Raw genomic sequence first — 72,089 nt, 5'->3', positions numbered from 1 at the left:
GGGGGTCCCAGGGGGGCCAGCGACCCCCCTAGCGGGGGTCCGGGGGCAGCGCCCCGGCCCGATGGTAAAGGGAATATTCCCTGGAATATTCCCTGGCCGACTAGTGGAGGCTCATATGGTAGGTCGGTCAGCAGGCCGACCTAACGACCTTCGCGGGCTATAAAAGCTAAACCCCTTCGCAGCCATCTCACACTCATCTTTCACCCAGTCAGAGTTGTTGTTCCAGCTAGCCTTAAGCTCTTCACCTATCTTCTGTCTAGATCGCCATCTAAGCTTCACACAGTGGAAGCGCACGGGTGGACAGAGCCATCTTTGTATCAGTTGTTTGGAGTTAAAGAATTTACTGATTCTCCTCTTATCTGCTGTGTACTCTCTATCTCTTTCTCAGATTCTGTTCGCTGCGCTGTGTAATATTTTACAGGACAAGCTCTTCTTCATGTGGTCCCATTTCAAAGTTCACATCCATCTCCCTCTGCCGACTTGGCTCTTGCTACTCGAACCTCTTCGAGGAACCCGAGTCCATCCACTTCCTATGAGGTTAGGCCTACCAATAGGAGGGAATGGTGTTGTTCTTCCAAGCTTGGGCCAACTCCACTAGGTTGTGGTGGCATCTGTAGTCCCCAGCCTTAAGTGCCCTACGAGCCATTCCCTGTTTCTTTTTCATTGCCTTTGTGGACTCTCCCTCCTCTACCTAGGTGATGTCCAGTAGAGTTTCTAGGAAGGCGTGTTGTTGGGTGTGGAAGCTCACTTGGGCAGCCTCCGCTCTACTTTCAGCAAGTATCTTTTCTTTTTTTGCCTGAGCGAGGAGGCATGCCAAGGATTTGACCCTTTTTTTGTTCTGCTTGGCCCATTCTTCCACCCTCTTGTTCATATCTTCGAGGCTTTCCCCCTGCCTTTGGGCTAGCACTATCAGCCTTTGTTCTTGATCTTCCATTTCTGCCCTTAGCTTTTGTTACTATTCCTATGCCGAGGTAGCCTCTTGGGTTAGTCTCTCCACCTCTCTTTCATACCTGCAAGCTCTTTCCTCCCTTAGCTCCTCTAGCTCTTCTGTGACTTTAGTGATTTTCTCCATTTTATCTTGTAGATCTTCGTAGAGTGCCACAATTTCTTCGTTGTGCTGGCGTAGGCATCTTGTGGCCTCGATTTCTTCGTTCAAGCACACCTACCATTCACCTTCTGTCTCCTACTTAGCTCATAGCAGCTCTTTTAGCTCATTGACTTCCCTTTGGGCCATGGCCACTTGGCGTGTTCTCTCCAACTAGAATGCAACTTTTGGTGCCTAGAAGGGGGGTTTCTCCTCCTGCTCCTTGGCCCATTTCTTTATTCACAAAGTATTGGACCCAAGCCATTAGGTTGCTGGCGTCGACCTAGGTCATAGAGCTGGGAGTGGAGATGGCGGTGGTGATGGCGGGCTTCAAGAGAGTGGGAATGGGGGTGATTGGGGCTTTTCCCTTACCTTCTTGCACTGCAGGTGGCATGAATTTTGGCACCTGCGTGCTTGAGCTTGGCTCTTCAAATCTGATTCGGCTCACAGGTTCTGGCTTGTTGTGCTTGGGCTGCTGCTCAATGGATCTGCACATAGCGAGGGCTATGTTTTCCTTCTCCTTTTTTCTCAACTCCTCCTCCTCCTCTTCCTGCTTTCGCTTTCTTTCCTCCTCAGCCTTTTTGGACTCTCTACGGGCCTTTTGCAAATCTACTTTTTCTTGTTTCCTCCTCTCCTCTTCCTACTGTCATTGTGGAATTTTCTTCTTCGTCTTCCTAGTCTTTCCTTGGCTAGTTTGCTCTTGTTGTTCCCTGACTTCTTCTTCCTCACTCAGTGTCCTTTCACTGGATTGTGCCTCCTATTCTTGGTGAGGTGGTGACCTGCTTGGTGTTTCATCCACCCCTTCTCCTCCTTCTTCCTGCCTTTTCCCAAAGCTTCCCTGATGATTGTGGTGAGGACTCTCCCCTCCCGAATCCAATGGTTGTGGCCTTTGAAGATGAGGCTTTTCTTTTAGCTTTGGTGGTGGGAGATTCCCCTCCTCCAGTCTGTCCTCCCGTAGCCAAGGCTTTTGCCAATGACTAAATGGTCTTCCTCACAAAACGATTGAGGTTGACCTCATCCAGCAACCTTGCCGCGACGCTCTCTAGTAGGGGAACATTCATGCGGCTCATGATGGTGTTGTTTTTTTTACTAGAAAACAAGGTGTGCACCATTTTGGCTTGGAGTTGGATTTCAGGGTTAGGGATATCTGCCAAGCTGATGCCCTCATTGGTGTGGACTTTTACTTTGTCCATTCCTAGCAAAGCATATACATCTCTTTTTGGTTGATGAGTTCCCTCTCCCTCATGCATAGTTACGGTGCGGCGGTTCCTGCGGAAGGTCCTCAAGAACTCCGTACAGTGGAAATAGTCCACCCCCTGGCTTACTACTTCCACGTATTTCTACAGATTGCATTGTTCGTTGATCTACCTCATGGCCCGCTCTTCAATGACCACATCTTCTAGGTTGAAGATATGCCAGAACTTGAACTGGTTGAAGGCTCATGTTTCCACTGAAAGTCCATATTTTGCTAATTCTTGCTCTGAAAAATATAATTTGCTAGCCTTGACCTGGCATGATGGGTGCCTGTCATGAAACCATATTCACCATTAGTGGTTTTCAAAATAATTACAAGGGACAGAAAACGACTACATAGTTGTTGAATTGAAATGCTTGAGTGCACAAGGTAGACTTTTTCCTCCCAATAGTCTATTGATTTTAACTTTTATTGACCTTTTTCTAAATCACAAGTTGTTTCATTGCAATGTGTGATTTTCCTTTATTGTTTTGCTTATGTGTTTGGTTTGATTCACCTTACCCCTTACCCCTTACCCCTTCCCCCTTTGTAATGAAAAGAATCCTTCCTAGGATGAAAGGGTTAGAGGATGAAGGGCCTTTAGTGCACAATCTTAGTGTTTTACTTTTGCATGAGCCAGGCATAGAAACTCGGATTATATTCTAACTGAGCATAGCCATCCATATCGAAAGGGCGGATGTCCACATGTGTAATGTAAGTGAGGACATCAAGTAAGAAGTCACCAAAGGCCACTCGGCTAGCAACGTGCAACTCCTCCTTAGTGAGGATGCGATCTAAATAAGGGTGTTCTTTAATGTGGACTTCCATGGGTCGATTACGGAGAGTAGTGAACACCCTATATGAAGTTGGAGTGACATAGGTTGGGTCATGTTCAGATGCTTTGATTGTGCTTCATTGTTTAGCATTGGTCATTATTTGGCATCCCTCTAGCTCCCATTGCAATCATAGAGTGTACCATTTCCACAAGAACGGGGAATTGTTGTCAGCAAGTCGTTGCAATTTCTCAATTTCTTGGTTTGTGGCCATGATCGTGGTCTTGCTATAGGATGTGATGAGACGTTGTTTGACTACTTGTTTCTTGGATATCTTGGTTGCAATTTACTACGTAGCTACTTTCGAAGCTTTAATGAATACGAATTCTGACTCCTCCCAAGAGCAAGGGAGTGTTCGTACTTCTGTCACTATAGGTTCTTCCAAGAGTCCTAGATCTAGTTGATCATAGCTTTTAGCCAATGTCATGAAAGTAGCGTCCAAGCATCAGAGGCAAGCAACCAAGTTGTCCCCAGTATTTTCAACTAAATTCGCATCCAAGGTTGGAATTGATTGCCGTTCATAAGAGGGCCTGAGCCCAGTGGGTGGTTGGGGATTGACCGAACTAGAGAGTTCAGTCTATTGGTCGCAGCATGGTTTGATCCGTAGGTTGTAGCTTGGATTCATGTTCAATAGGTTGAGTTGGAATTGCGGTTGATGTGCTACTAGATGCATGTGAGGACGGTTGGTCAATAGCGGGCTGCATTTTTGGGTGATAGAATGGTTCAGGCCCTGTTGAGCTAGGCTTTGGAGGTTTTATGGACTTAGCGGCCTAATTCTCTTGTGGTTTGAGTGTCTCTGGCCTATTGTTTTGTGTGGTCAAGCGTGAGGGTGGTGTCTGAGCAGGATTTTGGGTTGATTTGGATTTAGGTAGCTAAATCTAGGGATTACCCTCATAGTAGCTCTACGCTTGCAACAATATTTTGGGAACCCATCGTGACTTGACTGTGCGTCTTTTTTTATAGGTTCTTCTTGGCCTCCTAGCTTTTGAGTGTGGGCCATTAGCCTTGCGAGGTCGTGGGTTTTTGTTCCTCGGTGGTGGTGCTTGCTGCTTAGGTACCCATTTGAATTGAGGGTCATGGGCTTTCGCATTGGGTTTGGCGGGTTGTTGGCATGGAGGCTTGGCGAGTTGTGATGAGCCACAACCCCCCTCCTTAGTCTTGACGGTGGGTTTCTCTATCGGTGTGGCTGTGCGGACTTGGAAGGAGCTACATTGCCCTTACTGAAAGTTGTGACTATACAGACATTACCCATGGCTAGGTGGATGCACTGCAACTCATAGTCGACATTGCAACGAGCTTGCTTCTTAAAGGTTCGTCCTAACAATGACTTTGTGCCTGCATCTTTAGTGTTGGGAAACACATAGAAGATTATCGGCATGCTTTCAGACTCGATAGAAATTGCAACCTTGCACTTTTCTAAAAGTGCGTAGGGTTGGCCTCCATAAGGGTTGAGCTTAGCATTAGCGGGCTGCAATTGCGGCTTGCCCATTTGGGTCCAATGGTAATGGGTCAAGACATTAAAATCAGCTCCCTCATTGATCAATGCATGGATGGTGCATGTGTGCTTAGCAGTAACCGTCATGCTTAGGTAAGCTGGTTCTACTGCTTCCTCATCCTCACTATCCATTTCAGTGATAGTGGTTACTCGTACGTGGACAGGGGGTGCTAGCATTGGAGGCTCATGCAACGAGTGCATGGGAGGGAAATACTTCTTTATGCGGCTGCCATTGAAGAAGCCTATGCCCTCTCCCTCTATGGTTTCAAGTTCTACTTTGCCAGTTTGGCTGATGGTTTGAACCTTAAAAGGTCCTAGCCCTCGAAACTTCAGTTTTTGCTTATGTCCTTTGACTGAGTTCAGTAGTACTAAGTCACCCTGTTTGAAGTTGCACTGCTTGACATGCTTGTCAAACTAGCGTTTGCATCTTGCCTTCTCGCATATTATCTCATGGGTGGCTAGAAGCCGAGTTTCAAATAAGCGTTAGAGTTTAATCAAGCGTTCTGTCCATGCCTCCTTCCCTTCCCATCTCTCTTGAAGGGCTATCATGAGGCTTGGTACGAAGAATTCCAAGGTAAGGATTGCCTCTATACCATATGTCAGTCTGAAGGGGGTCTGTCCTATGGCCATTTTGTAAGCCGTGCAGTAGGCCCACAAGGCCGCCATTAACTTGTTATCCCAATCACTGCGTGAAGCAGAGATGACTTTGGTCAGGACGTTTACTAAGATTTTATTTGTGGATTCGGCTTTCACTGTTTGCCTGAGGGTAATAAGGCGATGATTTCCAATGGAAGCTTAGAAAGGAGGAGAGGAGACAAGCCATCACTTTGTTGATGAAGTGTGTGCCTTAGTCACTAACTAGTCCGATGGGGCAGCCGAATCATGAGATCATTTGCTCCCATAGGAACTTAGCAGTAGTCCTAGAATTATTCTTTCTCATGGCTCATGCTTCTGCCCATTTTGTGAGATAGTCAGTGGCTACAATGATGTATTTGGCTTGTGAATACTGTGCCGCAGGGCTAATGGGTCCGATGAAGTCAATCCCCCATTTCTCGAAGGGTTGTCGTGCGATAATTGGGGTTCACTCCATGTGATCCTTATGAATCGAAACTTTAGCCCGTTGAAACTCATCACAATGCTTCACAAATCGTGTCGCATCTCGGAAGAGGGTAGGCCACCATAGCTGGGATTGCAGCACCTTGCAGGCTATCGCATCTCCACTAAAATGTCCTCTTGCGATTCCACTGTGTTCCTTTATCAGTATGTCATGCATCTCATGCTCACATATGCATCTGCGCAGCAACCCGTCTTGCCTCAACCTGTAAAGTTGGCATGCTATCAATTGATATGGTTGGATCTTCAGGATGAGCCGCCTAAGTCTGGCTTTTTCTATTGATCATTCCGATAGTCTGTGTTGAAGCACTTGAACTATGTCGTCTGCCCAATACGACATCAAGTCAGCTTTAAAAAAATCTTCTTCGTTGGATAAGCGGAATAGATGTGCATCTTGTAACTCATCCATAATGCCTTGTCCAGTCGCTTCTCTCGTGGGGACATGAGATAGATGGTCAATCATGTAATGTTGCTTTCCTTTATGCACCACCACTGAGAAGTCAAACTCCAAAAGCGGAAGAAGCTATCTAGCAATGCGTCCTATATCTCATGGTTTGTTAACAAGATACAACAAGGCTTGATGGTCAACAAAGAAAGTAAAAGGCGTAGCCAAAAGATAATGTCAAAATTTCTTTACAGTGAACACCATGGCCAAGCCCTCTCTCTCCGTTGTTGAGTAATTCATTTCGGTCTCAGTGAGTTGTGTGCTAGCAAAGCTCACCGGGTAATCCAGGTTGTGTTCACCAGGTTGAAACAACACAGCTCCTACAGTGAATTTCGAAGCATCGATGTGTACGTGAAATGTGAGTGTCCAATCCGAGGCTCATAGAATCGGTGTTGTGGTTAGAGCCTTTTTCAGCTCCTCATACGCGCATTGGCATTCCTTGGTCCATTCGAATATGATAAACAGCTTGTATAAAGGTCCAGCAATTGATGCATAGTTCAACACGAACTATTGATAATACCCTGTATATCCTAAGAAGCACTAAACACCCTTGTAATCAGTTGGGGGTGGAAGATTGATGATGACCTTGATCTTCGAGAAATCTGTGGCGATGCCATTCTTTAACACCATGTGTCCTAGGATACATCCATGCTTCACCTAAAACTGGCACTTTAAGGGGTTCAATGAGAGATGGTATAGTCGGCATCATTCAAAGACCGCTTAGAGTTTGTCTAAGTGTTCTCGCCAAGTAGAGTGAACACACAAGTCATCCACGAAGACCTCCAACTCCTTCATCAGCATGTCTTTGGATATTGTACACATCAATTATTGGAAAGTGGCTGGTGCGTTAGTCAATCCAAAAGGCATGACTATGTAGACAAAGACTCCCATTCTGTGGCAAATGACGTTTTATGCCTATCGTTAAGACGCACTTGCACCTAATTGTACCCAAAGAACCTGTCTAGAAAACTGTAGGCTTCTTTACCAGCTACTGTCTCAAGCATGTGCTCGGTGTATGGCAGAGGGTAATTATCTCTCTTGGTAGCTGCATTTACCTTCTTGTAATTGACACACACTCAAATCTTCCCATTTTTCTTTTGGACGATGACTATGGGCGAGACCCAGTCTGTGTGTTCAATTTCGTAGATGAATCCTGCTCTCATCAGTTTGTCGATTTCTTCCTTAATAGTGTGAGCGTGCTTTGGATTCATGGGATACGGTCACTACTTGGCACGCATTGCGTCAGGTGTCATGGGTATGTTGTGAGTCACCACACTCAGGTCTACCCCTTTAAGTTATTCTAGGGACCACAGGCAAAGATGTCTATATACTCTCGCAAGAGAGTAACGAGACTTGCTTCATCTTGCTCAGCCAAGTCATCGACTATGAAGATAGGTTGGGGGGTCTCCCCCTCCTTGGCTAAATTAACCTCCTTGACCTTGGTGGGTCCCTCGATTGGTTCGCTTACTTGCCCCTCTCGTTTTGCTCTCAGTAAGATCACCACCATATCTCTCTTTTTGAACTTCATGAATCGTTTTGGCAGGTCTTGCAGTTTTCACTATTCTTGTATCCGCATTTCTTTACTCAACATCTATAGTTCCTCCCTTAATCGTCGGTATCGTAGGTGGATGGATAGGTCCCCCTTAGTGCATCTAGTCTTGGGAGGCCAAGGTATTTCAGGGTCACTATCTAAGCTCACTTTCGATTCGGAATCAAAGTCTCTGTCTTCACTAGAAGAGGGGCTCTCTTTAGGTGGTGGTCATAGCTCGAAAGGTGAGTCCATTCGTAGTAATGGTGCAACATTCGATTGGGCTAGGCTTGCCTGCTCATAGTTGATTGCACCTAAGTGCTCCAACCAAGTTTGTTCGCGGTCCTTGTGTCTAACTCCTTTCTCTACCCTAAGGGCATTATGTTTGCATGGTATGGAGTCTACTCGTATTTGTTCGATTATACGTCCCCCAGTGTCGTATTCTATGGTATCGATTTCCCTTTCGCTTTCATCACTGAAGGAACAACAATCCTCGTATTCATCGTCAGAGCTGTCTTTGTTTGGTTGCTCATCATTTTCCTAGTTCTGGCACTTCTCTTCTTGTTGGTCGAGGATTAAGGCCCAATTGTACTTCAAGTTTAAATCGTGTACCTTAGACCATCGCCATTCGGGCTCGTCCAAGAGGCCTTGGAGTAGCTTAAGATTTGTTGCTGGATTGCCATCCAACTAGTCGGTCAAGTACCGTAGGATCTCCTGGAGCTCATGTCTATTATTTGGGACTTGGAATGCAACATGAGTGGGTCTTCCACACGTAGACTCTCGGTCATCATGCAAACTAGCACTGAAGGTGTGTCCTTGAACTTATCAATTGCCTTGACGGCTTGTTCATACTCCTCAGGATCTGAGAACGATAGGTTGATGGTAGCAAGAACGTGCATCTAGTCTCACTCGTCCTCAAGGCATGGGATATACTTGGTAAGAGCCCCATAGGATCCCCTAGTCTATCCATCGCCCTTCAGCATGGAGATGGCATTGAGGTCGACTAGCATAGTCTTCCAAGTGTCCATCTCTACTCTCACAGCTTCTGTTCAATTGCCTAAGAAGATAAGGCCGTTACCCCAATCTTCTATGACCTTCGCGTTGCGCATCTAGGATTGGCCTAGCAGGATGTCCTAGTCCACTCGCTTCATGACTATGAAGTCAACAGAGAATTGGATCCCTATGATCTTTACTGTCCAATTTTTCAATAGTCCTAATGGCTTCACTTTCATTCCATTTTCCAATGTGACATTGAACCTAGCAGTCTCAACTAGTGGGTTACCCCAAATTTGGAGTATTGCATGGCTTATCACACTCACTCCTGCCCCTGTGTCTATAATTTCCTTTCTTATGACATCCCCTAGAGCTAGGACTGGCAGGACTGCATGCTTTTTCGTATCTTCCCAGAAAGCATTGACATGCAAGGATTTAGGTATACAGTGCAGTGTTAGATTCGGTATTTGAGTTTCTGCGTCGTGCCATAGCGTTAGATGCTACCTAAGTAGGTCATCTAAGCTCAGAGTTACAGGGGTGGTCACTAGTGCTTGAGGAAGTTGCTAGTCACTTTCCTCTCTCCTAAGTTTGCGGCTCTTGGCCAATGGTCTTGATTGGTTTGCTGGCTCGAAGCATTTAGCCTTTCTCTAGGTGGCCCAGCTTGTGGTGCCATTGCCTCCCTTGATTTTGGTCATGGGAGGGAGATTTGCATGCTTATACTTGAGAGATCATTGACCTTATCTTCTAGTACAGGCTTTGCGTCCTTTAGGTGCTCTTGGGCCTCCTCCACCCATTCTTTTACCTTCTTGATGGCTTCGAGTTGGTGCTTTGGGCTGCAATACTCCCCGACCCTAGCACTCTCCTTTTCAACCACCTGTGGAGCCGAGGTTTCTTCTTCTGTGTCCTTGACTTTCTTTCCAACAAGCAATGTTGTGACACTTTCGGTTTTGAGGGTGACCTTAACGTCTGGTCTTTTCTTCCTTCGTCTCAGACTCTTCTTTCCAACCGAGGTTGCATCAAGGTTGCTAGGCCATGGCAATGATATGCTGGCCTACTTTGTTTGCGTGCATGTCATGACATGTAATGGGATAGGTATGGCCTCCCCATTGAGTGTCTTGACACTGAACAACTCCAATGGAATCGATGGCTCATTCGCCAAACTAGAGGATAGCCTCCGTCTAGGGCAATCGACAAATAGATGAGTGATTCCTCAGTGCATCTCAAGCCAGTCTTATCTCTATTAGCTTGCTCCCTCTCGAGGTAGCACGAAGAAATATATCCTGGGTGACCGCAAGTCTAGCACACGATTGGCTCTTGGGCTTGCCCTCCTAGGCCTCTTCCTCTCCCTCTACCTAATGCCATCACTAGTACTGGTCAATAGTCCATGAGGATAGCATTGCCTTCATCATCGTATGACACATATGGGTTTACATAAGGCTCATCGTTGCTAGGCCCATCCACATAGTGGACTCAAGTATCACTAGGTGGATGGGTCACGTAGGGTCCATGTGGTCTAGGGATACCTGTAGGATTTATCTCCATCCTAGGAATGGATGGCTTGGCGTCGTTAGGTGCTGGGAGAACTAATGGGGCTCCCCTTCCAAAGAAGTTCGGTGGCCTATTCGCAAAGTGGGGTTGATCGTAAGGCTGCGGGTATGGGAGCCTCCAAGGTAATCGACAATGCATGGTGTCATGGGGGCTGAACCTACCACAATTAGCACAAGTTCGTGACCTACCTGACACTCAGCTGGCAAATGGTTTCCACCACAATGCACACACATTAGACGTGTAGGCGCTTTGGTCGTCTCATCATCTCCTATAGTTTGGCTATGTCTATCCTAATCTCTGCTAGCTCTTGTCCTGACTCGGTGCCCTTCCCTTTGTCCTGAGTGCTTGAGTCTACTCTCTCACTCGGCATTGAGACTCTCTCGAAACTCCTAGCATTGGACTCTTCTTGATTTGAGCCTCTAGAGCCTCTTTCCTTGAGCTATTCATCCACTCTAATAGCTTCTTCAAAGACCCTTGCCAGTGCATCTCGCTACAAGCTTGAGTTGCCGACCAAGGCTTTATAGAGCTCTTCACTTTATATTATGTTGATGAATACCATGGATACCGCCCTTTTGGCCAATCTCTCCCCCATGGAAATTCTCTTGAAGAGGCTCCTCACGTGGGTCACATAATCTCAAATATCCTCTCTCTCTTTCTGCTTGATGTTCATAAGTTCCACCAACAGGTTATCAAAGTATCCAAGTTCAGAAGATCTCTTAATGAAGAGATTTTTCAAGCCATTGAAATTAGTACGCTCCGTAGCATCTAGACTCATGTACCAGGTCCACCCTTGTTGCCTAAGCACAGTCCGAAGGCTTGGGAGTATTGAGTAGGATCAGTGAGGCCATTGGCCTCGCAAACCTGCTCAAACTGCTCCGCAAAGCCGTATGGGTCATCGGTTGCTTGGTATTTATCTAGCTGCTTTGCTACCATGGGGATTTTCGATTGGCTCCTAGAGCCTTGGTTGACTCCCAACCCTATTAGTAGCGATGTTGCCAGAGCTGGGCACTTTGTTCTACAGCCATGTTATCTAGCAGCTGCTTTTTCAAGAGCTCGCTCAACGTGAGGCCTCCTTCTAGCGCTCTCTCACTTTCTGATTGATATTGGCTTGCTAGGGCTAGCACTCTCTAGATTTCTCGCATTTCTAAACTCTGGTGTAAGTTCCTAGTTTGTTGATTCTAGTTGTACATAGCTACACCTTGTAGAGCTCTGCGGACCAGTTTTCTTTCCTCCTCTAGGTCTGCTATGATGTCCTCGACTAGTCTACCACTTTGTTCTAGCTGGGTTTGAGTGTCGTATTTGTACAGTAGCTATTAGACAATCTCAAGAAAGTCTCCTAGGTTAAGCTCCTCGTCACTTCTACTGTCATGTAGGAAATTTTGCCCCCCTTATTTTTCCTTTGTAAATACCTTTATGAATTAGGGCATACATGTGTAAAGAAACCCCAATTAGGGTTATCTAGGGATTAGCTAGGGCTTACCTATAAAAGGACAGCCAGCCAAATGTAGCATTATCTCTTGATCATTTGAAGACATCTTGTTCTAGGTAACTTTCTTTCTTGTATTCCATTTTTAGCTATGGCAGCTTGCCATGTTAATGAAGGTTAGTCTCTTTCCATTTTCAGTTTATCTTGTTGATTTCCTATTTCTTTATCCATGGTTGGACATGGAGCTAGGCTAGTTTAGGCTAGTTAGGTTATTTTCATTATATTGGTATCAGAGCCTTGCTTTGATCCAAGGCAGGCTTTAATTCCATCATTTTTATGATTATGACCTTGCTAGGGAGGTCATTGTTCATGTAAAATTTGGTTAAAACATGTACAATTTGATTACAATACGGTTTGGTTTGGTTAGAACCATGGATTTCTGTGTCTAGTTGACTGGGGGTGACTTGCACAGTAAATTGTGGTTAGAATTGAAGTAATTGTCATTAATCTTGGTCAAGAAGGCGGTTCTTGGCATGATCTTGGTCAAGATGGAGGTTCTTGGAATAATCCAGTGGATAATGGCGAACTCCAGCTAACTTTGTTAGGTCGTGGTCCATTTTGAGGCCTTTTTGGAGGTCTTTTGGCAAAAAGAAGGCTACAGGCATTTGGAAAAGGGTAAAACCTTCACTACTTTTTGGAACATACATGTTTCTTTCTCTCTCTTCAAGCTTCCATTGAAGCTCTTGTGCAAGAAATCTTCTTCCATTTCACTACCTTGGCTCCTCGCTTGACTCCAATGGTTTCCATAGTACCTTACGCTTGAATCTATAGCTTATAAGCTCTCTACGGAGCCCCATTTTAACCATGATTGATCTCATTTTTCTTCAGCAGTAAGGCAAGCTGATTCTACGTTGTTTGCATCTAAAGATCCCTTCTCCCTTCTATTAGGGTTTCTTCTCGGACAATAGGAATAGATCTCGGCCATGCTCTCTGCCAAGGCTTGCCTCTTTCCCAAGGTTTCTTGTACTAGTGAAAAATGGGCGATGCTGATGATGTGCAACCTCTTGTATATGATAATGGATTGGGTACAGTTAAGGTTAGTTTTGCGGGAGATGATGCACCTCAAGTAGTAATTTCCAAGCATTGTTGGTCGGACTTGACATACTGGTGTAATGGTTGGGATGGGGCAGAAAGATGCGTATGTTGGTGATGCCGGAGGTCGCACCTGCTGGCAACAAACTGGTAGGAGGAAAACCCGCTCGGCTAAGACCGAGTTTCTTCCAGGGCTTGGATCATCTATGTTTTGATAGCGGCTTGTGGTTGGGAATTCTCTATGGCCTCCGCCAGTTTGGACTCCTCGAGATCAACTTCCAACTTCAAGTCCTCCATCAGACTAGCACAGGGAGCACCTCCAACGTTGTGCCAGGCCGTAGTATAGGAATGCGAGCCCAGATTTAACCACTTGCTTTGTTTCAATCCGGCTAGTAATCTCTTGCGAGGAGGAAGACAAGTGCTCTGAGCTGCCAAGCAGCCTCGGCTGGCTCAGTCAAAGCGATAGAAGACAGTGGACAACAGCACTGTAAGCAACTGCCTCATCAGGCTCAATGCTCTTGCAGAGCTCTTTCCCATTGAAGAAATCCTGAAGCAATTGCTGCACTTTGGGAATCCTAGTAGAACCTCCTATCAAAACCACATCGTTGGGAGATTGGGAAGTATCTCAAAGGCCTCTGGAGCCACCGACAAGCCATGGAGCATCAACAAGTAGTCGACAGGCATTTCTGGAGTTTCTATGTTCCCTTTCCCTCTCTTCTCCTTCTTCTTGTTCTTGTTTGACTTCTTCTACTTCCTCTATGTTATCTTCTTCTTCTCTACGTTCCTCATTATCTCTGGAGCTCAAACAGAACTACCACAGCAGACTGGCTAGTGTGAGAGATGAGATCGTGAGGAAGGGGCAGGTTGGCATTTGATGATGCAATCTCAGAGCTGGATACTCTAGGGGAGCATACAAGGACAATATGCTGATTATGCAAATCTCGGAGCTCGATACTCTAGGGGAGCATGCAAGGACAATACGCTGATTATGCAACTTTTGTGGAACAACCTTACCTTGTGGACTTCTGACATGCAGGACTAAGTGGACGAACCATAGACATGAGGGCAAGGTGCTTACGGACGAGAAGCTGATGCCTGTGAGACTACAGGAGCACCATCTCATGGTCATTCCTGTTGGCCTCAACGGGAGCACACAATATTCTTACTAAGTCCTCGTCAATTCGTTTTCTTTTGACACTGTTGTTTGCATTTTCTTTAGAAGTCTCATTTGGTTTAGGGAGAAGCCTCATCAGTGTATCATGAAGGTGAGCATACTTCACGAAAGCAGTAGCAGCAAAAGCAAGAGAGCAAACATCACCGGATGTTTGCACCTAGTCAAGCATCTATTAGTGCAATACCTTGTGGTATAGCTATGGATGATCTAATTTCAAGCAGTTCCCTTTCGGATGCTGAGAGTGAAGAAGGAAAAAAACCAGAGAAAATCTGTTTTGCAGCTTCAGTTCTTTAAGCATGGACTGTTTCTGTGGATGATCGAATCTCAAACAAGCTGTAAGTGAGGCCAGAGCTAGGGATGAGCAGGCCGTTGTGGAGAAGGCCAATGCAGAGGCTCGGGAGAAGAAAAGGGCCAAGTATTATTGTCTTATTCTCCATCAATGTGCAGTAAAAGCCTCTACCCTTGCAATCCCTAGCAAAGGCTCAGTTGAGTGGAAGGCTTTAGCCTCTTCAACCCCTTCTGCCTTGACTCTTTCCTTTGGGACTTTCCTAGCAGAAACTTTCATGGCCTTGTTGGCCTCGGTGAATTGCCAGATGTTGCTACTGTGGTGAATGTTCAAGTCGGCTGGAAGGAGACATCGGAGGCTCATACTATGAAGGCATTTTTGAAGTGAAAGCAACTATTGGTGACACGCACCTGGGAGAAGAAGACTTGCAAAGAACAAGATTCACCAAAGTAGAAGAAGATTCACCAAAGTAGTAGGAGAAGATCCATTTATGCTACACCTACCTTCCTCTTCTGATGCACCACAACATGAGTGTAGTCTTGTGCAAAATGAATTGCAGCTTATGGTTGATAAATTGAAAGATACAGAAAAAGCTTGGTATATTTGGGAGTGGTCTTTGTGTCAACTTGTGGCAAGCTGTTTGAAACTTGGAGATGTCAAAAGAATGAAAGAACAACATTCAAAACAAAGCATTCCAGCACATTGATCCTTGGTTTAAAGGCTGTTGAACAATAGGTAGACTGTCTTCATTAGTAAAATATTCTACGTACTCTTGATGACTTCTTTCATAGTTAGACATCAAGGATTTGAATACCCTTAAGCACCTAAGAAGAAGCATATATTCATTCCACTTTATAGCAGCTGTTCGAAGAAGTACTTGAGGCAAATGCAGTGTGGATTTATGCAGCAGATTTCATGAACAATGTGTTTTGCTTTGGGGTACTTTTGCTTGTGAGTTACTGATGTGCTGGTTATGGGAATCATATATGACTTGGAATATGATTGGGGATCATGAAAGTATGATATGTTGACTTGGTTTATGACTTAGATGACTTGGATCCGTACAGCATATTGGTCATTTGTATACTTATGGAATGTTGAGCCATGTATATGACTTTGGATACTAGTGCAAATGTATGTATCTTGGCACATGAATGAATGGGCAAAGGTGTAATGCAGTGGGGTTGACAGGACATAAATATTCATTGGCATTTTTATGGACAATGGGTATCATTAGCAGTGAATCTTGACTTGGTTTCATATTGCCTATCTCTTTGGTTTTCACATAAGCAAGAATAGCTTCAATCTTGGATATTGCAGGGGCTATTCCGCCTGTTTCAACATTCTACAGCTCTCTCCTACTCACTGAAGTGACTTGATATTGGGTATTAGCTCAAATTGGATATGAACTACCAAAAACATTTGCAACATGGCATAAACAGGGTGCATTCCAAATAGGGACAGATCTGGAAAAATTGCTAAATAGCCTAGCTCCATGTCCAACCATGGATAAAGAAACAGGAAATCAATAAGATAAACTGAAAATGGAAAGAGACTAACCTTCATTAACATGGCAAGCTGCCATAGCTAAAAATGGAATACAAGAAAGAAAGTTACCTAGAACAAGATGTCTTCAAATGATCAAGAGATAATGCTACATTTGTCTGGCTATCCTTTTATAGGTAAGCCCTAGCTAATCCCTAGCTAACCCTAATTAGGGTTTCTTTACACATGTATGCCCTAATTCATAAAGGTATTTACAAAGGAAAAATAGGGGGGGCAAAATTTCATACATGACAAGAAGGATGGAAACATGTAAGAAGGTAGAGTAGAGGCTGCATAATCCATGATAAACTCCAAAAGCGGATCTTCAATAAATGGTCTTCATAGGATAGGAGTAACCTCAAACCCATATTTTGATTGCGTCAGGGCAATTTAATTCATCACAGAATTTCTATACAACAAGCTGTCTCCTGTTCCAAGACACATGAAATCATCCCAAAATCAACCTCTAGGATCAAAAGGATGTGATAAATCCCGTCCATAATCCATAGATGCATTCATATAAATCCCTGGATCATATGGGAATGAAAGATCATCAGCATTATCGTTAACACCTCCATAATGCAAGGTATCATCCCCATAATCATGAAGAAAGCCTAACGAATCATTATCATAATCAATAGGATGCTGAAAGTCATCATCTACATGAGCTGAGATTTATCAAATTCCCAGGTTTTCATTCTTAAGTCGTGTCAGATTTTGAAAATTGGACATCCGATTTACCAGTGTCCGATTTTGGGGATCGGAAAGAGTCGGGTCCAATTGTCACAATTGGACAAGTGTGTGTCTGATCGGACATCTCAAGTTGATCCGATTCTGGTGGTCTGATTTCCGTGCGTCCGATTTTGGGAGTCTGATCCTAGGAATCAGACGTCCAATGCAATCGTGTCTGGATTTAGAGTGTCCTGATCCAATTGTAGGATGTACGATTCTCGGAATTGGACAGGGTGGAGCTTCCGATCGGGGTATATCTAATTCTCGGAATTGGATGGGTGGAGTGTCCGATCGGACAAAGTAGTGTCTGGTTTCCTCTCGTCCGATTCTCAGAATCGAACGAAAGTAGTATGTCAGATTCTCGGGATCAGACAGGGTCGAGCATCCAATTGGATGGGTGTGTGTTAGATTGGAGTTGGTCTAATTTTCAGAATTGGACAGGTGTGGTCAATAGACCGGGTGGGTTTTTTCGAGTCCGATTTTGGGAATCGGACAGGTCTGTGAGTCTGATTTTGGGAATCAGATAGGTTGCTCGGTGTGTTCGAATCAATATTATTATGATTATTATATATATTTAAATATATAATAACTAATATACTTACATATACTTATAATTATGTGTATTAGTATCTCTAATATGTACAATAAGTAATAATAATAAGGATACATATGATATAATTATACATTAATTTAATAATATATTTATTAATTATAGCTATTTATATATTCATAAAAGTGCTTACATATTAATTATTAACTATTAACATGCTAATAATAAATATATCACTCTTATGTATATAATAATTAATAAATAGATTAATATATATATATGTATTATGCATTATGTATATACATTAATATATATCTTCAATATAGATTATTAATTAACGTATTATTATTTTAAATAATAATTATTTTGTATAATTATATTTCACATATTATTTGGATTAATGATTATTGTATTATATATATTATAGTTATTGATAACTTGATGTAGTTTATTATGCCTTAACTTATTAATTAGTAATATATCAATTAGTTATTAATAAAATATGTATAATGCGTGTGAGGATAATATGCATGCAAAGATAGGCTCAATGTGAATAGAAATAGTCATAAGGTTTCTTTGGAGATATAGCTTAGGTTTGATCCTATTTATGTTGGTCTTTCACTCCACATAGATCGGTGAGTGCCACATCTCTATATCTTAGCATTTTCGTGCATTCAAAATTGTATTAGTCTAAGTTGCCAAAGCTTTAGAAGCGCAAGTTATCTTTCTCATATTAACCTCCCATGAACATTCTTGCCACATGAAACATACTTTCAAACTGGTGCAAAGCTTCAGGAAAATACCAATGCAAAGCGCGAGGAGAATCTAGGCATAAATGGCCTAGTATTGTTTTTTATGTGAAACATATATAAATCTTCAAAGTCAAGTGTGGCTAAGGGTGTGAAGCACACTTTGTTTTCATAACACTGCGCGGTGCGCAAAGCGTGACCAAGGCATATAAATTTTGAAAGAAATCATTTTTTCAATTAAAAAATTTCGACAAAATTAGTAACACAAAACTAGTATATGATGCGCGTGGAAGCAAAGCAGGTCAAGGCAGGACTCCAATCTTCAAGCCTCCCCTTTCATTTATCGAGTGCCACGTTGCATCTCTGACAATGTTCTCAATCCCGACGATCACCTGTGAGAGGAGGGGAGCAGAGGGACGGAAAGGGGCAGCCAACATCACACTGGTTTTGGTTAACCGCTTATCGTCTATCACGGAAGCACCTTCCGGGCGCTCGATACACAGAGAGAGAGAGAGAGAGAGAGAGAGAGAGAGAGAGAGAGAAGGAGGAGGAGGAGGAGGAGGACAATGGCGGAATCAGCAACCGCCACACTGGTCTTGGTGAACCTAGCGTCTATCATGGAGAAAGCCGACGAAGCCTTGCTTCCGGGAGCTTATCGTGAGATTGGGCTTGCCCTGCATGCGTCGCCCTCTCTCCTCGGCTCGCTGACGCTCCTGCGCTCGTTAGTGCAAGCTGCCTGCTTCCCTATCGCTGCTTACGTCTCACATCACCACGACCGTGCCACCGTGATCGCCACCGGAGCTCTCCTATGGTCTTTTGCCACCGTCCTGGTTGGCATCTCCTCCAGCTTCCTTCAGGTTTCCCCCCATCGGTTAGTCTTTTTGCGACCAGTTGCTCGTTCATTCAATATTTTCCCTTCAAGTTCTAAAGCTAGTTTTCAACAATTCACCATAGTCCAGGAAGGCGATCCATTACGATTCAATCAACAAGCAATTCTATTGGAATGATATTATATGAAGTGGTAATATAAGAACGAGGAGGACAATCGGCACAAGAGTACTTCTTGGAAGTATGACAAGATGATCAATGAAAGATAAGGACGCCTCAAAACCTATCTTTAAAAGTGCCAGGATGAGGCTCACAATCAAGACAAGGTCGTATAGTACGTTATGGATAATGCTAGACAAGATAGTAATATACCTAGGCTATGGCAGCTTTTTGGCGATGTGCTGCCCACCAATTGCCTTGTACTCATGTCCATATACTCTAGTGCTCTTGCCTAGTTTAGTGAGGTAGGTTGGTTTCAAAATTCACACTCTTGTAGTTAGAATTCAGATTGTCTTCAGTTGCATCATCCAGTTGGTCGCTTTCCACGATCCTAAAGCTAGCTTCATTACTAGCACAAATGTGTTGTAGTGACTGGGAGGCACAAAGATCGAGACAGTTAGTGTTCGTTAGTAGTAGCGAGACAAAGAGTGAGAGAGAGTAGAGTAGAGAGTGTGCACGATTTTTTGGGTACAATGACGAGTGTACCTCTTTAGGTTTTTAGATAGATATATATGTGTAAGCACAAATGTTAAGGGTGTGTTTACAACCGAGCACATTAAAAGACACGAGGGCCTTTATTCCCAACAACTTGCCACCTAAAGGCAATGTGCCTTAAGAGGAGAAAAGAATCAGCTAAGTCTAGGTATGTACAAAGCTGAAATACATATATCTATCCAACTCCCATCATCTGTCGGCAATGAGCAAACCACTTTACTGGAAGACCCATTGTGAGAAGATTTGCAGGAATATCATCTGTATGTACTTTGACAAGCTCAATGCTCTTGTTGTCAAGTACATCTCTAATGAAGTGGTACTTCACCTGCATGTGCTTCGTCTTCGCATGAAAGACGGGATTCCGTGCTAGCATGATAGCACTCTGATTGTCACAATGGAGAACAGGTAGCTCTGTAATCTCAATGGCAGCAACATACTTTGCCTTTGTAGTAGATAATGCAACACACTTTTGTAGCCTGGAGATCCAAGAGACTGCTCCTCCTATGAAAGTAAACACATACTTAAAAGTGGACTTTTTGCAATCCGCATGACCAGCATAGTCTGCATCTGTAAAGCTAATGACAGATGCTTTCTGCTTTCCAAAGCAGATGCACAACTCCTTTGTGCCTTTGAGATATCTCATAATCTCTTTCTTTGCTTCCCAATGCTTTTTGCTAGGGTTTGCTATGTATCTGCTAACCACTCCCATTGCAAAGGCAATGTTAGGACGTGTAGCAACCATAGCATACATCAAACTGCCAACAGCTGAAGCATATGGATCTTGGCCATTTCAGCCTTCTCATCATCAGATGTAGGGCTGTCCTCTGCACTGAGTTTCACATGTGGAGGTAATCCTTTTGACCTATCTCTGAGTATTCGCATGCCAAGAATGTGATTTGCATTACCAAGATTCTTCATGTCAAAGTTGCCATGAAGACTTTGCTTCAGTGAGTCCAAGGCATGAGTATCCTTGTCAGTAATCAGCATATCATCTACATACAGAACCAAGATAACTAGACTGCCATCTGCTGCCTTCCTAGTGTACAAACAGTGATTCACTTGACTTCTATGGAAACCTTGAGACTGCATGAATGTATCAAACTTATGATACCATTCTCTTGGTGCTTGTTTCAGCCCATACAAACTCCTTTTGAGTTTACATACCATCTTCTCTTTCCCTTTTTCCACAAACCCTTTAGGCTGTTGCATATATATGTCTTCATGCAGATCACCATGTAAGAATGCAATCTTTATATCCATCTGTATGAGCTCCATATCTTCAGCTGCAACCAAGCCCAAAATAGTTCTCAATGTAGTCATTTTGACTACAGGAGAGAAGATCTTATCAAAGTCAATTCCATGTTCCTGCTTGTACCCCTTAGCAATCAATCTTGCTTTGTACTTTGGTGAGGAACCAGAAGCGACCTTCATCTTGTAAACCCATTTGCATGGAAGTGTTTTCTGCACTTTGGGCAATTGTGTCAAGTCCCAAGTGTCATTTTTCTCAAGAGATTCCATTTTTGACAACATGGCTTTATACCATTTCTTGTTGTCCTGTCCGTCCATTGCTTCCTTGAAGCAAGATGGTTCACCAGAGTCTGTCATCATGATATAATCAGCCACATTGTTTGCACCAGGAACAAATCTATCAGGTTGCCTAGTAGCCCTAAACGATCTCCTAACCCAATGATCATTGTTTGTTGGCTGTTCTTGTAAATTTCCATTTTCAGCATGCTGTCCTGGCATTTCAACCTGCAAATCAGTATTAACAGCTTGTTGTCTTGGTTGTTCCTACACATGGTCAATAGCTGGCTGATCATTTTCAACATTATTTTTTGCATTTACAGGTTCATTTAGAGCAGGTATTTGCTACTGTACAGCGGGCACATTTTGCTATCCAAAAGGTATTTCTTCCTGGAATACAACCCTACGGACCTCCTCAGTCTTTTCGGGCTGTTTATGCATGCGATCTTCTCGGAAGATAACATCATTGCTGCATACTACTTTTCTTTTTTCGAGATCCCACAATCTATACCCCATTTCACCCTCGTCACCATACCCTAGAAAAGTGCATTTACAGGACTTTGGCTCAAGTTTGTTGCGTTTTTCTTTAGGAATGTGCATAAAAGCCTCACAGCCAAATACTTCACTTTTAGGTGAGCATATGAAAGTTGCTTGCTCGACCACGCTTCTTGGGGAACTCCCCTCCCGCCCCTCCCCCCAAAAGACTTGTTTGATGACCGATTAATTAAGTGTACGACTGTCATAATAGCCTCTGCCCAAAAACCATGGGGTAATGCAGTATGAGACAGTATCGTACGGACATTATCTTGTATGGTCCGATTCATACGCTCTGCAACTGCATTTTGGGGTGGATTATGAGAGGGGCAGTGAGCTCCCTCTTGATCCCTTTGCTGTCACAAAATGCCTGAAAGGCCTTGGACACATATTCTCCACCATTGTCAGAGCGAATACACTTAAGTGTCTTATTAGTTTGATTTTCACCCAATGCCAATAAAATTTTAAACTTGTCAAGCGCTTTATTCTTGCTACGAATATGATAAATCCATACCTTCCGTGTAGCATCATCGACAAAGGTGACAAAATATTTCTTTCCCTCGAAAGATAATCTTGGCATCTAACATACATCTGAATGTAGGCCTTCCTTGAGAAGTAGAAGGTAAGTCTTGTAATTCCCTTAAGATGTCAGTTGTACCTTTGGCTAGTTCTTTCTGACCAGAAAGGATTCTCCTGTATACCTTGCATAATGACTGGACTTCTTGTTGCATTTGAGTAAATGCTTTGAGCATTTCTTCACCAACGTGTTGAGTGGTAGTGATTTCCGGTGTTAAGGACTGTAACATCTGGGATGCAGTTCTTGGTTGATGCATGCTTTCCAGCTTGTGTGGGATGAACATGTTTGCCTGATTTTTAGTTTCTCAAGCCAAAGTATCTCGTTTAGGTAAATCATAAGGGTTAGAGAAAAACTCTTTTTTTATTTTATCCTTATTTTTTTTGGTTTTGGAAGAAGATGTGTCAGTGTCTTAGTGTTTGATGATTTAGAAGAATCATACTTCTTTTGTTTTCCTTTTAAATCTTTTTGAAACCCATTTTTGGGGTAGGAATTGAAGGTTGAAGCCATAAATGTTTGTTTCTTATCTCTTGGAAAATAAGATTTGTGAGCATTTACTGGATGAAATCTCAATGGCATGATTGTATCATCATCCGAAACTTCTGTTGCATCAGAAACAGTATCTTCTGATGTGTCTTTTTCCTCGGGCTCTTCTTCCTCAGCTGTATATCGAGAATGGGAAGAACTAGATGTAGAAGCTCGTGATTCAGATAATTCCGTCTCACTAACAGAATCAGTGTTATACTCACTGTCATAAGAGTATTCAGTGTCTGAATAATTGTCATATGAATAACAGCTATCATAATCAATGTGATGTTGCATCATATTGACCTTGGCGGCATTTGCTTGCTTTTTTTTCTTTGGGCATTTGTTAGCCAGATGAGAAGGACTTCCACAAATGAAACATTTCAGTTCCTTTTTCTTTGACTCATTCATACGCTCTTGTTTGTAGTGTGCCTTTCCTTTTGAGTGTTTGTACGACTTTCTTGAATGCTTTGAGTATCTAGGCCTTGTGTCATCTTATTTGTTGAAAAATGATTTAGCATGAGCATAAGTTCTGTGATACCTGGAAGGATGACGATGTCTGTGATGCCGATGTTTGTACCTTGATACATTGTCACAGCTGTATTTGTCACAGCCAAAATCCATATCAAACTTATATGCCTGCTTACAGATAGATTGGGGAAACCTTTGATTCTAGGCAACAGGCCATCTAACTTCCTTGCCAGGGGAGCCGAGCTGGCGCTTCCAGTACCAAATGATGCAAGACTAGCCATCCCTAGGCTAGAGATGAACCCAACAGGCATACCCAGACCACCAGGACCCTACGTAACCCAACCACTGAGTGACGCTCCTGTTCACTATGTGGAAGAACCTAGTGAAAAAGAAAGCTACATGAACCCATACATCTCCTATGACGAGGAAGGCAATCCAGTCATGAAGGACAATCGACCGGTACCAGTGATGGCACTGGGCAGAGGAAGAGGTAGAGGCTTTGGAGGACCAAGCCAGGATCCAATCTCATGTTGGACTTGTGGTCATCCAGGCCATATCTCATCACGCTGCCCTCATGGTATTGTAATGAGCTCCTAAGCCTTCGTATAAAAGATCTCGCATATAGATTAAATATTCTTCGTACATTCGGGGGTCGCAAAGCTTTGACTTAAAGAATGCTTCACGAGCTTCTAAGACATCATCAAGCTTATTGCCGACTAACTCTCCTAGTAATAATTCAAAAAATATATGTACAAGGTCTGGATCGTGTGCAATGGTGACTTTTACCTGTGGATGAATGAATGTCCACCAATGTTTGATTTCACCCACAAAGCCATGTGTGATAGCATTTAGTATATCAATTCTGCTGGTTTGTGGTTTGTCGACTATCTTTTGGCCTGCATATGCATACATCATGTAAATTAGCAGTTTTATCTCTTCTGGTGTTTTCCTATCAATGGACCAGATAGGAAATGAGCTAACTTTCTCTGGGACCCCAACCTTCTTATAGAAGTTGTTATGGGATGTTTTAGATGTGGAGCCAGAAGTAGTAGCATTCAATGGGGTTGTTGGAATAACAGAAGAGTGATGTGCATTCATTTGTGCTCGGAGAATGCTGGTGGGAGATTTGGACATGTGAGGATTAATAGGTGTGAATTTTTCCTCAATCACACTATCACCATCTTCATCTGAAGATGTGAGGGTATAGGCTATTCTTTCCTCGAAATAAGCTTGATCCCGAGCATACCATGTAGGTGTTTCTACAGGTGGTAGATCTGGTGGGATTTGTTCTATACTCTCACCTAAATATCGAGAGTTGAGCATGTTATAGACATGTCTGGTAAGGTCTTAATTATCCTGCTCTTTAGGGTCTATACATATGGGCATGTTTTCAAGAACCAGATTTTCTTCTCTTACTCTTTTTATTTTTTCCAAGTCAAGATCAATGTCATCAAAAGCTAATTTATAGTCAGACTCTGACCAATCTGGGAACATGAATTCCAAATATTCTGACAGTTCTAATGCTGTTAATCCTGGCTGGATTGGCTTCTGCAACAGTGAGGGTTCTTTTGGGGTCTGTGACCACGATCCAGTGGGCTTACAATAGATGTCTTGGATTTGTTGCAAGATATCTTGTAGATTTTCATAGCATAGCAAATCACTTTCAAGAAGTATAGGTGTTCTAGGACTTTCAGTAGTAGTGGAGGTACCTTTGCCTGTAGGTATAATTTCTTTTTCTTTTCCTTTGCTGGAGATATGCATATTCAATAATGCACCAATTGCTGGAGAGGAAAAGTGTGATGTCCACCCTTTGTGTAGCCTCTTGTTAGAAAATGTGGACCAGTCTGTTGCCATACTTGGTGTGGGTACTACTACCGAAGAAACACTAGTAGCTGGCTTTACAATAGTACTTTTCTATATCTGTTGACATAAGACAAGCAATTGATCTGCAATGTGCTGGAGAGAGTCCATCTTGTCTATGAGTCCTGAAAGGGCCAAATGTGTCGAATTGGTTGCCTGTAATTCTGCTGTCCAAGAATTATCATTCTAAGGGCGTAGATAAGGGGCTGTCTTATAGTGATTCTCTTCATATTCAAAAGTCTGAATGACATTAAGGCTAGAGGATGAAGGTTGTTCAATAAGCTTCTTGCAATGTTGACAAACTCCATGTACCACTTGATCATGGGAGCAAGGTTGAGTGTGAAATTTGAGAAGGTTTGTTCTCTGTGAGGGGGAAACCTTGAGTTGTGGTTGTATCACGGCCTTTGGGTGTTCTTGAGGAGGATTTGGCAGTGACTGTTTTTGTGGGAGTAATAGTGTTTTTTCCTTTATATTATGAACTTTGATAATCTTAGGAGAAAGTAATTCCTTTTTCCTAATGGAACTAATATCAAGCTGCCATTCTGTAGGTAGCTCTATTTGTGACCAGTTTACATAGTCAGGTAAGAACCTTTGTGTGACCTCATCAGATTTCATAATGATGGTCTAGCCTTTATCAGTTGAAGAATTAACTTCTTCAATTACCCTTGATATAGCTAAGGACATATACCATTCTGTACTGGATAGCTAAATGTGTAGAGGATGCTGTCATTTGCAAACCTATGGTTCGAATATGTAGCATAAGAAGGCCTGAGAGAGAAGGATCATCTACGGCTATCACATAATTAGGTCTAAGTTCAAAAAATATTGGGCCATTTGACAAGGTGAGACTGCAACGCCTACAATCATATCTTGTAATTCTAAATAGCGAGTATCTAAGACTGCTGCCATGCAGGATGCATTTACTTCTTTTCGGAACATAGGGATGATTCCTATAGCAATATATCCTAGATGTAAGTAGGGATATTCTTTTTTATTTTGTTGCTTTTGGATTTTGGGATAAACTAAAGACAACAGATTAACATACTGATCTTTTGAGAGAGAGTCCCCAATAGTTAAAATACCTTGGTCTTCTATAAACATGGTAGATGCCTTGAACTTGAAGATTCCGTTTTCTCCATAAATTTGAGATGCACCAATCTCTGGCAAGATCCACTTTGAACTTGGTTGAGTCTCGTCAACAATGATGGTAGAGTTACCTAGCGACTTGTACCGCTCGGAGAGATGCTTGAATGCAGAGGAGAGCATTTCCAACTTGCTTGGAAGCCATTAAAGGGTTTATTGGATGTAAGAGGACGGAGATGCTTGAAACGGCAACACGGCAACACAAAGCCTCAATGCCTCACAATGAGCTATGCCTCGTAATGTCACTTACTACCTTACTTCACTCAAGTAGAGGAATGAAACTCGGCTCTGATACCAACTCACCAGAGTACACAGCGGAAGTAGCACAAAACAGACGAAAACACAGTACAGACGAGTGATGAGTATAGATGAGCGATGCAGGGTCAAGCCAGTATGCAGTGATGAAGATTAAGAGTCAAGGCGAAAACTGATTAGACTTGTAATTGCTTGAAACTTGCTCTCTGGATATGTATTCCTTGTTGTGTTATGTTACAATGAGTTACAATGAGAGCCTTATATAGGCAAACTGAGAGAGGCAAAAACTTTTTCCCGCGATAGCTTGGAGCGGGGGGAAATCTTATAAAGTTACATTGATGCCTTTAGGTGGGAACAAAGAAATAGGCTTTGCAAAAAGGAAAAGGAATATTGTACAACATGTCTGAGTGGCCTTGTCAGGGTGGTTTTCGGGAAAGTAAATCCGCCACAGTATTTTGGATTCCCGGCATATGCTCGAATGTGACATCCAAAGCATCAAATAATAATGACCACCGAAGTAACCTTTTGTTCTCTATTTCATTGGGTGCCTTTTTGGTTAAGTAGCCTGGTACATGTTTTAAATCAGTTCTGATGGTGAAAGGAACAAATTCCACAAAGAACCTAAAAGCTTTAATGGCTTTAATTATTGAAGTATATTTGCATGGGTACAATGTTGTAGGTTCTTGTTCTTCTTCACAAAGACAAGCTCCCCACCATGAGTCGGATGCATCCGTATATAGGATGAGCAAAGGACCAGAGAGCAATCTTAAAGGGGGAAGATTGCTAATTAGGCTTTTAATATGTTGTACAACCAAAGTATGAATGTGTTTTCACTGAAACTTATCTTTCCTTAATAGGGGATATAGGTCCTTTGTATATGTGGCAATGTTGAGTGCGGATGAATTTACCGAATTTAGGCAACCGAGAAATTGCTGTAATTGTTTTACTGAGGTTAGGGTATCTGGCATATCCACAAGTTTTTTCAAGACATGATCTTGAAGTCTAATTTGTCCCTGAGTTATTTCAATGCCAAGAAAATCAATTGAAGTTTGGAACATAAGGGATTTAGTAGATGATAGGACCATTTTAGCAGCTTCTACTGCAGTGGCATTCTGAGATAGATGATGAATAGTTTCTGAAAACACCAGAATATCATCTATATATGTTAAACAAAAAGAAAAATTGCCAAAAATCGGATCTGTCCACTCTTGAAATTTAGTGGGTGCAACCTTGATGCCAAAGGAAAAAACTGTCCATTGGTAGTGTCCGTGTGGGATACAAAAAGCTGTTTTATACATGTCCTTCTTTTTTAATGGTAGTTGCCAAAAGTCGGATTTAATGTTAAGCTTGCTAAAAACATTGGCCTTTTTAATTCTCTTGAGCAGTAGATTCTTCAGAGGGATAGGGTGACCATGGCCTATAAGATATTTGTTTAGAGGTTTGTAATTGATGACCTTTCTATTTTTGCCGTGTTTCTGCTCTGAATGCTTGTTGACATAAAATGCCTAACAAGCCCAAGGGGAAGTCGTAGGTTTAATCAACCCTTTTTTTAGTAATGACTGTATTTCCTCTTTACAAAGCATTAGATCTTCTTCTTTCATGCCTTGGTAAACAACTTTTGTTGGTATAGTATTTGGATGGATGGGTAGAGAAATAGCATATTTTTGTCTTTTTTCTTTATACGTCATGGGGTCCTCATGCATGAACTGCTGAAGTCTGTCCTTTATATTTTTGATTTGCTCTTCATGCTTCTTTATCTCTTGCTTTATCCAAAAATCTCTTGCAACTGTTTTGTCGTGTCCAGTGGTCGCATCGATTGAGTAGATTGTTCTACCAATCCGAGGGAGTAGAGGTAGCTTTGCCTTTTTGTTCTTATAGGTGATACCAAATTTATTTGACCAGGAAGTGTATGGAACAAGATGCTGTAGGATATCAGTACCAATCAAAAGGCCATACCTCATTTGTCTCATGAGCTGGATTTCAATGGGCACTTTGATTTTGTTAAAATGAAGATATGCCTGTGTAATATGAATAAGAGTAATCTTCTTATTATTTGAGAGCTCCACTATTATAGGTGTAGTGGCTTTTATGCATTTTTTGGAGAAAAGCTCGAAAGGGGCAATGGTGAGACTTGATCCTGTGTCAAGTAAAGCATCTACATTCAAAGAAAACTGTGGTATGTTCTTGACCTGAATACATACCCTGGGAATGGGTCCGCCAGTATCTAGGGCATTTACTTTGAATGTTCGTTCGTTGTGTAATCTGATTTGATTCATTGGAGTTGTAGGAGAAGGCCTTCCTTGAGAAGTAGAAGATAAGTCTTGTAATTCCCTTAAGATGTCAATTGTACCTTTGGCTAGTTCTTTTTGACTAGAAAGGATTCTCCTATATACCTTGTATAATGACCGGACTTCTTGTTGCATTTGAGTAAATGCTTTGAGCATTTCTTCACCGGCGTGTTGAGTGGCATTGGTTGTCAGTGTCAAGGACTGTAACAACTGGGATGCAGTTCTTGGTTGATGCATGCTTTCCAGCTTGTGTGGAATGAACATGTTTGCCTGATTCTTAGTTTCTGGAGTCAAAGTACCTGGTTTAGGCAAATCATAAGGGTTAGAGAAAAACTCTTTTCTTATTTTATTCTTATTCTTTTAGGTTTTGGAAAAGGATGTGTGAAGTGTTTGATGATGTAAAGGAATCATGCTTATTTTGTTTTCCTTTTAAATCTTTTTGAAACCCATTTTTGGGATAGAAACTGAAGGTTGAAGCCAGAAATTTTTATTTTTTATCTCCTGGAAAATAAGATTTGTGAGCATTTACTGGATGAAATCTGGATGGCATGATTGTATTATCATCTGAAACTTCTGTTGCATCAGAAACAATATCTTCTGATGTGTCTTCTTTCTCGGGCTCTTCTTCCTCAGCTATATGCCAAGAATGGGAAGAACTAGATGTAGAAGCTTTTGATTCAGATGATTCTGTCGCAGTAACAGAATCAATGTCGTACTCACTGTCATAAGAGTATTCAGTATTTGAATAACTGTCATATGAATAACAACTATCATAATCAATGCGATGTTGCATCATATTAACCTTGGGGGCATTTGCTTGCTCTTTCTTCTTTGGGCATTTATTCGCCAGATGAGAAGGATTTCCACAAATGAAATATTTCAAGTTTTTTTTTCTGACTCATTCATATGCTCTTGTTTGTAGTGTGCTTTTCCTTTTGAGTGTTTGTATGACTTTCTTGAATGCTTTGAGTATCTAGGCCTTGTGTCATCTTGTTTGTTGAAAAAGGATTTAGCATGAGCATAAATTCTGTGATACCTAGAAGGATAGCGATGTCTGTGATGCCAATGTTTGTACCTTGATACATTGTCACAACTGCATTTGTCACAGCCAAAATCCATATCAAACTTATATGCCTGCTTGCAGATGGATTAGGGAAACCTTTGATTCAACTGAGTCATTTTCTGGTAGTGACAAACTTCTTTTACTGTTTGTTCGATGGTTTGGATGATCTGTGCCACGCTCTTTGTAAAGTCTCTGTTTTTTGCTTTCATTTTCTGTTTGCAATAAATTGGAATGGGCTCTGGGAAGGAGCAAACAAGGTGTTCCTTCATGGTATTGTCGTGAGCTCCTAAGCCTTCGTACAAAAGATCTCGCATATAGATTAAATATTCTTTGTACATGCGGGGGTCGCAAAGCTTTGACTTAAAGAATGCTTCACGAGCTTCTAAGACATCATCAAGCTTATTGCCGACTAACTCTCCTAGTAATAATTCAAAAAATATCTGTACAGGGTCTGGATCGTGCGTAATGGCGTTTACTTGTGGATGAATGGATGCCCACCAATGCTTGATTCCATCCACAAAGCCATTGTAATAGCATTTAGTATATTAATTCTGCTGGTTTGTGGTTTGTCGACTATCTTTTGGTCTGCATATGCATACATAATGTAAATTAGGAGTTTTATCTCTTTTGGTGTTTTTCCATCAATGGACCAGATAGGAAATGAGCCAACTTTCTCTGGGATGCTAATCTTCTTATAGAAGTTGTTATGGGATGTTTTAGATGTGGAGCCAGAAGTAGTAGCATTCAATGGGACTGTTGGAATAACAGAAGAGTGATGTGCATTCATCTGTGCTGGGAGAATGTTGGTGGGAGATTTGGACCTGTGAGGATTAATAGGTGTGAATCATAGGAAAACATCCCATAACAACTTCTATAAGAAGATTGGCGTCTCAGAGAAAGTTGGCTCATTTTCTTTCTGGTCCATTGATGGGAAAACACTAGAAGAGATAAAACTGCTAATTTACATGATGTATGCATATGCAGGCCAAAAGATAGTCGACAAACCACAACCCAACATAATTGATATACTAAATGCTATCACACATGGCTTTGTGAGTGGAATCAAGCATTGGTGGACATCCATGTATCCACAGGTAAAAGTCGCCATTGCATAGGATCTATAGACCCTGCACGGATATTTTTTGAATTATTACTAGGAGAGTTAGTTGGCAATAAGCTTGATGATGTCTTAGAAGCTCGTGAAGCATTCTTTAAGTCAAAGCTTTGGGACCCCCGTATGTACAAAGAATATTTGATCTATATGTGAGATCTTTTGTACGAAGGCTTAGGAGCTCATGATAATGCCATGAAGAAACACCTTGTTTGCTCCTTCCCAGAGTCCATTCCATTTTATTGCAAACAGAAAATGAAAGCACAAAATAGAGACTTTACAGACAGGGTGGGACGGATCATTCAAACCATCGAACAAACAGTAAAAGAAGTTTGTCACCACCAGAAAATGACTCAGTTGAATCAAAGGTTTCCCTAATCCATCTGCAAGCAGGCATGTAAGTTTAATATGGATTTTGGCTGTGACAAATGCAATTGTGACAATGTATCAAGGTAGAAATATCGGCATCACAGACATCGCCATCCTTCCAGGTATCACAGAACTTATGCTCATGCTAAATCGTTTTTCAACAAACAAGATGATACAAGGCCGAGATACTCAAAGCATTCAAGAAAGTTATACAAACACTCAAAAGGAAAGACAATATATAAACAAGAGCATATGAATGAGTAAAAAAAGAAAGGAACTTGAAATGTTTCATTTGTGGAAGTCCTCATCTGGCTAACAAATGCCCAAAGAAGAAAGAGCAAGCAAATGTCGCCAATGTCAATATGATGCAATATCAGATTCATTATGATAGCTGTTATTCATATGACAGTTATTCAGACACTGAATACTCTTATGACAGTGAGTACGACATTGATTCTGTTACTGAGACAGAATCATGTGAATCAGAAGCTTCTACATCTAGTTCTTCCCATTCTTGGCATACAGCTGAGGAAGAAGAGCCCGAGGAAAAAGACACATCAGAAGATACTGTTTTTGATGCAACAGAAGTTTCGGATGATGATACAATCATGCCATCCAAATTTCATCCAGTAAATGCTCACAAATCTTATTTCCCAGGAGATAAGAAACAAAAATTTATGGCTTCAGCCCCTTCAGTTCCTACCCCAAAAATGGGTTTCAAAAATATTTAAAAGGAAAACAAAAGAAGTGTGATTCCTCTGAATCATCAGACACTTCCGACACTGATACATCCTCTTCCAAAACCAAAAAGAATAAGGATAAAATAAGAAAAGAGTTTTTCTCTAACCCTTATGATTTGCCTAAACCAGGTACTTTGACTCCAGAAACTAAGAATCAGGCAAACATGTTCATTCCACACAAGCTGGAAAGCATGCATCAACCAAGAACTTCATCCCAGTTGTTACAGTCCTTGACACTGATAACCAATGCCACTCAGCACGTCGGTGAAGAAATGCTCAAAGCATTTACTCAAATGCAACAAGAAGTCCGGTCATTATGCAAGGTATACAAGAGAATCCTTTCTAGTCAGAAAGAACTAGCCAAAGGTACAATTGACATCTTAAGGGAATTACAAGACTTACCTTCTACTTCTCAAGGAAGGCCTTCTCCTACAACTCCAATGAATCAAATCAGATTACACAACGAACGAACATTCAAAGTAAATGCCCTAGATACTGGCGGACCCATTCCCAGGGTATGTATTCAGGTCAAGAACATGCCACAGTTTTCTTTGAATGTAGATGCTTTAGTTGACACAGGATCAAGTCTCACCATTGCATAAAAGCCACTACACCTATTATAGTGGAGCTCTCAAATAATAAGAAGATTACTCTTATTCATGTTACACAGACATATCTTCATTTTGACAAAATTAAAGTGCCCATTGAAATCCAGCTCATGAGGCAAATGAGGTATGGCCTTTTGATTGGTACTGATATCCTACAGCATCTTGTTCCATACACTTTCTGGTCAAATAAATTTGGTATCACCTATAAGAACAAAAAGGTAGAGCTATCTCTACTCCCTCGGATTGGTAGAATAATCTACTCAATCGCTGCGACCACTGGACAGGACAAAACAATTGTAAGAGATTTTTGGATAAAGCAAGAGATAAAGAAGCATGAAGAGCAAATAAAAAATATAAAGGACAGACTTCAGCAGTTCATGCATGAGGACCCCATAAGGTATAAAGAAAAAAGATAAAAATATGCTATTTCTCTACCCATCCATCCAAATGCTATACCAACAAAAGCTGTTCACCAAGGCATGAAAGAAGAAGATCTAATGCTTTGTAAAGAGGAAATACAGTCCTTACTAAAAAAAAGGGTTGATTGAACCTACAACTTTCCCTTGGGCTTGTCAGGCATTTTATGTCAACAAGCATTCGGAGCAGAAACGCTACAAAAAGAGGATGGTCATCAATTACAAACCTCTAAACAAATATCTTATAGGCCATGGTCACCCTATCCCTCTGAAGGATCTACTGCTCAAGAGAATTAAAAATGCCAATGTTTTTAGCAAGTTTGATCTTAAATCCGGCTTTTAGCAACTACCATTAAAAGAGGAAGACAGGTATAAACAGCTTTTTGTATCCCACACGGACACTACCAATGGACAGTTTTTTCCTTTGGTATCAAGGTTGCACCCACTAAATTTTAAGAGTGGACAGATGCGATTTTTGGCAAATTTTCTTTTTGTTTAACATATATAGATGATATTTTGGTGTTTTCAGAAACTATTCAAGATCACCTACATCATCTAACTCAGGTTGCCACTGTAGTAGAAGCTGCTGAAATGGTCCTATCACCTACTAAATCCCTTATGCTCCAAACTTCAATTGATGTTCTTGGCATTGAAATAACTCAGGGACAAATCAAACTTCAAGATCATGTCTTGAAAAAACTTGTGGATATACCAGATATCCTAACCTCAGTAAAATAATTATAGCAATTTCTCGGTTGCCTAAATTCGGTAAATTCATCCGCACCCAACATTGCCACATATACAAAGGATCTATATCCCCTATTAAGGAAAGATAAGTTTCAGAGGGAACACATTCATACTTTGGTTGTATAACATATTAAAAGTCTAGTTAGCAATCTTCCCCCTTTAAGATTGCCCTCTGGTCATCCGCTTATCCTATATACGAATGCATCCGACTCAAGGTGGGGAGCTTGTCTTTGTGAAGAAAAACAAGAACCTACAACACTGTACCCATGTAGATATGCTTCCGGGATCTTCTCACCTATCAGAAGAACTATCATTCTTACCAAAGAGAAATCCTTGCAATTATTAAAGCCATTAAAGCTTTTAGGTTCTTTGTGGAATTTGTTCCTTTCACCATCAGAACTGATTTAAAACATGTACCAGGCTACTTAACCAAAAAGGCACCCAATGAAATATGGAACAAAAGGTTACTTCGGTGGTCATTATTCTTTGATGCTCTGGATGTCACATTTGAGCATGTGCCAGAAATCCAAAATACTGTGGTGGATTTACTTTTACAAAAACCACCCTGATAAGGCCACTCAGACATGTTGTACAATATTCCTTTTCCTTTTTGCAAAGCCTATTTCTTTGTTTCCGCCTTAAGGCATCAATGTAACTTTATAAGATTCCCCCCGCTCAAAGCTTTCGCGGGAAAAAGTTTTTGCCCCTCTGAGTTTGCCTATATAAGGCTCTCATTGTAACTCATTGTAACATAACACAACAATGAATATATATCTGGAGAGCAAGTTTCAAGCAATACCAAGTCTTCTCAGTGTAAATACTAACTCTAGAGGAGAAGATTTCAGCGAAAGAGACTTATGAGACGTCTGTGCATGTTTACCATAAACACAATGATCACAATGCTCAAAATCAGCATAACGAAGACAAGGCAAGTAACCCAAATGAGAAAGCACTTTCATTCCAGTTTGACTATGTGTCCCAACCGGCCATGCGCAAAGAAACACTTGGCGGCTGGGTCACGGCAACAATATGATCACTCACACTAGATACATGGAGAGGATACAAGGTATCACTTTTACAGCCCTTGGCAATCACTCTAGATCCCTTACAAGTCTTCTATTTTTCATCACCAAAGGTGGTAGGTATGAAATTCTTCATCATCTAGTTGCCTTGTGCTAATCAAGCTCTTCTCGAGTTGACATACATGCCGTACATGGTGAAATGTGAAGAGAGAGCCATGCTGAAATTGCAACTGCACACTGCCAATACCTGCAATGTCACATGCATAGTTGTCCCCAAGATGGACAACACCATGTCGACCCCTTGTATAGGCAGAGAACCACTCATGATGAGGGGTGATATGAAAGGAAGCACCTGAATTGAGAATCCAGGTATGCATGTCATCATGTGTATCTGCAACTAAAGCATGTGCACCAAAGTGTGAAGAGACAAAGAGTACCTCATTCCCAACACTGCTCTTCTTAGGTTGACCCTCTTTCTTCTCTTCCTTGCTATCATCTGTCTTCTTGTCCTTTCCTTTCTCTTTCTTCCATTTGTAGTAGTCACGTTTAAAGTGACCCTTCTTGCCACAATGATAGCATTCAACATCTTTGCCACGTGATTTACTGCGTCCCTTGCTATCAAATTTGCTTTTCCGCTGTGATCCGCCCCTAGTATGCAAAGCACTAGAAGACTTACTGGATGCATTGTTCTGCCGATTTATTTCTTCCATGAGTAGAGCATTCTCTACATCAGCATACAAAAGAATCGCATTAGAATTGCTCATAGCAGTCCTGAATATATCCCAACTCTCTGGAAGAGTGCAAAGCAAGAACGTAGCCTTAAATTCTTCATCAATCAAGAACTTCAAGGCAACCAGCTGGCTGAAAATGGAGTTAAACTCACTCAAGTGAGTAGACATTGTTGTACCCTCTTTCATACGCAAATCCATAAGCTTTTTCAGCCAATACACTTTACTTGTGGCACTCTTTTGTGCATACAGTTCTTCCAGTCGTCCATATAGCATGTGCAGAATCCAAACCTTCAATGTTGAACAACAAGGCATTAGAAATCGATAGCTCGATAGTTGAGCGTGCAAGCTCATTTAACTCATCCCAATCTTCCAATTCCATGTTTGCGAGCTTTGCCCCTTTGGTTTTAATCGGCTTCACTTGCTTCTTTTGCAAAAGGATATTGTAGCATTGTTTTGGCCAGACTGCAAAGTTATGTGCTCCTTCAAGCTTCTTTATGTGCATGAGATTACTGCTGTCACTGCTGCCAGCCATGATTTTCAGCCCAAATGTGACAAAAAATTCAGCAAATGCAGGCCCAAACTGTCACACAAGTGACCAAGGTACAAACAAGTACGAACTAGCAATAAATGACCACGTAGAAGCAGAGATTTCAGATTTGTAATGAAATTTTCAGAAGCACCAAACCATGTGCTACAACATTCCATAACTGATTACAGCTGTTCCAAGGGCAAATGTATCGCATTACATGAGAAGTCCCAAATTTTAGCTGCAATTTCTGTTGTACATGTACCCACGGGCATGAAATTTGACATGCACGGTCAAAAGCCCCAAAATTTTTGTTCTCAAAGCATCAACCGCACATTTGCATTGTCTCTGACATGTATAGAACATGCCATTTTTGCCAAAATAGAGCAATTTCGGCAAAACCCCCAAAATTTTCTAAGTACTAGATGCCCAAATTGCATGGAATTAAGCCTGCATGTACATAAAATGACTAAATGGCACACAAATTTTGCCCAAACAGCAAAAGCCCCAAATTGCACGAGGTCCAATGTACATCAATGTCGAGAAATTGGGTACATTTCAGCCGCATGTATATGAAAAGGCCCAAATTTCGGAGACAAAATGTCACAAATTCCTGCAATTTCTAAGACAAATTGTCTTGTCCTGCATCACAATCCCCAAATCTGGGAAAAGCCCCAAATTTTCAGGCCAAGATTGGTTGTGTCTCCACGCGTTAAACCCTGTCAGAGGGAAAAAAGGGATAAAAGAGATTTAAAAAAAAACCTGAAAGATGTGACCCCGGGGGGGGGGGGGGGGTCCCGTTGGCCCTGTGCAGGTCGCCGGCTGGTCGTTGTCCGCGACTGGTCGCGCCGTCAGTGCCCCCCTGGTCGCCCCATTTGACGCGTTCGTCGCAGCACTGTTGCCCGCCATGCATGCCACGTAGTCTTGTTGCCCACCGTATCCTGTCCGACTGGCAACACATCAGCTGCCTGACGCATCGCGCAGCTACACGTTGCTTGCCGCCTGTGAGCTATCACCCATTGGACACACTTGCTTGTCGACTGGTCCCGTTAGGCATGCTGCGTTTGCTTGCAGGCCGTTAAATTTTCCGATTGCTGCCCGCTAGCGACTCCTGCTCGCACTTGACCGCATGCAACCTTGCAACACTTCCTCCTCACCAGTGACACCTCTCCTGCACTTGCTGAATGCTGACGATTGGTGCCAACTCTAGAAAGCGTGCACCACGTGTGAGGCCTGATACGAGTTTGTAGTGACCGGGAGGCACGAAGATCGAGATAGTCGGTGTTCGTTAGCAGCAATGAGACAGAGAGTGAGAGAGAGCAGAGTAGAGAGTGTGCATGATTTTTTTGGTACAATGACGAGTGTACCTCTTTAGGTTTTTAGATAGATATATATGTGTAAGTACACGTGCTAAGGGTGTGTTCACACCCGAGCACATTAAAAGGCACAAGGGCCTTTATTGCCAACATGTGTTTTATGGCTACCAAGATGCAAGTTGAGAGAGTTGGCAAAACAACCCCACATGATCCAAATTTTCCTTCAACTTGGGAAACCAAATATTTCAAATTGGATTTAATACCTGAAATAGTTGACCAACTTAGATGATCTACAATCAACTCTCATAAGGAGTGCATCTTCTTGTGCACCATATGTTACGTGATTGCATATTTTGAGTTTCAAAAATTTGACTCTCTCTCTAGACAAAGCTCAAAGTTTCCAGTAATATCTCATTCTATCTAAAGGACAATCCACCAAGGCATTATAGGACTTGCAATTGTTTAGAAAAAATTGTAGAGAACGTGATTCTCAGCGTTAATAGTGCAAGGCAACAACTGTTTTCTGTTTCACCATGGGAACGCAAGGTATTAGGATTTCTTGCCCAATGAAAGTCAGTGTGACCCTGCAAAATCAAACCTTTACCAAAATGTAAGCCATAAGAATAGATACACTTAACATATCTTAACACACGGAAACGTGCAATCCGATATGAATCAACTATAAGAGCTTTTCCACCACAGAGCATTAAGTATGCTTATTAGAAGGCCATGAGGATCCTTAGATAGCTTCACGGTGGGATTTGATGGTGTGGCTATGGGCCGTGTCCAATTGGTGCTATACTGATCCATTAACTGAAGGGCATATTTCTATTGGGATATAAAGATCCCATCCCCATCATGACAAACTTCATGTGTAAGAAGTAAGATAGCCGACCAAGGTCAGTCATTTCATGTGTAAGAAGTAAGATAGCCGACCAAGGTCAGTCATTTCAAAGGTAGTGCAGAGTTTAGCCTTTATATCTGCTGTAGTACTAGAATTTGTGTGAGTGATTAAACAATTATCAATATATATGAGAATGTAGCTGACCCTTTGCCAAGTAGTTTTGATGTATAAGTTTGGGTCATAGAGGTAGAATGGTATCCATGAGAATTGAGAAACTCATCCATTCTATGGAACTAGGAACACAGTGCTTGCTTTAGCCATAGAGGGCTTTCTACAAATGAAAGACCTTATCTTTGTGGTCAAGAATAGTAAACCCGGGAGGCTACTTCACATAAACTTCGTCCTTCAAATAATCATTTAGAAAGGCGCTTTTGACATCCATCTGATAGATAGACCATCCATGATGAACAGGCAACTAACAAATGGAATGAAGTTAATCACGTTGTAGGTGCAAAGGTTTCTTTATAATCAATGCCTTTCTTGTGTTGAGATCCTTGTACTACAGGGCGAGTCTTGTATTTATCCAAATTTCAATTAGCTTTCAATCTAGGATGAAAGATCCATTTTGTCCCAATGACCTTCTTGTGGCTTGGACAATCTGCCAAGGGTCAGATTCCGTTCCTGTCAATGCTCTAAAGCTCCTTTTACATGGCCTCTTGCCATTGGGGATGCTCTAGATTCTCTTGCCAACTGGTTGGCTTAGAGTTGTTAGCTTGTATTTATTCATGGTTCCATTGTCTTATCCTGGTTGTGAGCTTCATTAGTTTGACGGAGATAGAGGAGCTCTGATTGTATTTCAGCCCTTTCTTTGAGTGCGTTTCAGTTTTCAGCCTGTTTTAGCGTGTTCACACCGGTTGAGTATTACTTCCAGCTCAATCCATTTTGTTCAGTGACTTGAGGTTGTGTTCACACTATCCACACCAGGGTGACCAGCATTTCCTTAGGCAAATTATCGCTACATGCAGGTTGACCAAATTTTTCCATCATCATGATGTACTTGGCCAATTTTCAGCCTCTCTAGCTATTTATAGCTAGCCTTAGTTATTAGTAGATGTATTGTCTTGTTGGTTTCAGCACTCTCTGTCATCGGGTGGTATTCCTCCACCATCCAATGCTTTTCTCTGTCATTAGCCCAATCCTTTAGATGATCTCTGATCAAAGGCCAAGGTTTCTCAGAGAGTACCTAGCTCTGATACCATGTGAAGAAATATCAAAGGCCAAGGTTTCTCAGAGAGTACCTAGCTCTGATGCCTTGTGAAGGAATGCTCTAAACACAAAACACAAAAACAATCGTACGACAAAGCACAAACTGATAAACACAGAGCACAGTTAGGGTTAGGGTAACAAAGACAGTGAATGTAATGAATAATGAAGTGAATGACTATTGAATATACAGGGCTCATGTAGCAAACACACTATGCAGTGAATATTGAACCTCGAACTTTTGTATCTCTAAAATCAAGGTGGAGGTTATGAGTTTGAGATTATGTCGTACTCCAAACAGATCCCAAAACGTAGTAACGCAGCCTCTCTGTGTCGAACAACAACAAATGCAGCTAGAGAGGTTGGATCTAATGTAGACATGCAGTAGGAGAGAGAATATGTAGCAAACACAAATTGCAAAGGAGAGGGAAAACCTGGTGATTGTGCAAAATAGGCAAATGCAAGCTGATTGATGTTGGGTGATAGGTGGAAATTGATGGTGACAATGTAGATGTTGATGACATGTTGATGATGACTGCTGGAGGAGAGAGATTGATTGCAGACGCAAGCAGGATGATGATGGTGATAGCTCCTACTGAGGGTGATTGGATGCAGATGATCGCGATAGTGTGTGAAGACCCTAATAGCAGCAAATGCAAGCTTCTTGATGATGGTGATAGCTCTAGGAGGTAGATGACAAGTGGAAGAGGCTGAAATCAGGCGTCGGATTGATGTAGACTGTGGTGGGAAGCTTTGACCACGATGTCCTCCATGAACGGGGTGTTAGCAAGCAAAGATATAGCTCCCTGAAACGTGCAAAAACGAGATTGAGGGAGAGTGGTGGGCTGCATGCCTATTTATAGAAAGTTTGGGTCAGCCAAATTAAGGTTTTGCATGTAGGACAGAGCAATTGTCTAGGATGGTATTTCTTTTTAAAATAATAAGGTTTCTTCTTTAATCAAGGGCGTTTTGGGGCTGTTTAAGCAGGCTAATGTATTTTTAGCTCAACACAGTCTTCATCCTTTTGTGCAGGTTTCTTACTCTACTGTACAGATTTCAGCCATTAGCCACCTATCGTTGGCTGTCTAGTCATCATCGACTGCAGCGCATCACTATCCAACCCTAGGGGGCCTGTTTCTAGCCATTGCTGTGTTGTTTGGAGGTCTCTATGTGTTGTGACATCATATCACCTGATCAGTCTACGTTTTCAGCATTTGGTGCTAGGCGACAGGTTGCTACTATCTCTCTCACCAGGCGACTGGTGCAGTACCTGTGTTTGTGTTGTCTAATAGGCCGCCTACATCGGCAAACACCTCACTTGTCGTCGTCTGACAATTCTTTGCTTTGGGTGACTAGTTTTCAGCCTTCTTTGGTGGTACACTGTTGTGTTTACCAGATTTCAGCCTCCGACTGCTATATGTTTTGGTGACCAACCTAGCACCCTTCATTATTTAGCACTCTCTCATCTCCGGCTGGTGGTTATAGCACTTGGGATCTATCTTTGGTGGACGTCACACTATGACACTCTACTACTATGCCCTTGAGTATGCTTATGTATACTCTTTTAGTTTAGGGTTTGAGTTTTACACGTGTGTGTCTCTACCCTTGAGTATTCTGTACACTCTTTTAGTTTAGGTTTTGAGTTTTACACTTCTATGTCTGTATTGTTGTGTGTCTGTTGTGGTCGTACACTCTGTGTTTCCTCAGTGCAAACCCTAGTAGTGACTCCACAGTTTTCTTCACAGCCAGTGGGTGACTCCGGCTCTTACTAAAACTATTACTATAGGTTCATAAGGGGGCAATAAGTGTTAGCAAATTAGTCAATTCATGGGTGAGTTTGTGCATGTGGTACAACAAGCTGGGCACTAGAGATATTTTAGGCATTTTATTTGCCAGCATTTATTGTGATGATTTGGCATTATTTGTAGCCAGTCGGTCAGCATTAAATGCTGGCCGACCAGTCATATTTTATGGCATTTATTTGGCCTATATATTCTCAGGCTCCCTCCACATTCATTCATCACCTGACAGCTCTTGGGGAGAGGGAGCAAGTGCCAGTGCCCCCCAATCGGGGACTCACATTGCATCTGTACTGTCTCATGTCTTGGTATATGGATTCCATTTCATGAGCATCTCTTTTCTTGTGAGTTCTCTTGCAGTGGTTCTCTTTTCTCTTTTCTCTCTCTCTTGTGTTCAATAGTCTATTGCAGTAGTTTCTTATGCTTCCATCACTGCATCTACTTCTGACAATAAGGAGGACAATACGAATGCCAAGAAAAAGGAGCAAGATGACAAGAAGGATGTGAAGAAGTCAAAGCTGAGGTGCCCACATTGTTGGAAAACCACTTATCCCAAAGAGAAGTATTGGCAGATATCCTTCGTTTAAAGCCAAACACCAAGGATGGTGCTTATCTGTTCATGGTTTGACACAACTTAGGATTCAAGTGGTCTTCACCTAAGATGTAGTCACTATTGAAGAATCCTCTATGGTTGTTGTGCTTTGGATAGGTACTTAGGAGGGTGGGCTCTATAAGCTCACTACCTTGTAGCACATCTTCACACGGGCTTTGGCTAATTTGGCATGCCCATTTTGGGCACATGAATTTTGATTCCATTTGACAAGCATCTTGGAAGAAGTTGGTGGAGGGGCTTTTAGAGTTCCCCCCATCACAACCTTATGCCCTAGTTGCATTCGGGGCAAGCAACATCGGTAGCCTCATTTGAAGGCAGCCTCTGCTAGCAGTCATGTTTGTCGTGCCTTGTCATCTCTTGCGTGTGAGCCTCAGTTTGACTTAGACGAGGAATGTTGGAGCTCTGACAGGTCTGCCATGTGTTTTGATGGGGGAGGCTACTCATTCTAAAGTGGCTGTTTTGGTGCATTTCTTTTGTTTGTCGGGTTTCGATGTGTTTTCCATGGGTAGTTTCTGCATTTCCTAGGCTGTCCACACTTGTCGGACATTGTCCCTACCAGTTGGATTTTTTTGTGGCCACTTGTCATTTTTTTTTTGGCATTTTTCTAGTGCGACCAGCATTAAATGCTGGTCGGCCAGCATTTTTGACATTTATTGCAGCAGGTCGGCGAGTTTAGGGAATTTATGGCTATTTATAGCCTGCCCATCCCAAACTTGGAAGATCATCTCATTTAGTTTTCTTCCTCTCTAGCAGGTGCACACTCCGTCATCTTTCTTCGTCTTTGGTGTTGCCATCATCCTTAGCCTGATTTGGTGCACTCACTGATGGTGTGGGCTACATGTAGGGATTGATCAGTCCTTCTGTATTCGGCATTTGTTCCTTGTTTAGTGCAAGTTTCTTTTCTTCTTCTCTTGCAAATTGTCTCTCTCTCTCTTCCTTTCTGTCCGAGTTTCTTCTTCCGTTATGCTCTCTCACATGGTATCAAAGCATGGTATCATTGTTTGAGGGAGACACAGAGTACTTGATTCTTCGAATGGAGGCCATCCTTGCTGCAAATGCAACCTTTTGCGGAGTATTTGTCTAGAGGTGATATCATCTGGCATCTAGGTGTCAGTTTTTTGTGCCAGGCGTCCTCCTTCTACCACCAGTTGATTGTCCTAGTGTGGAGGTGACCTATAGTGCCAGCTGACAATGTCTCGTCAGCATTTTACTGAAAATGGAGGCTTCTGCATGCAGGCGATAGTTCCCTTGGCCTGGCAACTGCTTCTACCATTAGGCAATTTGATCTTCTACAGCGTTTTGTGTTTCTTACAGCTATTTCTTGGCAGACGACAGCTTACTTTCCTCGGGCGGACCTTCTACATTGAGATCTCTGCATCCTGTAGCTGATTCCTCCTATTTTGGGGTTGTCCATAGCCAAATACAATTTTTTGTGGGAGTTTGCAGGTATATACGAAGATGTCTTATCATCAGTTCTTTGCAGACTTAAAGGAGGCTCTCTCTGTTCCTTCCTCTGAGAGACGGAGAGATTTTCGTGCCAGTTCACACGACAAATGGAGGTTCCCTAGCCCTTGCTCAGAAAACTCTCCTCCCCATTTTCTCCATGTTTCATAGAAGGCCTGTTTTGTTGGCCTTCATATGCCATTCATGGCACCCTTGATATAGGTGCTTTGCCCAAAGAAGACTGGCTTGATGGTTCCAACTATTCTCTTTGATTGTGTAAAGTGGAGTGTATCTTTGATACTTTCGATCTTTGGGAGTTTGTTACCTACCCTATTCCCTGTCCAATGGAGGATCCCATCGTTAGATCATTGATGGATTGTGCGGCCTTATGGGATCGGCTTAACTCTAGAGCCTGATCTTTTCTCTTTATGAGCTTATAGGATTTTGTTCTAGTGCATGTGTGTAGGTTGCGGAAAGCAGTGGAAGTGTGGACAAAGCTTGCTTCTACCATAGTCAAAGTCAAAGGTGTAATAATAACAATGACTTGGGTCTAAATGTGACTTTGTAAAATCAGATTTTGTAAAGTGTGCTTGCTGTTGGCCTAGTTAATGTTCTCAAGATGTCATGATAATTGGGAGCTGCACTAAAATTAGAGCTAAAAAGTAAGTCGAGGCAAAAAATGCAGGCTGCAACACCTTGCCATGAGGCAATATCTCCTCACCAAGGTGAAATGGAGCCATATGCAGCAATGGAGTATCAAATTGCAGCAGCAAGCTGTGAAAGACCAGCACCACTAGCAAGTAATACATTGTGAAGAACAGAACTTCATTAACTGACTTGAGCAGCCCAGACAGCAGTAAATGAGATGGCAGCAGCTTGGCAAAGTAGAAAACCACTTTGTCCAATCAATAAGATGCCTGGACCAGTAAGAATGCAAGACTGCAGCTGGTTAAATAACACCTCTAGCAGCAGCAGGCAGGTGTAGACAGCTATTTACAGCCTGAAAACTCCTCATCAAGGCAGCTATGGATCCAGAAAATGTAACCGGTGATACTGCTTGGCAGGGTTTCTGTGAGGACATAAGAATGAGGTAGCAAGGGCTCCTCATGTGAACCAACACCCATCTGCCATCATGTTCCCACTAAATGCCAGGCAGCTATACGCCAAGAGTCTGTTGAGAAAATAGGAGGGTCTGATGAAGCTAGTCCTCCTTTGATCAGCTCTACCTGTGGCAAAGGTACATAGAACCTTATCTTTACAAGCGATTCCAAATGCTGCGAATCATTATGAAAATAGCCCATATGGAGCCTTGTATATCTTTAGTGTGAAAGGCTAAAGGTAGGTGGCTATGCAGGTTGCTGTCAAATCATGTAGATAGGTCATCTTTCGTCCCAAATCATGGTGGTGTTTCCAAAAATATTCGGTTGACTATATTCTAATCAAGTGTTGTCCATGTAAGGGAAAGTATCGTGAATGTTGTTTAAACTTCAAAGCAAGAAAGAGACTAAACACAAATATTGTTTATGTCGGGGATTGTTGCATTGTGGACGTGCTGAATTGTCCTATGTGGATGGTGTGGCTTGTTGATTTGTTTGGATCGGAGAAGGTCCATATCTATTGGCTTGGTTGGCTGCCATAGCAATCAGCCATCTTCTCTGATGCAAAACAGTCTTAGACTTCAAAAACGAGAATTCATCCACTCTACAAGCAAAAGACACTCCCCTTTTTGAGACTTCCTTGACTAGTCAATTGTTTCTGTTCTTCTTCCTCATGTTTCTGGGGGTTTTACAATTTCCTGCCTGCAAGTGTTCTCTGGGATAGTGTATGCTGGAATGCCATAAAGCTAGGGTCCCTGAAGCCTGTGTATCTCCTTTCATAGCAGTAGCAATTAAAGCAAGGTGTTGAGCTTTGCACATATAAAGGTAACTTTAGTTGTTGAAAGTTTTGAGATAGATGTCTTAATGTAGTATGGGAGAGACTTCAATGTTGTGCAGCTTTGTTACATAATCTCATTGGGTTTTAGGCATTTAAACTCGATCTCTTGTCACAGTCTTGGGTTTGCAGATTTTCCCCCACTTTCTTTGAATTTTCTGGCATTTTTGTTTACAACAGGTGGCAATATCAAGAGCATTGAATGGGATAGGGCTGGCAATTGTGATTCCTGCAATCCAATCTATGGTGGCTGATTCAACCAGTGATGTTGACCGTGGCTCTGCATTTGGATGGCTGCAATTGACAGGAAATATAGGCTCTTCAGTTGGGGGCCTCTGTGCAGTATTATTATCTGGTGAAGTCATTTTTGGTATTGCTGGATGGAGGGTTGCTTTTCTCATTGTTGCAGTTGTTAGTGTAATAGTTGGTGTTTTGGTGTACTTGTTTGCTGTAGATCCTCGCCGATTTTGGACACATGACATGTGAGTATCAAATATGCTAAGCTTAGAAATTCTTTCTATATTAGCTTGTTTCACCAGTCATCAATAAGCTTGGACATCTTCTGAAATGTCATTTGACCTTCTTCTGATATACTGTGTTTCTAATTCAGGGTAGTAGATCATTATTGTTCATGTAAATCATAGTCAAAGATTCATGCCTGATGTGGATGCACCATATTCAGAGTTGTTAACCATTGTCTTTTCTTCGAGGGTGTGGTAGAAACCTATCATTCTGTTTGCAAGGGTTCTCTTTCTGAGGGGAAGGAATTCATTCATTGGATCTATGCTATTGTATTATGTCATCATCCCATTGAAGCTATTTTTTTCTTGAAAGAATATGTCTGCTGAATGCTGCATCTTGTTTACCAAGCCAATATGTGTGTTAGTTGTGATTCTTAACTTACGTAGCCTAAAATCAATTTGGAAAGGTATCTATATTTATTTAAGTCTGGTGGGCTTGGAATTTCAAATCTCTCATGTTGCAACTAAAACTGGAATCAAAAGCTGATGTGGGGCACTCGTGCTAATGAAAGGAATATAAATGTAAAGTAGCACTTAAGTTTATTATTGAATCTGCGTCTGTCAAAACTTGTTGTCCTCTCCCTAGCTTAGTACCCGTTAGACTATTTGAAGGCGACATGTCCCCTGTCTTCCTAGTATCATCTACGTAAATGCTGCTAATTGATGGAATTCCAATGTAATTTGCACAAGCTGTAGATGCCTGCATTCAGCATGCCCCTCCAGCATTTGCAAGCTTAGCTTACTGCTCTCTCTCTGACTTGACTGATCATGTTCCGGGATATTATCCACCTAATTGATACCTGCAGCAATGTGTGTGCAACATGTCTCAGCTTCAAAGCCTATGCCTGTTGCAGTAATTTGTGGCAACATGTCAAGCTTCAAAATTTGATACAAGAAACTGGCAAGGAATTGTGCTTTGCTACCATTAGATCTATCTTGAGAAGACATTCTGTATGTTTTGTGGTGAGTCTCATGGAACTTCAGAATAGTAGTAGCATGTCTGAGGTGAACAAGTGCCCTTGATTGCAATACTGTTTAGTGCAATACTGATCCACTAACTGAAGGGCATTATGAGATACAAAGATCCCATCCCCATGATGGACAACTTCCATGCACAAGAACTAAGGTAGCTGACTAAGGTCACTCATTTCAAAGGTAGAGCAGAGTTTAGCCTTTATATCCACTATGGTAGCAGAATCTAAGCCAGTGATCAAAAAGATCAACATACATGAGAAGGTAGCTGATCCCCTTTGAAGTGGTTTCAATGTACAAGTTAGGGTCATAATGAGTAGAATGGTATCCATGGGAATATGAGAAACCCATCCATACTATGAAACTAGAAATGCGGTGCTTGTTTCAGCCCATAAAGGGCTTTTTGCAAGTGAAACACCTTATCTTTGTGGTCTGGAAGAGTAAACCCAAGAGGCCGTTTCACATAGACTTTCTCCTCCAAATAACAACTTAGAAAGGCGCTTTTGACATCCATCTAGCAGATAGACCAACCATGATGGGAGGCTAAGACAACTAACAAATTAAATGTGTTGACCCAAGTGTGGAGTAATTGTGTGATTAATTAAAAGATATTGAAAGATAATGAGGGAATTAATCAATGCACCACGATACTTAATGACAAAATGATGGCCAATGTGCTAATGAATGATGAGATATGACGCTCAAACGACCACAATGAATAATGCCCCAGTTAGGGTGCTATAAAGGCATGAAGTGTGCTTTTATAGAAAACCCTAATCTTAAAATTGCTTAACTGTCATAAGAAACCCTAAACCTAGTGTCACCAGGGTTCTAGAGCACTAGGGTTGACAACTGTCTTAACAATAGTTTAAGAGACCTAGGAAGTTCAAAGCATGGATCAAAGGGCATTAATGTGAAGCCCATGAGTTTGCCTACTGATTGTACATCTCATGGGTATTAGAGTCTGTATTAGTGGGCATTTCCTTATTTTGTGCTAGTGAGGCCTGAGGCTGGCTGCCCTGATTTTGGGTGCTAGTTCCTCACTTATTTGATTGGTATTTGGGCGTGCAATTTTGGGCTGCCCAACTGGTCATCCACTTTCGTATTTTTTGTGTCTATTTATAGACAGGCTCCCTTCTCCACTGCTAGTCAGCTCATTCACTATAGTTGTTTCTTGGTGGAGAGAGTGATACCATGCCCACAGCCGGTGACTCGGAGCCCGAGCTTGTATCTTGTTGTGCTTTGGTATATGGATCCCATTAGCATATTCTTCTTGAGATCTTTTGTTCTTTGCAGTGTTTCTCTTTGTGTTTTGTGTTTGTGCAGTCTATTACAATAGTTTCTCATGCTTCCATTGCTATCACCTATTCTGACGCGGTATCAAATGTCTATCTTAGTGTTCTGGTGCTGTTTTTCTGCTGTGAACTGCTGCACACTTTTTTTCAGGCTGAGCGACATCAAATCCTGCAAATTCAGCCTGTTTTCTGCCTATTCAGCCTGTGTTTGACTTCCTGTACCCTGCGTTTACTGCAGCTTCCTTTGTGTTTTCAGTTTCTGCATTTGCTACGGGGTTGACCAACAACAGCGGGGTTGAATGGCCTGGTTTTAGACCTGCTGTCCCTGCATTTTTCAGTTTTTGGATCTCCTACAAGGCTGAATGACTGTGTTTTTCGGCGGGATGACTGATTTCTGGGCTGCCAACTCTGCTTTTACTCCCGTGTAGGCTGCACTCTGGTTTGATCTCTCTCTCTCTCTCTCGCTTGATTGCTTTCACTGCTTGAACTCTTGGACTATTACTTCTTGGGCTGAAGTCTTGGCAGTTATCTTTCTCTACACCTCTTCTTTACTTCATCTTCTCTACCTCTTCACATGGCTTAGAGCACCATGGATCATTGGTGGCACCTTACAAGGGTGGGGCATTGAGCATATCTAACAAGGAATCAATGCCCAAGTGAGACTGATCAAAGATATGGAGCTGCAATCACAACAAGCGTAGCCTATTTGACTAGTTCAAGAGCTGGTAGTGGTTGATATCTACGTTGAGGAGCACTTGGAAAGGCTCAACCAATCCCTAGGAAACCTTAGACCTGGAACAAGCTTGGAAAAGAGGGAAGCTCAATAGAGCTTATATGTACCTTGAAGAGAGGAGAAAATGGATGCCATGAAAATATGGAATGAAGCTTCTTCATGGGATAAAGTAACATGCCAATGAATCTCTTTGAGTGTCCACTTTGATATTAGAAAGGTGGGAGCAAGAGTGGAAGAACAAGTGAAAGCAAGAGAGAAGCAAAAGCTATGGAAATTTTCTAGATCTGTATACATATGCCCTATTAGAGTATGCATATGAACTGTCAAAGTAAATATAAAATTGAATTGATTTCTTTGATAAAGGTTAATAGCACAAGCATAATGACATTTCAATCTATATGCAAATGCATTATCAAGAGTATATATATATATTATATGGAGTTGATTGTGTTGTATATGCACTATCTAAGACTCACCTTTGACTAATTATTGCAATCATTTGCTTACACAAAGAGATAAGACAGGCCTTAGAGCTTATACTTTTCTTCAAATCCTATCAAGATTAGCCTCTTCAATGGCACTTCCCTGTTGTTCTACCGATGATGAACTTTAAGAGTACTGACTATCTCACCTGCAGTGCCATGATGAAGCTTGGTTTGCGCAGAAGCACTTGTGGTATGTTGTTTCAAGAGCTATCTTGCGTTCTCAGCTGCTAGATCTTGTTTTCGACACCTGGAACGGAGACAACTACCAAGAGGAAATTCTCACTTGCGAGACATATGATACTTGTATCTACTTTTCTCTTCTTAGATGCATCTCTAAAGAGGTCCTTTTGGTGATTACCTTGTGCAGGACGTCTTCAAAAGTGTAGGAGAAGTTGCAGCTCATGTACAAGGCCCTATCAACCATGCAAGCTGTGACCCTCTATACTTACCTACGGACTATTAGCCTTGAGTTGAGTGATACGATTTAGTTCTTTCTTCTTCAAGTGACAGTGACACAAGATTAGTTGCGACACATGTAGTCCACTCTTCCAGAAGCACATCTTGTGGGGATTGTTCTACACTAGCTTCCCCCCATGTATGATGGCGTGGCCAACACTTTATATGCTCAGACATTAGCAACACCAATTAGATTTGAGCATATGTCTTGCATGTTGCTTGAGCATGAGGCTTCTTTGCGTTTACAGGGAAGGCTACCGACTTGCTATGGTGGTCAACAGAAGCCTTTACATCACAAAGTTGTTGTATTAGACAAAGTGAGCTTTGCTTCTAGTTTGAGCTCACATGAGGGGATACTTTGGCAGTTTGTGGCTGAAGGTGGGGAGTCCATGGTCTTGTTGTGCTTTCTACGAAGCTCGTTTATGAGAGACATCAAGGGCTGCTTTTGCTACTTTATGCTTTCAGGGATTGGTATGATTGACGTGGATGATTGACTTTGATATTAGTGTTTTTTCGAGTCACCTTGGTGGTGGCTTGATCATCCATTGCTTAGGTATCCAATGGTCCTCTTTGAGTGTCATTGTTGTATGTACTATGATTAGTCATTATCATTGTATGTTTTATTGTGTTGATCACCCATGATGTGAGAGAGGGTATTGGTAGATTGTACATCCCATGGACATTAGAGTCAGTATTAGTGGGAATTTTCTTATTTTTGTGCCAATGAGGACTAAGGCTGGCCACCCTAATTTTAAGTACCATTTCCTCACTTGTTTGACTGCTATTTGGGCACGCAGTTTTGGGCTGTCCAAGTGGTCATCCACTTTAGTATTGTTTGTGCCTATTTGTAGGTAGGCTTCCTCCTTCACGGTTAGTCATCTCATTCACTACAATTGCTTCTTGGTGGATAGAGGGGGATCCCGGCCACTGTCAGTGACTTGGAGGCCGAGCTTGTACTGTCTTGTGCCTTGATATATGGACTCCATTTCCCGAGCATATTCTTCTTGGGATCTTTTGTTCTTTGCAGTGTTTATCTTTATGTTTTGTGTTTGTGTAGTCTATTACAATAGTTTCTCATGCTTCCATTGCTATTTTGTCAAACCCCCTTTGATGGAATGGAAATAATGATCAAGGAAAGATGAAAAAATCCTAGGAAAAATAATATATGCGGTACTAGTTGCGCATGTGCATTGTGATGGATATAGCAACCAATGACAATACAATGAATGATAGATCATGTTTTAAAAGGTATGAAATATAGGGACAGATGCATAGCTCAAAAGTTTGATGGAGGAAAAGCCTTCATAAAACGTTTGATTAGCTAAGGCTTTGCTATTAATTAATTTGGCATTAACTCAAGCAAAGGCATTTTGCCTGGTTGACATTATGTCAAACTGTCTTATGAGTAATGAAACTAGCCTTTCTTCTTGGAGAGGGTGGTAATTTCTTGATTAAGCACTTAATTACATCGATAAGCAAATAAACGTAAATTGAAGTGCACAAATTTTCTTAATAATCTTGGACAATAGACACCCGGTTGGCCCCAAAACAAGTGTCCCCTTTGGTATTTCTTTAACTTTAATTGCTAATGAATTGAGTACAAGTAGAGATTTCACAATCTTCTTTGTTGATCCAAAAGCCCCTTGCTGTATATACAATCAGTAGGCAATTTGGGCCAATTGAAAGCATTTTGGATGTGCCTAGCAGTAGGTCACTACATTAAATGCAAGTTGGAGCAGACAACATGCAAAATTTAGGGTTTTCTTGTGAAGAAAATCAAATTTCTCTCTCATCTTGGCTTTCTCTCACCTTCTCCAATCCATTCTTAAGAGTTTTCAGCATTTCTCAGCCATTTTGAGCAGAGATCTTTGCAAAATTTGGTAGATAGCAGAGAAATCTTTGTTGTAAACCCTAAATTTTTGCAAAAATTAGGGTTTAGCTAGCCACCTTGGAACCCGTGCCAATAGGAGAAGGCATTGTACATTGAAATCAGCACCTGAAATTCGTGGAATTGACAAGGATTTCAGATGCCTAGTCATCCATTGTGAATTGTGGCAACATTTGGCCAATTGGTGGTTCCATTTGTGCAATTCTTGGGTGAAAATCAGCAATGTTGTTGCCAGTCCTTGGAAGGTGACTCCCTGCTGTCCCTTGCTTGTTGAGGCCCCCAAATGGCTGTCTTCTGCAGCAAATTGTTGTTCTCTAATCAGAAAATGGATCAGTAGCTCCCTCTCTCTCTCTCTCCCCCCCAAGTTGTAAACTAACCAAATGGCTGAGACCTAGCTCCAAAAAACGTTTTCTTAGTTTGCATGGGCATTTTTGCCAAGTGGCAGCCTTCTAAACCCATTTTTCAGCATTATCCAGCCATTTAATTAATTTTTAAAATTAAATAATCCTTAAAATTAGTTCCAACTCTTTTGACCCTACCCAAAATTAAATGTGTCCATCTATAATTAAACAGGCTAGGCCATTTGCAACCTGGAGTGGTCCCCAACCTTTGTTGACCCTTGGCATTAATTAATTAATTAATGCTAGTCCCTAGTGTCACCACGGACACTTATTGGCCAAATAACTGTCCTAGGGTTAAGATTGACACCAACTGATCCCCAAAGCCTAGTTGGCATAACTTATCACAACTTTTGCCTTTGATACCCACTGCATCCTTGGGGTCCTTGGCTTGTTACCACGAAATAATTGCCATGTGTATCACATGTGCTAAACAACCTTGCACATTTGATTAATAACTTAATCAAATGTTATCAGCAAGATTAAAGCATCTCAAAATTTCATGCCCTCATGACAAGTAACCAACTCAATCACGATCCATCAATCCACACATAATAAGTGAAGAAACAAACTTGAAGAAAAAACTTCAATCCTTGGTGTCTTTGAAATGTGTCAAGGCACTCTGCATTGATTGCTAGTGATTTACAAAAGAACTGTGAATTATCCTATGTCAAAGAGAAGGTGAACATTGTAGTAGCTAATGATGTATGTCCCCCCTACTGGTAACAAATTGGAGACCCAAAGCAATGACAACAGGTGGCTGCTTAAATAGTGCAATAATGCTGTAATTTGGCCAACATTGATCCCAATAATAAGCAAATCATCAGCAAATGAAATAGAAGTCAGCAAAACTGAAATTTAATTGCTTGAAGGAACTTGCGTCATAAGAGGATTGCTTGCTGAAAGAGCTTGATCAATGGGGATTTCAGCATGTTGCTGATTATAAGGATCAAGACAATAAAGTGTCGAATTAAAGGTGTTGGTGAATACAATGGAAGAAGGTCCTTGATCATCATAAACCGCATGCTGAGGACTACCAAAGAGAACATGAAAGCTCGAATGGGCAATGGTTGAGATGGAAAGAAGGTTCTTCTTAATGCATGGCACATAGAGGATATCCTGTAATGTTATGGAAGTGCCAAAAATAGTAGGGACTTGTGTATAACCAATGCCTTTAACTGCACAAGACTCAAGAGGTATTGTTTGCACACATAACTATGCCCTCCTTAGGTACATGAGATAAAGATGAGAATAATTCTCGACAAGAAGTGACATGCTTAGAAGCACCACTATTGAAACACTAAGTAGAAGCTACATTAGTGATAGAAAGAAGAACAATCATCGTGAATAGAAGGATTACACCGACATTGAATGAAAAAAGCATGTTCCTTATGCTAGGCAAGGTTGATGGTCAAGATTGGACTCCTTTTTCTTCTTTGATGCAATGTGCTTACCACATTCGGTGATGTTGTGCTTCGGATTTTGGCAATGATTGCACCTCTTTGGTTTGGAAGTAGTACCTTTTGGAGGGTTGGTAGAGGATGGACCAACATGGGAGGTCTTTGATGTAGAATGCATGGAAGAAGTATGACCAGCATGGTTTGCTGGTTTTGGATTGCCAAGCTTGTTTCTTGCTTGGGGCTTGTGCTTTCCATGATGGAAGCAAGTTGTTCCCGTGTATCCTTGGCTAACTTGCATGATTGAATCGGGGGAGTGATGCCTCTCTTCAATGATATGGCAATTAAGGCTTGGGCATCACGGCCATCCCATTAGGTTTGCTCTTGAGTGGGAGGCGGTTTAGAAGATGAAGAAGACTCAGCATCATGAGAGCTACCTCGTGACGTGGAGGCAAGGTGTGGTGCGAGCGTTTGAGAAGCTGCCTTTGCTTGGTGTAGACTATAACATCCTATAGATTCTTTGCGACAAGAACTTGTCGCTTCATGTAAGCCCACATAGGATCATTGGTGCCGAGCTTGGCACAGCGCCAAGTATGCCCAATAAATCATTATTATTGCTGGCCATTTGTGACAATGAGCATACGACTATGTTGAAACCATAGTTGCACTGGTATTACACACAAAAGGGTTCATACTATATGATACTTTAGGTACCATATGCTATGTATTAGTCCCATAAGGTTCCGACTTAATAGATACTTCTTTTCCGGTTCCGCACTTTGGAATGAGTTAAATGCTTCTTATACTGGTATAATTCTCTCATGAGATTGTGTTGTTTGAGAATAATGTATTTTTATCATACTTTACCTTACAAAACCTTAGATACCATTGAATATCGTATTTTATTGTACCTTACCATTTTGTACTTTTTGTACCTAACAACCATGGTTGAAATGGGGAGAGAGAGAAAATAGATCCGAGAATGAAGTACCGAACCACTGATAGAAATAATGCTGGCCACTTTGTGGAAGTTGAATAATAATCATTTTCCTCTTGCTGATTGACTGCCTATGAGGGAGAAAAATATGCTGAAAATAATAATTTTCAAGGAATATCACATGACCTGATAAAGATGACGGTCAGTAATATGCTGAAATTAGTGATTAATGGTAGGAATTCCCCAAAAAGATTGGACAACAGCAGAAGTGAATAATATTTGCCCAATAGATGTGCTTGAAAGATGCAATTCTTTGCAAATTGGGGTTGAATGGGAGGATTTTGATGAAAATCCCCAAAATTGCTCCAAATTGTGCTAGGCAACTTTGTTGTGAAGAAAGCAATATTCTCACAGTTTCATCATAAGAAATCCCTTTGTTTGTGAGAGGAACAATGAGGGATTGCATGGGAACTATGCAAGACATTTGTCTAGGTGAATGCTCCATGAAATTGAGTTCAAATGCTTGCTGTCCATTTTAGGGTTTGACAGGCTGAAGCGTTCGTTCACATTTTTGGACATTCTATAGTTTGTTGGAGGCCAACATGGAAGGAGACAAGGTCATTTTGTACCCATGGATCAGTTGTGCTGCAAGAATTCACTGAGATACAACCATTTCTAACCAATTTTAAGCATACATTAGTAATCTAGAGAGATACCAAAAGGGGCGCCAAGCTTTGGGACCAACAGGTGTCATGTGTGGTGTAGGAGCACTCTAGCTCAAGTTGTGATGTCACTGAAATATAGCTATTTCTAACTAATTTCGAGCATACATTAGTAATCTAAAGAAATACCAAGAGGGATGCCAAGCTTTGGGACCACAAAGTGTCATGTGTGGTGTAGGAGCATTCTAGCTCCTGTTGTGTGTGGATTTTTCTTGTTGATTTATTGTTAAGCTGAATTAAGTGTTTGCTAAAATGTGGTCTACTGCCCCTTGGACTTTCCAAAGCCGGTTTCAATGTTCGCTGATGTGGTGCATGGTAGCTTGGACCATCAAGAATGGTGGTTGAGGCAGCTGCATGGGCAACATAAGCCATCATATTGTTGTGAGCTCTACAACGAGTCGGTGAGGCACATCAAGAGCTTTGCACAGTTGTGATCAATTAGGTCATTTTCCACTGCATTTTGTGGTTAGTGTCTTTTTGGACCTGCCAATGTTATTTGGGCTTTGTACACCTTTTGTGCCATTTTTAGGTCATGTCTCACTTTTAGATCATATATCTAGATTAGGGCAGCCTGTCAACTAGACGATTTTATTTCTTTTGTGACACTTCTCTCTGTCAAGATATGAGACGATGCAGAGAGAGAGTAGGGTTTGCAGGGAGAAACACAGTGTGTATGGCAAACACTGAGAGAGAGGAGAAACTCAGAAACACGAGAACATGATGATGATGCACTGAATCATGCTATGAGAAGAAAAAGCTAATACAGTGGAGCCGAAGCTCATAAGATGACTACACTGTCCTGTTTGAATCAAGCAGCAGCACCTGTGGGAATCTGCATAGTGAAGGGAGTGAAATGCAGTCCTCTAGGCAATGGGCTATCAAAGTAATCATTGGAAGGTGACAGACAGTTGTCAAGGGTGCGAACTGCAATCTTCAGATGCTGTCGCGGATGAGGAAGTTGATCACTAGCTATCGAGAGAGCAAAGCACAATCCTTCAATGCCAAGAAGATTACCAGGCAGCAAAATGTCAGATGAAAGATGACGTCTGAAGCCTAGGAGCTGCAAATACAGATGTTTAAGAGTGATGAGTTGCAGACACAAATGTCAGGATCTCTGAGAGAGCTGATGCCTGTGATGTGGGAGTTGTTGTCAGGTAGGAGAGAGGATCCAGGCTGAAAATGCAAATGTAGACAGCACTAGAGATGATGCCAACAGCTTGTGGGAGTGATGTGAGGTGGAGAGGACCCAAACCCAAGTAGTCTAATGGCTGCCAAGTGGGAGAGAATGTGTCTGTTTGTTTGCTGATGATGCCAGTAGGGATGGAGCCTCCAAACACAGCTGGAAGGAAGAACGGAATAGGGCGCTTGAAGGAGGAGAGAGGGGTGACTACGGACTGCTGTGTCCTCAAGTAGGGGTATGGGCAGCATTGGTGTGAAAAGGAGAGAGTATTAGAGTGACGAAAGAGGAGGGGTGGAGAATGACGGAAGGAGTATGGAATGAATGAAGAGGCGGCCTATTTATAGGCCTCAGTTGTTTAGGGTGGCTCACCAATGAGTGGGCACCCATGGATAAAATGACCAGAATGTGGACACCACCCCTTTTTGAGGCTGTCAGTGCAAAACCCTAACTGAAGTGTGGAAATTGAAGAAGTGGTTTCTCAACACTCTCTTCTACAGCCTTCTCATCCCCAGCCCTCTCGCTGTAATCACACATTGTGACATGTGCAGGGGCTTTTACTTTTATGGGCCACCTTCATCATCCATGCTGCTTTTTTCATTGCATTCATCTTTACCCTTCAATTTTCTGTCTTCAATTTACAAGGTACTCCTCACTTTTTGCAGGAGCAGCTCCATTTTGGGGTTTGACAATAGTGTTGAAGGCTGGAGTAGCAGTGAATGTAACACGAGAAGGCTGCAGAGGCTACATTTTGCAGCAGGCAGGTCCAAACCGCAGTGTTTGATCACGTTGCAACAGGGTAGGAAGCTTGAGCTTCACGCATGTTACTTGAAGTTGGCAACAGGTAACTGGAGCATGTGCTTTGGGGCAGGACAGCAGTGTGGAGCAGTAGAGGTCACAGAGGTGGTTGGGGAGGTCTCCATGCAGTTAGCAATCATGGGACTGATGGGGTTGGTGTAGAGGCTGGTTTCCACAGCAGGGAGTGGTGGTGATGATGGCAAGAAGCACAATGATTGGCTGATCTGAGATGAAGAATGGCTGTCCCCTTTGGCCCATTTTTATAGAGTTTGGGGGGGTATTTGTTGTACGCAAATTCGAAACAGACATAATTTTATTTTTCTTTTCGGGCTTTTCTAAGTCAAATAAATTGGCCATATTTTTGTGATAATAGCAATAATTTTGGCCCAAGTGTTTCATTGCTCAACACTTTGAGCAAGTATGTGCTGATGGTTTGGGAACCTTTCTAACAAGGTTTTGGCTTATCTTGTCATCCAAACTAGCTGTTTTGTTAAGATAATGCTGCTACATTCAGAGGTGCACTATACTGTACTCTCCCTCATTGAGACTGCAAGTTGTTCTGGACTGTAATATTCCTGGAAAAACTACTGAACAATGCTAAGCTCATCTTTGAACTGATAACTGCTTATTGAGGCATGGGAATTTCCCCTGCTGAGATTGGAAACTTGATGTCCAAACTCCATCTGATTCTGAGCTTGTAACTAGCGGAAGACTCTGGTACTGACTGGCCATTTTTTGTGCATCTAGTACTAGGAAGCCAGTATAGATTGTTGCAATTGGCCCTTGGGTCTATTTAATGGTTCAAAGCTCCAAGGTAACTCTTACAATTTGAGGGCTGAAGACTTGAAAGAAGTCTCGCTCTGACTGACGATTTGAAGGTGATGATCTAGGAAATCTACTAGTACTAGGACCCTCCCCCACTATACTGAAGCAGATGGTGAAGGTTGTGATTCGCATCTGCTACTAAGATGGAGTTGTTGATAAAAGAGAGTCTACTTAAATTTAAAAACTGGGGAAGTACATATTGACAGACTCCTGATTCTGAGTCTTATCGTTAGCAACCTGGGTCGAGAGGGAACCTGGAATCTGCATCCAGCTGGATTTGCCCCCCATGTCTAACTAGACTACTCCTGGACATAAGAGTCACTATGAATCCACTATTATGGAAAAGAACTTGTGAATTTACAAAGAAGAGGACTTCCCCTCTTAACACTGGGGAAGTAGGGAATCCATCAATAAACTGCTGTTGTGGAATGAGAACTCCCTAGAGTGAAGTAGCCTTGGGACATTGCAGTAGCTTTGTCAGAGTTGCACTATAACCACAACCTCATCACTGTTAACACTGGAAATGCTGCAGAGCTGCTGCAACACATCCACAAGCCGATGTATGCTTCTGCTGTGTTTGTGGTGCCATTGCCCAAATTTGTTGCATGCATCCTATTCCTCTGTGGTTCGCTTAACACAATTAGACATGCAAACAACCATACACCCATGCACATATGCACACACTTCACAAAGGCAAGGCTTAATGAAACTTGTATTGCAAAAAGTCAGAATGGTTTATATTGTTGAATAGTGCCTCCATAGTAATGTTCTGTTTACATCTTTGATCCAGGAGAACCAGCAACAACAAGACATTTTCACTCTGCTTGAATACGAAGGAGATGTTCTCGGAGGCAAAAGCAGTGATGCAAGTTCGAACTTTCCAGGTTATTATTGCACAAGGAGTTGCAGGTAGTTTTCCTTGGGCGGCACTAGCATTTGCAGCATTGTGGCTCGAAACTATTGGGTATACTCATGAAGTTACAGCATTCCTTCTGGGATTGTTTATAGCTTCTGGATCTTTGGGTGCCTTGTTTGGAGGGTATCTGGGTGATTATATGGCAAAACACTTTCCAAACTCGGGCAGGATTATTCTTGCCCAGATCAGCTCAGGTTTGGCTGTTCCTTTAGCGGCAGTTTTACTTTTAGGCTTACCTGCAGATCCATCAGTAGCAGTGCTGCATGGAGCCGTCCTTACTATCATGGGTCTCTGTATAACTTGGAATGCACCAGCAACCAACAAGTGAGTTTGAAAACCAATTTGTTTCATAGAGTTTGCGCTGAAAAATGTCATAGTTTGGCTAATCGTGCAGCTTTCACATCTGAACAGCCCTATCTTTGCTGAGATCGTGCCGAAGAAATCACGTGCTACTGTTTATGCTTTGGACCGTTCATTTGAAGCAGTGCTTGCATCTTTTGCTCCACCAATCGTTGGATTACTTGCTCAAAAAGTGTTTGGCTATGTCACACTTTCTAAGCCTAACAGCGATCAAAGCTCACTGGATAGGGAAAATGCAAGAGCATTAGCCAAGTCTTTGTATGCAGCAGTAGGAGCACCCATGGCAATCTGTTGTGCTGTCTACACTTTCCTTTACTGGACGTATCCGAAGGATAGAGCCAATGCAATATTGGCATCTGAATATGAAGGTTTACAGGTGGACCCAGAAGTAGCAGTAGAGTTGAGCGCACAGCTTCAACACAATGCGCAGGGACAGATAAACGGAACTGCATATTCTGATGAGAATGTACCTAAAAATTTGCAAGAAAGTGCACATTTACTTTCTGGGCGCTAAGTCCAATTTTGGATTACTATGTCTGTGTGTTATATATTGGAGCCATGTACATCGTGACTTAGGCTTATCAGCGCATTGATTTGAGAGGGCACAGATGCTTGTGAAATTTAAGAGAGTTCCAAAAGACCATTGATGTTTACCTACCGCCTAGAAATGTTTGCTTGCACTTTTGTAGGACCGCCATCTCCGACTCTGTGCTTCAGGTTCTCGAGTATCTCTCTCCTTCCTTCCATCTTAGTAAGCATCCCTCCATTTGCAAATTGCACCCTCTTGGAACAACAGCCAAAGATTGGCAATGGCCCTGCCATACATATATGTAGGGAAATATGCATAAAGAGTAGAGCATATCATGGGAGTAAGAGCTACTTCTCTAATAGTAATGAATGGAAGGAAAAGAGTAAAAGATATTCTTTGAAGAACGAGTTCACCTTGAGGTGCTAAACATTGAACTAATAAAATGCTTCAAGTACTTGAAAAAATTGGAAGTAACTTCTTAAAGGGTTACCTTAGAATGGTGTGGCATTTCAATTTGCTGTCATTACATGCTTAACATTAAATCTATGTCTTGAGGTGGTAATAAGATGATATTAACGCAATTGAGGGCAAAGTCACTTTGCCAAAGTTTGCAATATAACTTACATCGCACACAAGCTTGTGAAGAATCCAAACTTTATAGATAGAATTGTGTAAACTCCCAGGATGTAGATAGTTTGCTAGGGTTCGTGAAGGTTGTGCAAATGAGTCAATAGGAGGTTGAATATATAGAATTGTGAATTGGATCGTGAAACTCTAGATGTCTCCAACTCACTTCAAAATATTATTTGTAAATTTGGAATGTGTGAAAAATGATTAAGAAAATCAATTGCCAAATGTCTTTGAACTAGTTTTTAGAGTAGCTTAAAAGTGTAAAAGTCAGGAGTCGATTAAAGGCCATGCTTTACTTCAATCCACACACACACACACATACACACAAAAACATGTATGCATGTCCACATGCTTAAAGTCACAAAAATAAGCGTGAATCGAAATGCAAGAAAAGTATAGATGGAAATCGAAGATAGGTAAGAAATGCATGACAAACTATGTATTCAATAGTTAATATATTAAGTTACATTGCAAAAGAAGAAGGATGTTTCGAGTCACAAACACTAGATTGACCTAAGGCCAATTTCGGAAAAAAAGAGGTTTGATTGGATAATACCATCGCAAAATACCAAGCAAGAAAAGAATTAAGTAACTTTATAGCTTGGAAACATGCAAGATAAATTTGAAGCATAAAGCAATCAAAATGCTTCAAGGGAATCAAAATGTGAATTGTAGATGAATTTGCATCAACATGTCAAACCACGACCAAGTGAAATTGCCAAGATGAAGGTAGTTAGAAAGAAGGATAAATGTGCAGTTAAGTGAGGTGAGAAGCCATCATTGAGTAGAAAAGGCTAAGCACTTTAAGCTTTAGGGTCATGATGTATTTAGTAAACTCCATAGCTTTACCATAAGTTTTCTGTTTGTGCTAATAGCATCCTGAAGTGGATTGTAATTAAAATATTGATGTGTCTCTCTTTGTCATATACATCTTCAAGTACCTAAAGAATGTCAATACCTCTCTCTCTCTCTCTCTCTCTCTCTCTCTCTCTCTCTCTCTCTCTCTTGCACGTGTGTGCATGAGTGTATGCATATATACATACATGGTATATATGCATGTGTGTGTGCATTTGTGACATGTGTATGTATGTGCACACACATCTATGCATGTGCATGTGTGTGCGCATTTGTGGCACGTGTATGTATGTGCATACACATCTATACATGTGCATGTGTGTATGTTTGTAACACACGTCCTTGTGTATATGTGCATGTGTGTGCATGTACGTGACATTCTAAGTGAAGTAAAATAGAATAGTTTGGTTTGATGTTATTTTTCTCTTTTAAAAAATGGGAAAAAGTCTTCCTTTCTATATGGTATTCCATTATATAATATCATTTTCCCAAAGTATTGATTATTTTCAATCCTTCAAGAATTGACCCTACACACATTAGATTACTCTAAACTATGGCAAGACTTGTTCCTATAATAATTAGATAACGTCTAATCCTTTATTGATCAACTTTATATCCAGTCATTATTTATATAATTTAGATAGCCTCTTGCAGTCTATTTCACTTCCATGCTTCCAAGAGTCACTTTTACAGTCTCTATTGATACTTGCCATAGTTTTATTCCACACAGGCCTACTTTGTGAGGAACATCAATATCTTTTACCAATCACACTAGTCCTCACTTTTAGCAAACCATTGATTATTAAAATGTGAGATGCTAGCAAGACACTTGTGATAAATGTCTCTCTCCTTCACATCCTCTTAGAAATAAATATGTTGTATTATAACTTGATTTTAGGGTTCACAAGGAGGCCATATGTTGTGATGAAAGTGGACCTAACACTAGCTTTGTAGCTCTAGTCAAGACCCTCTAAGCACACCCCCCACAACCTAACAAGGAATAAATTTAAGCATCAAATATACACATTGGTAAACCACACGAGATCACCCACTATGGCATATAAACAACTCTCCTACAATCATGGGATTGGTCCACTTCCACATTTTTTGATCTCATATAAATGTATAATAAATTTCTCTCAATTTGACTCAAAGTCCAAAAAATTGTAGCCGCCCTATAACTTTGGCATCCTATTTGTGCACAACCAATGTATTTCAACAAAAGAAATCAGTGTGCAAGATATGCAAATATGTCTTTCATATATTTCTTCATGCATGAATACTTATGTGTAGTGCTTCATTGCTTTTGGCATAAAGGACACATGCCTCTTGTGCTATCGAGGCCTTACATGTATCAAAATCAAAAAGCATATCCTACTTGTGTGAATGACATTTCAACAAAACGATTATTGATGTAGTGATTGAAACCACTTTTATTTTTTATCACACCTTATAGTTTGTTTTATGTACATGTCCTTTTGATTTGCATGGAAACACCCTTTATTTGACACCCCACTCATAGAATCATATTTTACAATATTTTATGCATATAGTATTGGTTATATGGCTAATAATCCTTAATGGATCATTTTTGGCAAATTGACTACACTCAAGTACAAAATTTGATTAAGGTTTCAAAGTTAAGGCTTAATTGCAACTTTTCATAATTGAGGAAGCTCAATTAGAGACTTGTAAATAAGGATTTTCACACTTCAATATATGCTCATAATTTATGTATGATTGGCCATATAATTCAAGGACGTCCATGTTTATAGAGCATTCTTTAGTGGACTCGAACTCCAAGTTGTGATTAATTGCACCAGCCTTGATCATGTGATTCTTGAGCCTAGATCTGATTTTGCCCAAAGATCAAAGACATGACTTTGATGATAATTCCTTGAAGCATGCTCTTTCATACACACATGTGCACACACAAACACAAACACAAACACACACACACACACACACACACTCTCTCTCTCTCTCTCTCTCTCTCTCTCTCTCATGTGTTATAGGGTGATACCAATGATCCTATTGATAGTAGAATACAACAGTGTAAGGGTATGGTGTGTCAAGTCTATAACTAGACTTCCTTACAACACATCTAGCCTTGATGGTATCAGCTCATGGTAGGCATGATTCCATCCTTCTCCTTCTAACAATCTTGATGCAAAAAGAATGGTCTAAATCAATTCATGGTCTTGATTTGTGGTACAAGGGAGTTGTGGGTTAATCACAGGGTGAATGCATCTTAGTTTAGAGCAAGAGTGGGTGGCAGGACGGCAAGGGCCGACGATGCCACTCAGGAGGAGTGGTGGCGGTTACAGAAGCTGAGAGTGGAGGAGGCCTAAAGTGGTTGTTTTAGTGAAAGAGAATGATTGTTTTCTAGAGAGAGAGGAAGATTATCAAGTTAAAGGTAGCCTTTTTGTTAATTTCAAGGTGCATGGAACAAAAGTGAGCCTATATGATAGGGGGCTTCCAAGGTAGAGAGAGAGAGAGAGAGAGAGAGAGAGAGAGAGAGAGAGAGAGAGAGAGAGAGAGAGAGAGAGAGAGAGAGAGAGAGAGAGAGAGAGAGAGAGAGAGAGAGAGAGAGAGAGAGAGAGTGTGTGTGTGTGTGTATCTTATTTTATAATGATTTTTTTTCCAATAATAATCAATGATAAGAAGACTTGAAGAGGCAACCTAACCTACCCTTGCTTTTCTTAGAAATTCTCATTTTTGGTTGTTGGACCAAGTAAAGCTAGTACCCTTATCAATATTCTCTACACACTTGAAGACTTTGTAAGTGGCCCATGCATTCTTTTCTCTACCTCTAATAGTATGACCCATTTGATTACCCATGTTTGTGATATTTTCTACCATATTAAACTCACTTGCAAATATTATGAAAATCATGAAATTGAGGATGATGACCAAAGGGCAAGTCTGGACCATGAGCATAGAGCGAAAGAGCTATAATTTCTTCCTAAAGATTGAGGATAATAGCGATCTATTTATTCTTGGTGTTTATTATCGACCTTGGTAATGAGGTTGGACAAATTGATGTGAACTCTAATCGTTGGTCCGTCGCTTCCCTAGGAGTGGACAATATGGAACCACTTGTGGCTCTTGGATGTAGCTAAGAGGTTTTTCCTTAAATCTCAACCCAAACTTTTACCTCATATAGAGACTAAAAGTTATGTGTCCAACAAATAACCAACCTCTAGTGATCTTAGGTCTAATGGGGTCATTTAGACCCTTATTGTTTAGGATAATGCCTTGTAGTGATTTATTCATTTTTTAATAGTTAGGTTCCTAGAACTTTTCTTTGCTTTGTTAAAGAGTCCTTCTACACTTACTCGAACATTAGAGTATCTTCTTTGGGAATTAACTCTTTTAAAATTATTGGAAAGCCTAGGATAGTCCTTGGATAGTGACTCCTCCCCTACCTAGGTATTCTCGATATCCTCAAGGTTAAGGTCCATGCCATACTCATTTAGTTATTCATTAAAGAATATTAACTTTTTTCCAAATCAGGGTTCAAGTTGATGCCTTCATCATCTCCAAAGGTGATTATCCTACTATTGCACCCTAAAGTACTACATCCTCATCTTTCTTGGGAGATGCATCATTTGTATTATCCTAGGGTAAATTGTGGGCCTTAGAAGACTCAAGGATATTAGAATCACTCAACGTCATGGGAGAGGGGCAAATCTATTGTAATTCTTATTTATTGCGGGTTATATTTGGTGCTAGTCTTTTCATTTTTGTTGACGTATTGAAGTTTTTCGTTCATCTCAGGGTAATCCTTGATAAAGTGGCCTACTTTGAAACAAGCATTAGGAAGGTTTTTGAGCACTATCTTGTCTTCTAAGGTAAGAGACCTTCAACAAAATTTCCCCTCTTTGATCTCTACAAAAAAAAGCTTGGCCATGTCGAGCTTAGAGACGAGGCCTTTTGCTCAACAAAAAGAGATCTACAAACAAGAAATTTGATGCAAATAGTCAAGGAATCATGGTGCTATACCACAAAAAAAGAAGGGTTACACTCAAGGACCAAAAGAGGAGCAGTGTGGAGAGGAAAATGACACGATCTCAACCATTCAAAAACTATGAAATTGAATTGTAGTGGTTCATTCTTGCAAAATCCTGCAACTCTATTGGGGGGTTTATTAGGTTCCTTTTGGGGGCCGTTACTTTACTGCCCGTACCCTAAGGCTGGTTACACAACACTATTGGGGGTTGTTACTTTATTGGGTTCCTTTTAGGGGCCGTTACTTTACTGCCCGTACCCTAAGGCTGGTTACACAACACTATTGGGGGCTGTTACTTTATTGGGTTCCTTTTGGGGGCCGTTACTTTACTGCCCGTACCCTAAGGCTGGTTACACAACACTATTGGGGGCTGTTACTTTATTGGGTTCCTTTTGGGGGCCGTTACTTTACTGCCCGTACCCTAAGGCTGGTTACACAACACCATTGCCTGCCCAATCTGTGCCCAGTTGGTGGGCACATGAAAAGTTGACTTGGGCGGTCACTTGTCCACCACTTGCTTACACATTGTGTGGCAGACACTTTTCGTAGTCAATAAGTGTCCGTCCATCTTCTGTTCGCAATCGTTTTTACACACTGGCCACCACCTATGCACTGGACACTTCCCGAATCACATGTGAATGAAGGGATGATGTGGATGTTGATCATTATTAACATAATAATTATTATTTGAATACTTGATTAAACACAATCATTGATACTAGATTTTTAAAAAAGTGACTAATAATTTTTTTTTAAAAAAAAGTAAGTAATAAAACTAAAAGCATTACAAATCTTTTAAAAAGTGACTAATAAAACTAAAATCATTATAAAACTTAAAAAAAAGGCTAATAAAACTAACACAAATTAGTAATGAAAAAGAGAGTAGGGGAGTTGAACCCCTTCACCATGCTGTTGAGGCATGGCTCTACCCAACTCTCTGCGGAAAGGTGGAAAGAGGGAAAATTTAATAGCACACCACCCCTCTTTCCACCTTTCCACTTGCAATGTAGATGCTATAGAAGTTTACTCACCATTGTCTTCGTCATCAATCTCCTCCACAGAGTCAGAATCACCAAAGTCTGTTCTCACATTTGCGTTCTCCCTCTCTCGAAACATGGCTCGAGCAATGTTGTCTCTTCGAGATGTCCCCCCTAGGATAGGTTACCTTCGATGTTGGCTTCGCTATTTGAGCTCTTTGTATTGCTTGCGTGGTACCTGTGTTAGTTAGCATAGCAACCTTTGCTAATCCATTCCTCAAACTATTTTGATGGTCCATGTCTTGACAAGGTGCATTACTTTCTCTTTCAAGTTTCACTCTCGCTTTACGCATCCATGCATAATCAAAACCATCTCCATGCACAATGCATATATTATGTAGAACAAGGCATGCTGCCACCATGTTCAGGACATTTTGTAAAAGCATGTCACATCTCTTCAACAATATACGAAATCACGCTTTAAGGATGCCAAATGCTCTTTCAATTGGCATATGAGTACTTGATTGTATGTAATTCTAATAATAACGTTCCAGAATAGTCTATCCTTACTACCCTTGAAAGGAGGAAACATCCAAAAGTGTGTAGGATAAGCACAATCGCCTAGTAGACAATTGTCCCAGAGCTTTGTTTGTGCATCGTTTTCTTAGGTCTGAATGTTGAAAAACATTCCAATCGTGCATAGAACCTGCCCAACCAACGTCAATCCCAAGCAACACAATTGATTGCTGCACTTATTTGTATAATAATTGAGTGGAAGCCCTTCCTATTAAAAGAATCTTCATGGTTCTCTCTTGGGGCAATGATGGGTATATGACTACCATGTACTGCACTAACAACATATAGTATAACTCGAAGGGCCTAAAATGCATCTGCATATTTTTGCATTTATTGTGATGTTGGCCACTTTATGTACATACCATGCAATCCAGATGATGCAGCCACTAGTGCATCGCAAAAGTCCAGAACAACCAATTGCGTAAATGAAGTTGAGACTCTGTATAAATCAATTGTAAGTCCCAAATCAACATAAGAACTCCTCTACCATGATGCATAGGAGCTCCTTATTTTCAAGACCTAACAGAGAATAAATATATTTAAACCCAAATTCAGGGACTTCAACATATGCCTCCTCTATCATGATGTATAGAAGCTCCTTATTTTCAAGACCACATAGAAAATAAATAGATTCATACCCAAATACAGGAACTTCAGTGTATGCATCTATCATGATGCATAAGAACTCCTCTATCATGATGTATAAGAGCTCCTTATTTTCAAGACCAAACATAGAATAAATAAATTTAAACCCAAATTCAGGAACTTCAGCGTATGCTCTATCATGATGCATAAGGACTCATCTATCATGATGCAAATAGGAGCTCCTTATTTTCAAGACCAAACAGAGAATAAATAAATTTAAACCCAAATTCAAGAACTTTAGCATATGCCTCCTCTATCATGATGCATAGAAGCTCCTTCTTTTCAAGACCAAACAGAGAATAAATAGATTTAAACCCAAATTTAGGAACTTTTGTGTATGCCTCTATCATGATGCATAGAAGCTCCTTATTTTCAGGAGACCAAATAGAGAATAAATAGATTTAAATCCAAATTCAGGAACTTCAGCATATGCCTCCTCTATCATGATGCATCGAAGCTCCTTATTTTCAAGACCAAACAGAGGATAATAGATTTAAACCCAAATTCAAGAACTTCAACGTATGCCTCCTCTATCATGATGCATAGAAGCTCCTTATTTTCAAGACCAAACAGAGAATAAATAGATTTAAACCCAAATTTAGGAACTTTCGCATATGCCTCTATCATGATGCATAAGAACTCCTGTATCATGATGCATAGAAGCTCCTTATTTTCAAGAGCAAATAGAGAATAAATAGATTTAATAAACCCAAATTTAGGAACTCCAGCGTATGGATAAGAAAGGTCTATCATGATTCATATGACATGCCCAAATTTCCCATGTAGAAGGCGATCTTTTAATCTACAAGTTTTTAGTTTACAAGTTCCATAAATTCTATGCATCATGGTTTATGTTTACAAGTTCCATAAATTCTATGCATCATGCTTTATGTACCTTCCATGCAAAAGCAACTACCACTACAAGAGCAATGGAGGAGAGAGAGAGAGAGAGAGAGCATACTTGTGATCACAATAGCACCTCTGTTCCCAAACAGGCATGATGAGGGAGTTCCCGTTTATACAGCAACAACAAAGAGATGACCAACAACAGAGATCAACAACGGCTCACCCACCTCTCTCCGAATTACAAGATCGTGGCATGTTCTTAGGCTCATTACACACCCAAACGCGGCCACCTAAGTCTTCAAGTTTAGGCCAATAGGAAATGCCAAACGGCAAAAAGGGCACTCCCCTTTTACACATTGGTGGTGCCCGGTAGCAATAGTCGCACGGGTGAATGCTCCCCCCAGCCTCTCTCAGTGTTCCACGGGCGGGGGAGTTCCCCCATGTGATTCTGCCCGCATGCCAACCAATGGGATCCTCTATCACGCTCACCAATCATGTTGCACGAGCCATTGGTCCCTCTCTTGCCCGGTAACTCTTTGTTAATATGCCATGGAACATCGGCATAATCCTCTCTTCGTTAATATGCCATGGAAAATCGACATATTGGTTGCACAATTGTTGGTAGCTAGACAAACTTCACCTAGTGTTGGCCCGTAACTAGTATTGCGAGAGAGAGAGACAGAGAGAGAGAGAGAGCGACCGAGCGATGGCAGGAGGGCGGCGGCGATCGAACGTTTGTGAGGCTATGGTGATGGTGATGCCTTGGCTGAACCCGAGGGACCTGGCGTCCTTGGCCTGCACCTGTGGCTTCCTTGCACGCGTGACCTCGCATTTGCACCGTGCCCGCAGCACCGATATTGCACGGGGGCTGGAACGATGGCAGGTACCGGCCATCAACGCCGTGGATCATCACCTCTACCCGCCGCTCGCCTCCTACTGTGTGACTTCCTTCCGTCCACCTCCTGATCTCAGACACCCTCTTCAACCATGGGGCTCCCCTGTGTATACGACAATCCATCCCCAAGGCTATCACGATAACAGCCAGAGCCCGGAACAGGTACACTATCTCAGGTGATCATCTTCCTCGTGCTTTTTTCCTTACAACATCATGTTCTTGCTCCGTCTAGCTGCCAGACTTGCTCTACCGGTGATGATGGTTGCAACAGTTATTTTGCTTCTGGACATGATCAGGGTATTGTGCGTGCTTTGGGGCCTGATAATGGTGTGCTGGCGGATAATCGACAAGACTGTAGTCAGCAAGGCCCACGTTCTACCAGCACAGATTATACTTATGATGGCGCTGGTTACAGATCGCTTGATTGCATGCATATAAATGCTACAGGTGCTTTAGATAGTGAAACAAAGAAAAATTCAAGTTCAGGCGATAATGGGTATCATCGAACTCCCAATACCAACAGTCATGATGGCACGCACCAACTTTCTACGATTTTCAATCATACCTGTAATAATATCATCACCAATCAGAAGAGTATGGGCGTGCTTACACATAAAGGTAACACTCATCACTGCGCTGGTTCTTTGGTCAACCATGGTGGCAACTATGCAACCAGAGAAGCAAACATTGAGAAGAGAAATTGCATCTGCATGGAACAAACACACAGCAAGAACCGATACGAAAGAGGATTGAGTCAACTTCAAGGACAGCAGACGTCCCTTTGTGGATGCACTTTAGATGGCAATGTTGCTTATGATGAGGAGTCTAGGCTTCACTGCTTGACCAAGCCTGACAATTCACAGACAGAAAACGGCTCAGGAATGATTGTGTGTGTAATGGAGTGTGGCCCTCTCTGTGCTTGTGATGACAGGTGCAAGTACCGGGTAACTCAGCATGGGCTTTCTGTCAAGGTGGCTGTTGTTAGGCACCCACACAAGGGTTGGGCATTGCATAGTGCACAGCTCGTTTCAAGAGGCTCTTTCATATGTGAATATGCAGGTTCTGTTCCAGCCTTACCACAGAGAGATACCATATCTTCTATTTGATGTGATTATGTTGTTTGTATCTATGAACATGTGTGCACTTACAGTATCCGTTTGTTAAGTTTGCCATGTTGCAAACACTTCCAAAAGTTCTTAATATGAGCTAATTGTGTTACGTTTGCAGGTGAGCTCTTGACCATTGTGGAAGCTAAAAGTAGACAAGCTTTGTATGATGCGAGGCAGCAAAATGAGAAGACTTTTGTACCTGCACTTCTTGTAATTAAGGAGCACTTGCCATCAGGTCAATCATGCCTCCGCTGGAATTTGGATGCAACGAATGTTGGAAATGTAGCAAGGTTTATAAACCATGCTTGTGATGGAGGTAATCTTTTTCCATGCCTGATCCGACAGACTGGTACTGTTGTTCCCAGGCTAGTGTTTTTTGCTAGTAAAGATATCATGGAAGGAGAGGAGCTGACATTCAGTTATGGAGAGGCTCAGGATAATGTACAAACTCATTTGTGCTATTGTGGCACAGGTAATTGTAAAGGTTTTATGCCATTTGAGGACACGTAACAGATCTAGGCACTCTTTGTATCTATAGATGTCACATTTGCGGTTTTGAAGAGTGGGTATAAATTATTATTTTCATGAAGGTAAACGCATGAGCACATGCTTTGGGAGTTGAAACATTCTATTGATATATTTTCAAACTGCCCTCCCCCAAGACTGAAATGTAAGAATGCATATCAAGGTTTTAAAGGACACGGTAATGGACCAAAAGTTCGGTAATTATGCCGCAGAAATTTGAAGAGTCATCTGTTCAAGGATGGCTTCTCTCAAACTTTATATCGTAAGCTGTGTCAAACCATAGTGATGGTCGGTAGGGTGGGTAATGATGCAACATGTGTGCGCTTGCACACACATGCACAAAGGGGGGTGAGGAGAGGAGGTTAGGATCTTGCACGTCGACACTCGAACTAAGGCATCTTTGTGGCTAGTCTTGAATGCTACCCAAGTAATAATCGATTGATTTCTTCTTCCTCACTTGATTTGTTCCTGGCCAGAAATTTGATTGTTCACTTGTTCGTATCATCTTCTCTCTACAGTGAATGGGAATTCTATATTAGGTTGAGGTTTGAGCATTTTTATGAGATAATCCAATAAGTGGTGGTTGATAGGCAAGATAGATTTTTTGTTTTCCAGCAGATTTGATAGCATTTCTAGTTGCATAGGAGTGCACTGATCGGGACTGGGTTGAGGGATTTATTATTAATAGTATACTACTTGATACGAGGATTTCTAATTGCAAGTGGGGTAAGCTTTTGTGAAACTTGAGGATTGTTTGAAGCATGTCACCAACGAAGTGTGCTTCTAAATATGAAGATTTCTCCATGAGTGGAGTTTTTATGAGCCCTAAGAATTTTTGATTCTGTCCAATGAGGTGTATTGTAAAATGATGGAAGATAGGTCATAGAGAGCTATGAAAGATTGGTTAATGCAAGGATGGTCATGCTAAGTGGTTGGACAAATTATTATGAAGTGTTAAAATCTAAGATTTCTTCATATTGATCCTTGTCTTGAGGGGTTTAATAGGCAACCACCATGTGGATATATGGTGATGCAAAACTCCATGGTAAATGTGTCTTTGTACCATGTGATGAGATGTACTCATCTTTCGTCTCATTTCTAATTCTCAAACCTTTCGAGCAACTTTTAGCCATATTCATATGTCAAATTTGAATTTGTATTCTATATGGGGCTAGTGCAATTTGAAGCAACTTCTCTCTCTCTCTCTCTCTCTCTCTCTCTCTCTCTCTCTCTCTCTCTCATATAAACCATCTTACACACACACACACCCACCTTGATATGCTTAGCAAGAGGGTCAATGGGGCTGTTGCATTGAAAGAGAAATCCCTCTCAAAGGTAAACCTACTTTAGGATACATTGTGAGCACAAGGCTATTAGTGCCTTATTGTGTGGTTAAAGTTGCTAGATTGTTTATATCGAACACATGACCAACTCTAGTTGGTTGGTCAGCATGTGTTGTGAAAAGAGAAGTTTGACCAAGCTGCCCCTATTGTGCACATGAAGGTTGGTAAAACTACTATGTTT

The 72,089-nt window shown here is 41.5% G+C and overlaps 2 protein-coding genes across 4 annotated transcripts; both read left to right on the top strand.

The window, feature by feature from the left end:
* Positions 1-18,102: 18,102 nt before the first annotated feature.
* Positions 18,103-59,858, top strand: LOC148035585 (uncharacterized). 2 transcript variants are annotated; one of them, XM_087677546.1, is made up of 4 exons: positions 18,103-18,684; positions 45,267-45,568; positions 58,481-58,930; positions 59,018-59,858. In XM_087677546.1, the coding sequence occupies exons 1-4, from the start codon at positions 18,394-18,396 to the stop codon at positions 59,478-59,480; spliced, it is 1,506 nt and encodes a 501-aa protein (XP_087533672.1). In that variant the 5' UTR covers positions 18,103-18,393; the 3' UTR covers positions 59,481-59,858. The 2 variants fall into 2 exon arrangements, with proteins under 2 accessions (XP_087533672.1, XP_087533674.1); XM_087677548.1 differs by having other exon boundaries at positions 18,490-18,698; positions 59,018-59,857.
* An 8,756-nt stretch (positions 59,859-68,614) lies between these two features.
* SDG20 (SET domain protein 20) lies at positions 68,615-70,827 on the top strand. 2 transcript variants are annotated; one of them, XM_087677544.1, is made up of 3 exons: positions 68,615-69,107; positions 69,203-69,990; positions 70,159-70,827. In XM_087677544.1, the coding sequence occupies exons 1-3, from the start codon at positions 68,743-68,745 to the stop codon at positions 70,548-70,550; spliced, it is 1,545 nt and encodes a 514-aa protein (XP_087533670.1). In that variant the 5' UTR covers positions 68,615-68,742; the 3' UTR covers positions 70,551-70,827. The 2 variants fall into 2 exon arrangements, with proteins under 2 accessions (XP_087533670.1, XP_087533671.1); XM_087677545.1 differs by having other exon boundaries at positions 68,618-69,093; positions 69,228-69,990; positions 70,159-70,825.
* The last annotated feature ends 1,262 nt before the right edge of the window (positions 70,828-72,089 follow it).

Source organism: Lygodium microphyllum, chromosome 5 (assembly GCF_053477565.2).
Source record: "Lygodium microphyllum isolate KBCC chromosome 5, Lygodium_microphyllum_v1.1.10, whole genome shotgun sequence".
NCBI classification, from domain to species: domain Eukaryota; kingdom Viridiplantae; phylum Streptophyta; class Polypodiopsida; order Schizaeales; family Lygodiaceae; genus Lygodium; species Lygodium microphyllum.
This window is presented reverse-complemented; position numbering and strand designations above follow the sequence as displayed.

Bases quoted from the DNA above. Each gene is read 5' to 3' on its own strand.
- LOC148035585 (XM_087677546.1), top strand. From the start codon at position 18,394: ATGGCGGAATCAGCAACCGCCACACTGGTCTTGGTGAACCTAGCGTCT. The intron at 45,569-58,480 runs GTGAGTATCAAA...TCTTTGATCCAG, and splicing joins CGATTTTGGACACATGACAT to GAGAACCAGCAACAACAAGA. The intron at 58,931-59,017 runs GTGAGTTTGAAA...ACATCTGAACAG, and splicing joins AATGCACCAGCAACCAACAA to CCCTATCTTTGCTGAGATCG.
- SDG20 (XM_087677544.1), top strand. From the start codon at position 68,743: ATGGCAGGAGGGCGGCGGCGATCGAACGTTTGTGAGGCTATGGTGATG. The intron at 69,108-69,202 runs GTGATCATCTTC...TGGTTGCAACAG, and splicing joins GAACAGGTACACTATCTCAG to TTATTTTGCTTCTGGACATG. The intron at 69,991-70,158 runs GTTCTGTTCCAG...TTACGTTTGCAG, and splicing joins TTTCATATGTGAATATGCAG to GTGAGCTCTTGACCATTGTG.